A 72,089-nucleotide genomic window follows, 5' to 3' on the forward strand; every position below is an offset into this window, starting at 1 on the left:
AGAATAATTCTTTTGTGCTTGCAAAAAGTTTAATTGTGTCCCGTAGTGAGTCTCTTTCAACTGCTGTTGCTTTCCACAGTTCAGCTCAAAGGCTGTGGCTTTTCGCTGAAAGGACTTATTTTCTCTTTGTTCTCTCTTCTTAATGAGTATGTGCTTATCTTACAGGGACGGTGCCTGCCCTCTGAGGGAAAGGAGTAGTACCACATTCCGCCACTAACGAAGAGCACTGAGAATAGTTCAGTACTAATTCTATGCTTCTTTTTCAGCAGATAGCATGTTTTCCTTTTCAGCAGCCACTCCCTTGGAAAAAAAGAAAGAAAGCAGCTATACCCTTTCCCCCATGTGATAGCAGTTCCGTAGTTACAGAGAAGATGAGCTTGAATTTTCCCCGACATATAACAGACAAGATTTCCTTTACAATGCTGCAGCATGAACTTCTACAGTGATTATTTAGTTTCACTGAAATTAATTCATGAACTCTGTTGCTATAATATCTGCAAAGACATTCTGGACTCATAAGATTTTAAAAAAACAGACTTTTTCTTAAACTACTTTACTTTAAATCACTTCATTTGACTTAGGCTTCTGAACTTTCATTATGCTTTTGCGTAATCCAATAGGCTTATTATGGCATCGTGTTAACAATCGTGTATTTTCTTTATCATTGTCTTCATGCATTGTTCTCAGGAAAAGATTTTTGTTTATCCTGTATTTTAAATTTTATTCATATTGCTGTATTCTATGTACTTGTGACAGGTTCTAAGCTTGTCACACAGTGTGACAGCGTCTCCTATTGGGTTTAACTACTGACATCACCAGTTCTTTTAATGATTTTAATTCAAATTTAAGAAATGAGTTCTTGCACCACACACAGAAAAAAGAAATATTATATCTTATATGTACTCCTTGTGTGCCTCATGTGCATATGGGTTAATTTTACATATTAGGCATATATTTGAGTTTCTTATCACTCTACAGTATTTTACATCTTATTGCATTCATTCTAGGTTACTATGCCCGACACTTCTGAGCATAGGGACCAATTCTATGCTGGTAATACTGAGGTTCTCTTCATTTAGGGGTTTAGATTTGTTTCATATAAGTAGGGTTCTATCTTTCTCTTAGCCTATTTGCTTTACATTTTCTGATCTTTATACCTGCTCATTTGAATGGTAAGTTTCCTGTATGGTTTGGCTTTGCCAGCAGCTTACATAAATTACAGGAAGCTGGGTTTCCTCTAGGATAGTGGATGGGATTTGCTTGTATTCTCACTTGAGAATTCAAGTATGCTTTGGGACAGATCTTCTAGGCACCTGCCTTTGCAGGCCTAGGTAGTATGTTTTTCTGGCTTTTGTACACTTCGTCCTCTCTAATTGGCTTTCAGTGAATATACTTGCACGACAACACACTGATCCATAAGCCGAGCTGTGCCCCACGTGCCCCCTAAGAGCCAGAGGTAAGACCATGAGCACCCTGGGTGTGTCTATCACGTGCGTGAACTTACGTGATTTTCACGAAGGGATTGAAAAGTACTGGCACTCGTAGGCTGTACGGGGTACAATGGCATGGATAGTGTGTAGGATATGATGGTGCAGTATTTCGTGCAGTTTGTTCTACCAAACCTTTTTGTATGGTTCTGGGTAACTCTAGTTAGTTAAGGCCACACCCAATAGAAGCGTACAAAAAATTGGTGCATATAACTCTGAATATGGATGTAGCCAAGGCCAGAAAACCATACTACAGATTCATATTAAGGACACGCTTCATCATATTCTCTGTATGTACTTTGCTCCTCAGCCAGACCATAGCGGAAATCAGGTAATGCGTCACATACTTCTATCCAGCTTATATTTTCTGTCAGTGACTTTTTGTCTCTGTCCGTTCTTTGTTCTGAGTGTTCCCGCCTTGTGCCTTGTGGTTCTCATTCATACCACACCTCTCCGCCTGGCTTGTGGCAGATATAACTATCTACATTCAACAATGTGAAACAGCATATGTCTCGTATGCCTGCACTATACTGTGTATGATATGTGGTTTGCATGATATGTGAAAGAATTATTTATATTTCTTTTCCAATGTTTTATCTATATATCAGATCTCTGAAACCTTCCCGGAGTACCTTTCCCTCCACGCTACTACTGGTCGCTTATGACATCATCTTTATGACGTAAGGGGGGATTGTAGGGGTAGGGGTATATTCTTTGTAAGCTAATTAAGAAATCACAAAACATTTTCTCTTTTTGTTATCTGTAATTATGACTATTTGTATTGGCTGTGGAATTTCCCTCCCCCCTCCCTGGTTTCCTGTAAAATGATACTTTGTTTTTCTGAGAAACGAAACTTAGATTTCTTCATAACTAGCTTGTGACTGCGCATGTACAAAGGGGGGGGACTATAAATATGTGTTTATTGAATAAAGTGGGATATCTCTTTGGATATGTACACAGTCCACATGTATATTTATTCTTCCTACAAGAGATTATCCCCATTTGCATCTTACTTAAAGACAACAGAAAGTGTGAGGCAATATTGGGACCAGAACCTTTTCATTACACATCTATGCAATTGTGCCAAATTGCTGTAAATTTTCAGGAAGCTTGATGCAGAATTGTCTAAATCTTGCCATAGAGCCTAACCCTGAGCTACAGCAAAAAAAACAAAAAAAAAACTGGAGGTTGTGACTAGAGAATGACACGGTGAAAAAATTGGTCCCCGTCACCGCCCCGTCCCCGTCTCACCATCCCCGTCACCGCCCCGTCCCCGTCTCACCAACCCCGTCACCGCCCCGTCCCCGTCTCACCATCCTCTTCACCGCCCCGTCACCGCCACTGCCACCCCATTCACCGCCCCGTCACCGCCACTGCAATCCCATTCACTTTTCTTTATTTACGTATAAAGGAAACATTCTTTAAAACTTTAAAACTTAGTTAAATATTAGTTAATAACTATACAAAAACAAAACATGCAGAGAAAAAATTAATTAATAAAAATTCTCAAAACTGACACATTTTGATCACTAAATTTAAAATAGTTATTTTTCATACAGTTTTTCAATCACTAATCTTCCACCACCCCTGGGGCTAGCAATGCAAAAACAAACACGACATGTACTTTAAATGCTGCCGTGATTAGCATAGTGACCGCGGCTACGGCTGCAAGTCTCCCCTCCCCCCAGCGATCACGGCAGGAGGGCACCCAACCCCTCCTGTAGACCCCCCCAACGGCCCTCCCGACAATCGCAGAAGGGTACCCAACCCCTCCTGCCGGTCCTCCCAATGGCCTCCCCTAAGATCGCCGGCAGGAGGGTACCCAACCCCTCCTGCTGGACCCCCCCCCAACGAACCATCCCACCCCGGAACCCCCTTAGTCTTACTTTTCAAGTTGGACCGGACAGCTCCTCGCTCGTCTGGCCAGCAGGCCTGCCTCCGTCCAAATGAGGCGGGCCCGCCCCTACCCTGCCCAACCCACAGGATCCTAGGGCCTGATTGGTCTAGGCACCTAAAGCCACTCCCGCTATAGGAGGGGCCTTAGGTGCTTGGGCCAATCAGGCCCTAGGATCCTGTGGGTTAGGCAGGGGAGGGGAGGGGCGGGCCCGCCTCATTTGGACGGAGGCAGGCCTGCTGGCCAGACGAGCGAGGAGCTGTCCGGTCCAACTTGAAAAGTAAGACTAAGGGGGTTCCGGGGTGGGAGGGTTCGTTGGGGGGGGGTCCAGCAGGAGGGGTTGGGTACCCTCCTGCCGGCGATCTTAGGGGAGGCCATTGGGAGGCAGGGGAGGGGAGGGGAGGGGAGGGGAGGGGAGGGGCGGGCCCGCCTCATTTGGACGGAGGCAGGCCTGCTGGCCAGACGAGCGAGGAGCTGTCCGGTCCAACTTGAAAAGTAAGACTAAGGGGGTTCCGGGGTGGGAGGGTTCGTTGGGGGGGGGTCCAGCAGGAGGGGTTGGGTACCCTCCTGCCGGCGATCTTAGGGGAGGCCATTGGGAGGACCGGCAGGAGGGGTTGGGTACCCTTCTGCTGCGATTGGCAGGAAGGGTTGAAATGACAAATGAGGAGCACGGTGAAATAGCGGTTCCTAGAAGGGGGTACATTGGCCCGCGGGGACAAACCTGTTCACCGTTTCCGCGGTCGGTGAATGGCCTTGTCCCCGTCACCGCAGCGACTGCTATTTTTCTTCCCCGTTTTCGGCGGTGACCCGCGGCTTAAATGCGATGGCCGCGGGTAAACCGTCACCGTGTCATTCTCTAGTTGTGACTATTTAGTAAGGGAGTAATTCTATAAAGATAGCCTGAATCTGGGCACTTAAATGCACCATAATCCTATAACAGCATCTGGGCACCCAGATTCCATTATAGAACAGAGTATAAGTTAGCATTTGCACAGTAATATTTAGGTGTTATTACACCATGTAAAAAGCAGGCATAAATGTTGCACTTTAGCACGTAATTTGTAGCAAACTATAATTTATGCAGGTAAGGGAGGGTGAAACTCATCCCACCCCACCCATGCCGAGCACATCCCTTGCAGTTAAATACTGTGTGATCTGCTTGCTTTCATATTAGAATACCACCGAGCGTGCACATTGCATTTAGACACATGAATGTTACAGTCATGCACATAAATGCTATCATTCTGTAATCTTAAACTAATGCTTATATTTAGGTGCTGAGGCTATAGAATTAAGGATAAGTGGCTACCTGGGGTTGAATCTATCCTTCAGGTCATGCTGATTAAAGTAAAAATGTGCAATATTTGTTTCACCATCTTTTACGGCAAGAAAGGAAATCTTCTGGATGTTTTCTAGAAATAGAAAATCCTGTAAATTCTTCTGGATGTCATCCAAAACTCTTCAGTAGACTCCAGATAGGTAAGGGAATTTCATCTGAAGTTCAAATGTAATTACATTGGAAAAAAAACAAAACACACCAGCTTAAATTCAGAAGCTTGTTTTCCGGTCAGTGGCTTTCAATCTCAGCTGTCACTTGTGATCACTGTCCAGGGTGGAGGAAGGAGAGCTGAGGTTCAGATCTATGTGATATATTACAGAAAATGAAAGATTGGTACTGCACAACCACTCTGTTCTCAGTACAGTGGTACCTCGGTTTACGAGTGCACCGGTTTGCGAGTGTTTTGCAAGACGAGCAAAACATTTGCAAAATCGGTGCCTCAGAAATCGAGCATGGCTCGATTTACGAGCACCCCCCCCCCCCGCAATCCAGCACCCCCCCCCTGCGATCCAGCACCCCCCCGCCTCGAACCGGCACCCCCGCCACGATCTGCCCCCCTGCCACAATCCAAACTCCCCCCCCCCGACACAATTGGGCACCCCCCCCCGTCGCTTCTTACCCTCATCTGGGCACTCTTGAAGATCGGCCCTCATCTGCTGGGCCTTGAGCATCTGAGCATGCTCAAGGCCTGTGAGTTCACGTTCTGAACGTGAACGTGAACTCGCAGGCCTTGAGCATGCTCAGATGCTCAAGGCCCAGCAAATGAGGAGTCCGATCTTCTAGAGTTCCCAGATGAGGGTAAGAAGCGGCAGGGGGTGCCCAATTGTGTCGGGGGGGATGTCGGATCGTGTCGGGGGGGGGTGCCCAATCGTGTCGGGGGGGGTCAGATCGTGTCGGGGGGGTGCCCAATCGTGGCGGGGGGGTGGATCGTGGCGGGGGGGTGCCGGTTCAAGGCAGGGGGGGTGCCGGATCGCAGGGGGGGGGGTACCTGATCGCATGGGGGGCCTTCGAGGGGAGCAATGCTAGTTCTCGGGGGGGGGGGGGGGGAACGCATCAAAGCGAGTTTCCATTATTTCCTATGGGGAAACGCGCTTTGATAAACGAGCATTTTGGATTACGAGCATGCTCCTGGAATGGATTATACTCGTAATCAAAGGTACTACTGTATTACCAATCCCTCCAGGAACTAGGCTTCAGCTAACTAAATGTTGATCTCGTCTCCCTTTGATATCTCTAAGCCGATCCCAAAGCCTAAGACACTCACCAATGCAACCTCAACTTGCACTGACTGATATCACTTGGTGATCGATGGATTCACTACAAGGGGTTTTCTTAGAAAGGGTGGTGGCAAATCATGGGTCCTCCCAGATGATTAAAGCCCTTAAGGATGGATCACATCTCTTATGGTTATGATTTATGGTTTATTGATTTATATTGTGTCTAAATTTAAACCTAGGTAGATTACACATTATGGGGTAGATTTAAAAAAAAAATTTTTGCACCCAAAGTTAGGCGACAGAATGATCCACATTAAGCTAGTATTTTGTACTGCCAGTGGTGTAGCGAGGGTGACCAGTGCCCGGGGCAGTGGCACCCCTCTATCGCCTCTTCGCCCTGCCCCCCTCCCCTGCAGCGGATGCGCACCCTTTCCCTGTACCTTTCTAACTTTGGCATGAGCAGCGAAGAACCTGCTGCTCACGTCGGCTTCAGAGCTTTCTCTGATGTCATTTGTTCCCAGAAGTGATGTCGGAGAAAGCGCCAAAGCCGACGCATGCAACAAATTCATCGCTGATTGCGCCAAAGCTAAAAAGCTATAGGGAAGGGGCATAGGTACACACGCAGCAGAGCGAGGAGTGGGAAGGGGACAGAGAGCAAGAGGGGTGCCGGTGCCCTGAGGAAGACCGCGCCCGGGGTGGACTGCCCCCCTTGCTACGCTACTGTGTACTGCATAAAACAGCCTTCATAGAATACTAATTTAGCACGCATTTTGGCTTTGATTTTATAAATCATACCAAAAAAAACACACTTCTATTGAAAAATAAATAAAGTGCAAGGGTAATAACCAGATACAGTAAAACCTTGGATTGCAAGTAACTTGGTTTGCAAATGTTTTGCAAGACAAGCACAACATTTTATTAAATTTTAACTTGATTTTTAAGCAATGTCTTGCAATACAAGTATATACAGTATACACACATTACAACCGAGTCCATGGTTCTTTTCCCGCTGACACTGCAAGAGTGTAGTGACTGCTCTAAACGAGCAAAGTCTTGCAATACGAGTACATACAGTACATTACATTACATTACATTACATTAGTGATTTCTATTCCGCTTGTGCCTTGCGGTTCTAAGCGGATTACATGTTAGAAGACTGGACATTTCCAGTAGCATTGCAGTACATATAAACAAGAATGCGTTAAGTTACAATTGTTGTTCTGGACTTTTCCAGGATAAATTGGTAGTAGATAGTAGATAGTGATAGGTTGTTTAGACGAATAGAGATAATATTGTCCGGATTCTGTTGTTTAGACGAGTAGAGATAATACTGTTCGGATTTGGGTGTTGCTGGTGGTGGTGTTTGGGTAGTCATGAGAGCATTATCTTAAACTTTTGTGAGGTTATGATGATGGGAAGTGTTTTTTGAAGAGATGAGTTTTGATTTCTTTTCGGAATGCTTTAATGTCTATTGATTTGGTCAGTAGATTGGTGATGGTAGTATCGATCTTTGCTGCCTGTGTCGCTAAAAGGCTGTCATATAGTTTCTTTCGTCGTGTTCCTTTGAGAGGGGGGTGAGTGAATAGGCTCTGGGTTCTCCTTGATCTGTGTGAAAGGTTACGGTGTAGTCTGTTGTTTAGGTAGCTGGGTGCTGTTCCATGTATTACCTTGTATAGTAGACAGTAGAATTTGAACTGAGATCTTGCTTTTATTGGTAGCCAGTGTGAGTCTAAGTATGCTTTGGTGATGTGGTCGTATTTGCCCAGTGAGTAGATGATTCTGAGGGCCGTGTTCTGAACTGTCTGCAGTTGTTTTATCATGTAATTTGGGCATGGTAGGTATAGGCTGTTACAGTAGTCTACAATACTCAGTACTAGGGATTGTACTAATATCTTGTATTGATCTTTGTTGAAGAATTTTCTTATTTTTCTTAGGTTACGTATTGTGAAGAATGCTCTTTGGATGATTTTGTGGATTTGAGACTGCATTGTGCAATTTCTGTCTAGTAGGATTCCCAGGATTTTGAGTGTGCTTTGCATTGGGTACTTGATTGTGTTTACTTCTAGTTCTGTGAGAGAAGGTTTTTTTTCCCTTTCCAGTATACACGGATCACATCATCACAACTAAGCCGATGGTTCTTCTCTCTCCGACGCTGCAGGAGTGTAGTGACTTTTCTAAATGAGCGAGGTCTTGCAATACAAGTACATATAGTATTTTGTATTAAACTTTTTGGGTTGTGGAACGAATTGTCTAAGGTTCCATTATTTCTTTATTTATTTTTTTTTTTATTGTTTATTGATTTTCAAATTACATACCTTGCAATCACTTGTACAGAAAGTAAATTAGTAGGATATGACCTATATCCAATATAAATCATAATCAGACCAAATTAAACAAAATGCAAAGAAAATTCTTTCAACTAACTCAACTCCAGTCCTCAAAATGTGGATCCAAGATTACTTATAGCGAGCAAAAAAGAAATAATGTAAGAAGATAAATTACATACAGAACTGAGGTATGAGCAGTTATATAAATTATAAAGCTGTTGGTTTCTCTTTATCTAGTCGAGACATAGCCAGAAAAGCAGTTAACTGTTGTGGTTCAAAAAAAACATATTTAACTGAACGGTAGCAAATAATACACTTGCAAGGATGTCTCAGATAAAACGTCACTCCCAGTAAAGTGACTCCAGGTTTCAACAACAGAAATTCTCTATGCAGTAGAAGCTTAGTCTGACAGAACCTAGATGCCTAAGTTTTCTTATAGCATCAGTATCAGTGGGCAGAGGAAACAGCACCGAAGCAGCGCAAAGATCGTTGGCATCGCGATCTTGCTGCTTCTCTACGGTAAATGGTGCGGGGAGGCCAGGGGGATGAGCGGTCTTTCGGGACGGGGCAGGGCAGCAGGCCTTCAGGGTGGGGCAGGCAGGCAGGCCTTCAGGGGGGGAGATAAGCCTTCAGGGGGGATGCAAGCCTTCAAGGGGGGGGACAAGCCTTCATGGGGGGAGACAAGCCTTCATGGGGGGAGAGAGGCCTTCAGGGGGGGAGACAGGCCTTCAGGGGGGACATGCCTTCAAGGGGGACAGGCAGGCTGTCCTTCAAGGGAGGGACAAGCCTTCAAGGGGGACAGGCAGGCAGTCCTTCAAGGGAGGGACAAGGCTTCAAGGGGGACAATAGGCCTTCGGGGGGTGCAAGCCTTCAAGAGAGAGGGACAGGCCTTCAGGGGGGTGCAGGCCTTTCGGGGATGGGATGCAGACCTTTAAGGGGGGGACAGGCCTTCGAGAGGGGCCCTGGTGTAGAAGTACATGGAGGGAAAGGGGGGTTTCAAAGAGACGTGCATATGCCAGACTTTGGGGGGGAAGAAATAATGGGTCTGAAAATAGGGGAGAGGGAGAGAGATGATGGACCATGGGATTCAGGGAGAAAAGGAATAGAAAGGGAGAGAAGTTGGACACAAGGGATGTGTGGAGGGGGGGATAGGAGGGTAGTTGAGAAAAGAAAGGGAGAGATGGTGGACCCTGGGGTGGTGGGGAAGGAGGGAGAGATGCTGGTTGAAAGGATAGTTAAGAAAAGGTGGATATGTGGAGGGAGATGAAAAAAAGGAAAGATGCCAGACCTCCTGGGGAGGGAAGGAAAACGGAAGGGATGGACAGAGATGGAATATGGATGGTTAGCATGCAGAGAGAAGAAAGAAGGAGACCCTGGCAAGCAAGTTATCAGAAGACAACCAGAGCCTTGGACCAACAAGATTTGAAAAATAACCAAACAAAAGGTAGAAAAACTAATTGTATTTTCTGTTTTGTGATTACAATATGTCAGATTTGAAATGTGTATCCTGCCAGAGCTGGTGTTAGACCGCAAACGTGAGCCATGATTTAACAGAGAGAGGAAAAGTCCTTTTTGTTTCTTTATTTTATTTACACCACTGCGCCAGTGTGGTTAGGAGAAGCCAAAGGGGGGTGAAAAAGCTATAAAATAAACCCACCAGGATGTTTGAAAAAAACACCCAATTGGGCAGGAAAATTGAATCGAAAAACCAATTCAATAGGCTGAATCGAATCGAAATTTTTTTCCTGAATCGGGTAGCACTAGTTTGCGCTACTGTCTTAGATTTTAGGACCTGGGATTGAGGAGAGATGGCATCCTCAGTACTTTATATTGCAAGTGAAACGAGGATTTGGTCAGACTTTTGAAGGGTCTGCAGAAGAAAAATATTGTATAGGCCGGGGACATGAGACAGCAGGAAATGGGAACTTTTCTTCCTTCAATTTTTGTGAATGGCAAGGCTGAGGATGTCATAGAGTTCAGTTAAAATATGTGCTTTATAAGAAAATATAATAATGTGTTTTATAAAGTTTATAAGCATTGCTGGCCTACCCAGTGAGGTGTTCCTAGTGGTGGTGGTGGTGGTGGTGGCAGCGTGTCAATGTGTTGAGAGGAAGAGGTGGTCTGGGAAATTCTGCTGAGCAAACTCTGGGCCCATTTCCACCCCCAGTTAGTCCACTCCACTCAACTGGTTCACACACTAAGTGAGTCTTTGGGTGTTGTGCCTGGGTAGTTGTTTTGGGATCTCTTCCAGTGGTTTGTCCAAGGAAGGAAACTTTGTTAACCTTAGCATTGACCTTCAGAATATGTTTGTAACAGTGCTGCTTGTGTGGCATTAGGCTATGTAGTGATCGAAAGAAAATAACCAGACCTTTGCACATTTTTGCATTATATGATGGGTGTATGAGGAGATTCACATTTCCTGCACAGCTAAGTCTGTGCGAAGTTACCTTGTGCTGTATTTGACATCTAGCACGGTCTCTGTTTGGAAGGAAAGATCTAAGCTTAAAAATGAAGTGGCCAGAAGTTATGGTAAAAGCAGATAGCGTAGCTGGTTTTAAGAAGGATTTGGACAAATTCCTGGAGGAAAAGTCTATAGTCTGTTATTAAGACATGGGGGAAGTGTCTGCTTGCCCTGGATCGGTAGCATGGAATGTTGCTACTCTTTGGATTTTGACCAGGTACTAGTGACCTGGATTGGCTACCATGAGAATGGGCTACTGGGCATGATGGACCATTGGTCTGACCCAGTTAGGCTATTCTTATGTTATGTTCTCATTTGTAGGGGCCTTTGTTTTCACTTCTTATTTTAATGTATTTTTTTTCTGGGAACTTATCAGTGTTTTTTCTAATGGGAACAAAAATGGAAGAGAATTAATGTGTGTGGAATGGGGGGGTAACTAATTTCTTCAGCTAAATAATTCAGTCTACCTCAACCAGACATCGGAGAACACATGCACCATTCGCACATCCTCCAACCAAAAACGTCAAAAGAAAAAAACTGTTCGACAACCTCCCAGCCATTCGAGCTGCAACACTCGACTCGACCCCCAACTCTAACTCTACAAACTATTGACCTCAACCACAGACTACAAAACCTTCAAAAAAGAAATAAAATCCTTCTATTCAAAAAACACATAAAACCGAACTAACACAATCAGAACTGTCCCAAGCATCACCTGCAACTACTCCAAATGTACTTCTGATGTCATGACAATTCAGACATAATTTATGTTATGTTATGTTATGTTTGGAATAATGGTTACATATATGAGGTTCAATAAAAGAAAATTTTCACTGCCTGTTTCTATTCTGACCATTTATTCCGTTTCATGGTTATTACAAAAAATATTTTTTTACATTGGAGGGGTGTCAAAAAATGATGGGCCCCAGGTGCCATATACCCTAGGTACACCACTGGTAACCCTAGAAAATGTCTGGTAACCAATGGCATATCTGAAGTCCTAAAAGAATAAAACAAGGAGTTAAAGAGGCTAATGGACATTGAAGGGTATATATTAATGTGAATATTTTACCAATGTCTCACTTTTGACTGCGTGATATACTGCTTAGAAACATAGAAACAGAAGATGACGGCAGATAAGGGTCTACCCACTCTACTGACCCACCCCCCAAGTCTACTATCCTAGGGATCACACTCCTGGTGACAGGTTCCCTTTGGTTAACCCTCTAAGGGATCCCACATGGGCATCCCATTTGTTCTTAAATTCTTGCACACTGTTTGCCTCGATCACCTGCACTGGGAGCTCGTTCCAAGGATCAACCACTCTCTCGGTGAAGAAATATTTCCTGGCAATGCCATGAAATTTCCCGCCCCTGAGTTTGAGCGGATGCCCTCGTGTGGCTGAGGGTCCTTTGAGAAAGAGAATCTCTTCTTCCATCTCGATTCGGCTGGTAATATACTTAAACGTCTCGATCATGTCTCCTCTCTCCCTACGTTCCTCGAGTGAGTACAGCCGCAAATTTTTCAGCCTTTCCTGGTACGATAGATCCTTGAGCCCCGAGACCATCCTGGTGGCCATCCGTTTCACCGATTCTACTCTCAGCACATCTTTTCGGTAGTGTGGCCTCCAGAATTGCACACAGTATTCCAAATGAGATCTCACCATGGTTCTGTATAATGGCATTTTGACTTCAGGCTTCCGGCTGACGAAACTCCTGCGGATGCAACCTAACAACTGTCTTGCCTTAGATGTAGCCTTCTCCACATGATCAGCAGTTTTCATGTCTGCGCTGATGATCACTCCCAAGTCTCGTTCTGTTGAAGTTCTAGCTAAGGTCTCACCATTCAAGGTGTAAGTTCTGCACGGATTTCTGCTGCCGAGGTGCATGATCTTGCATTTCTTAGCATTGAAGCCCAGCTGCCAGGTCGAGGACCAAAGCTCCAACAAATGTAGGTCCTGTGTCATACTATCGAGTGAATTGCCGTCTCTCATTATATTGCATAGTTTGGCGTCGTCAGCGAATAATGTTATCTTACCTTGAAGCCCCTGAGTTAGGTCCCCTATGAATATGTTGAAAAGGAGCGGGCCCAAGACTGAGCCCTGTGGTACTCCACTGGTCACCTCCGATGTTTTAGAGAGGGTACCGTTAACTACCACCCTCTGAAGTCTGCCACTCAGCCAGTCATTGACCCATGTAGTTAGTGTTTCTCCCAGCCCCATTGATTTCATCTTGCTCAACAGCCTGCGATGCGGGACACTAATGGCATAAATGTAGGTATTCTATAAGATGCCTAAATTCTGGGAATGCTCCTGACCTGCCCATGCCCCTTTTGGAGTTGCATACTATAAATTGTAGATACCCATGATATAGAAAAACAGAAGAGTAAAGATGGACCAGACAAATTCCTGCAGAAGGGTTTTATTTTAAAAAGACCCACAGTTTAAAAAGTTCAGTAAAAACGTTAAACAAATATTTTTTAAATTTGACAAAACCTATTTTTCTGACAGGATGGAAAAACTGGACATTCATTGGACTAAGTGTATACGCCACAATGGAGACTATGTTGAGAAATCTAACAGGTTTTTTAGAAATATTTGTTTAACTTGGAGCCTGTTTTACAAAGCCGCTCTAGCGGCTGCCGTGCAGCAACAGCCCCGAAGCCCTTCAAATCTCTATGGGCTTCAAGGCCGTTACCGGGCGGCTTTGTAAAACAGGTCCTTGGTATTTTACCAAACTTTTCAAACCACACATCAGAGAAATGCATGCTTATAAAACAACAAAAACAGACGAATTATAATAAAATAAAAATACATGTTATTAATTTTAAAAAAAAGAATAAATGAACTTGCATCAAAAAATGAATGAAAAACATACTAATGTAAATAGATATGAATCCACACAATATTTATACAAATGAACCAGAAATGTGTATGTTTAAAAACCACAGGAATAGATAAATAAATTATATACACACACATCAGGTCACTAATAAAACATTAGGGCATAGGGCAGATCTGCATGTAACTCCTGATGACTGCCAATTAACCCCCCCCCCTTTTTTTTACAAAACCACAAAAGCGTGCTGAATGCTCTGCGCTGCTCCCGACACTCATAGAGTTCCTAAGAGCATCAGGAGCAGCGCAGAGCATTCAGAATGCTGGCCTGCACTAAAAACCACTTCTCGGTTTTGTAAAAGGGAGGGTGTTTGTTAACACCAATTGATAGCACCCATTTAGCCAATTATTTTGCATGTTGATCTGTGATCCATGCTCAAATCGGTTTGGGTGACCTATACTGAATCTGGAGGTATATGTACATAATTTAGAAAAATATTGAATTAAATATACATGTATTAAACTAGGCAAAATTGACCTCTCTTCCCTACTGGGCTCTAAAATAAAAGGGACCCTTCCCAATCTCATTTCTGATAGAGTAAGCAGAGAATTCATTTTTTTAAAAAAATCACATTTTAGCAAAACATTACATTTAAAAATAAAGGAATTTATGAGAGATGGGGATATACTGTTGTAGGAATGGTCAGAGATGGGATCTCTGTACCTTCTAACAAAGGGAGGGAGGTTCTTTGGAATGAGGAAAGAGGGCTTTGTTAAAAGGACCAATCCTATAAGAATACAGAGCAGAGGAGGAAGGAATGGCAGGGAAGCAGATGGAAAATTATGTTCTTACTTGTTAATTTTCTTTCCTTTAGACCAGGGGTGTCGAAGTCGGTCCTCGAGGGCCGCAATCCAGTCGGGTTTTCAAGATTTCCCCAATGAATATGCATGAGATCTATGTGCACGCACTGCTTTCAATGCATAGTCATTGGGGAAATCCTGAAAACCCGACCGGATTGCGGCCCTCGAGGACCGACTTCGACACCTGTGCTTTAGACGCAGCAGATGAATCCAGAGACCAATGGGATAGCACACATCTACCAGCAGGTGGAGATAGAGAAACTGATTAACAGGTGGTCCTATTGGCTGGCACTCCTCCTGTATCTCCAGTATAGCTCCTTGCCCAAGCATTCGTAACCATCAATAGACATAGCAGGTAAAAAACTTATTTCCCATAACAACCATCAAGAATAACAAACTGCGAAAGTTGCAAAAGAAACAACCGACAGACAATATCCAGAAAGGGTGGGGCTCTGGATTCATCTGCTGCGTCTAAAGGAAAGAAAATTAACAGGTAAGAACATAATTTTTCCTTCCTTAGCAACAGCAGCAGATGAATTCAGAGACCAATGGGATGTAGCAAAGCAATCCTCAATCTGGGTGGGAAGCAAATGCCGCCTCCACAACAACCGAAGCACTACACGCATCCACCGCATGCGCCCCCACAACCAATCGGAAATGCTGAGATAAAGCACTCTCGGAAGACCAAGTAGCCGCAAGACAAAACTCCTCCAAGGAAGGTGATGAAGTACGTTCGCCAACTGCCAACAAGCAAGCGTTAATAATGTCTTCTTGGACCCATCAAGCGACAGAGGCTCAAGACACCACCATACGATTGAGGCGTCCCTTGAAGAACACAAAAAGGTGATCTAAACCTCCAAAAGACATTAGAAACCCAGCTCCCGGCGAACGCTCCGCACTTCCAAAAAATGCAGTGAATAACAGCACGTCTCCCCATTTCTCCACCCAGGAAGAAGGAAGGAAAAGGGAGAGTGTCATAAAAGAAAGGATGACACCTCCCGAGAGAGAAATTTTGGTACCGTCCGAACTGATACCCCAGACTTCGTAAATCAGAAATAGGAAACCATGCCGTACAAGGCCTGCAACACAGAAAACTGTCGAGCTGAAGACATGGTCCCAAGAAACACCGCACTCAAAGACACAGCCTATAAGAGGCTCAAAAGTAAGCGTGAAACAGAGCCTCCAGGAAACAGCAAAGAAGTACCTAAAGACTATACTCCAGAGAGGCGTACGAATAGACAGTACTCCATCCCGGAACTGCACCTCACGAAGCTGAGAAGTAAGTGAAGATCAAGACACCGAGCTTCGGAAACAAGCCTAGATTGCCACTTGAAGCAAAAGGGAATGGAACACAAAGCCCTTGCCAGAATGCATATGCCAAAAAGGAAAGAACAGAAAACATAGAAGCCAGGCAGAGAGCCATGACACCCATGACCTAACAAAAGCCAGGTCAGAATACCAAAGGAGGACGAATAACCAGAGTGGTCGGACCCTAGTAGATCAAATCCGAAAGCACCAGGAATCCCAACAGAGTGGCTGTGGAAAGACACATCAGATCCGTATAGCAAGAAGGGTGCAGCCAAGCCAAAGATTCTCTGAGTACAGCACCCTGAAAGCGAGCTTGAGATTACAAACCCATCCAATCAACTGCCAGGGGAAACACCCAAAAGAGAGAAACCAGAGGTGAGAAAGAAGCAATGCTGCTACCCACTCTGAATGCCACCCTTGCGTTCGCCAAAGGAACTAGAAAACTGGTAATTTGGAGACGATGCCATGAGGTCTAGGTCAAGAAGAGCTAAACTGCATACAAAGAGCCCGAACGCTTGAGAGAAGAGTTCCTAATCTCCAGGATGTAGAAGACGGTATTAACACTACTATACGTCCTTGTAAAGCGCGGAAAGGTGAACACAGCACTGTACAATGTAACATACAAAAGATGGTCCCTGCTCAGAGTTTGAGGTGAGAAAGGCCATCCAAACCGTGCTCCTGTCTTGTAAAAGGACGAGGAGACAGACGAAAAAGATGAGATTCCACCCATCGAAGGAGATCAGAACTATACTCGCTCAACCGAGCACATCACGTACCGTCCTGTACGTAGAGAAACAACACACCAAGAACATGTTCCTAAAAGACATGTACCGCCATGCCGGAAGAATGGGCTGAAACTCCTGAACTCTTGAAACTCAGCAAACGGTAGCCAGACCATGTCGCAGTCCAGAAGAATGAACGAGTACAGAATCTTCTGGTAATACCAGACTCCATGTACTGAGGAAGGAAGGCACCGAGCCCCCCAACCCGACAGCCTGGGGGGTGACTATGCGCCAGTCCAGCAAAGACCAAGTCATGCCTTTGAAAATAGTAATCTTGCTGAGTCACCAAATCACACCGAGCGAGGCTTGAGCAGCTGACTAGATAGTACTGGTAAACCTTTGAAAGACCATGAACCACCTGAACAAAAGTGACTGCTGCGGTGAGTTCACGTGAAAGCGAGCTGAAGGTCCCAGGGGAGTCATCACCAGATATCCTAAAACCCGTACAGAATCCCATATACATGCACTGGGTGACTGAAGAACAAGAAGATGAAGGAGGGGAGCCGGAGATTGAAATCTGTCACCCCATTCCCTGGGAAGAAACACACTTCTCTCAGACGTGACCAACAACATCCCCAGATATTCCAATATGTGGCCTAGAACAAGAGAACTCATTGGAAATGTGAATATCCACAGCCAAAGAATGAAGACCCAAGTGCGTCTGGTAAACTGACCTAGCCGGAAGATGTCCGAATCAACCAGTAGTCCAAGGAAGAAAACACCTCTATGCGACAAAACGCTAGCACTACTACCAACATCCACGAAAATAGTTGGAACTGTGGCTAGGCCCAATGATGTCTGCTTAAACAGAAAACACCGCTCGAGAACAACCAAGCAAAGAAACTGCTGACGTTGTGGCCACATGAGAAGACAGATAGATAATCTCACGGTTCCCAAATGAAATGGCAAACTCGGAGAAACAAAGTGACTCATATGAAACCATCACCAGTCAGACTAATCAGTCTTCTTAGGCACTACGAAGAAAATGGAATAACAACCCCTAGTTCTGTAAGAGCAGAAACCACTGTCCCAAGTTCTAAACTAAACTAAACTAAACCTTAAGTTTATATACCGCGTCATCTCCACGGAAGTGGAGCTCGACACGGTTTACAGGAATTAAAAACAAAGAAAGGAACTCCAATGGAAGGAAGAAGGGGACTTAGGGAAGGAAAGAGGGGGCTTAGAATAATGGAGAGGGGGGGTTACATTTTGGAGAAAAGCCAGGTTTTCAGATGTTTTCTGAAGTGTTGGAGGGAGGTCGAGCTCCGAAGATGGGCAGTAAAGCTGTTCCACAGCTCGGTTATCCTGAAGAGGAGGGATGATCCAAGTTTTCCTGTATGGGAAATGCCATTTAGAGATGGGAAGGATAGTTTGAATTTCTGAGTGGATCTGGTGGAGTGAGTACTTGAGAGCCAGGATAGTGGAAAGAGGGGAGGAAGGATGCCATGAAGAGATTTGAAGGTGAGACAGGCGCCTTTGTAGCGAACCCTGAGGGTGACTGGGAGCCAGTGAAGCTTAGACAGAAGCGGGGAGACATGATCGAATTTGCTTTTTGTGAAGATTAGTTTAGCTGCAGTATTCTGAATCCGTTGGAGTCTGAGGAGACTTTTCTTTGTTAGGCTTAGGTAGATGGAGTTGCAGTAATCAAGTCTGGATAGAATGATGGATTGGACAAGGACAGCGAAATGTTGTTGGTGGAAGCAGGATCTGACTTTTCTTAGCATATGAAGATTGAAAAAGCATTTTTTTACTAGGGAGTTGATGTGGTCATTAAAGGACAGTGTGGAATCGATGATGATTCCCAGAACTTTGCTAGAGTGTTCAAGCTGCAGATTGGTGCAGTTCTAGCAACCTGGGAAGGGGATCTCACACCAGCATCACCTTTGGACACCAAGAAAGAAGCTGAAATGGGAAAAAATAATGCAAAGGTGCAAACAACTTGAAAGAAAAATCCAAAGACCCGCAACCTGATATTACCATTTCTCCCTTTCTGCGAGAAAGCCGAAAGAGCAGTCAGAGGAAGCAAGGACCCCTTCCAAGTGAAGCAGATGACAGGAAATGAGCTAGAGTCCTGAATAAAAGAAAGGAACTCTCCTGAGAACATACTAGGCATGCAACGTAAGAACGAGTAAGATTAATCTGTGGCAGTCCGCGCAATCGGAACACCGCATGCCAGCTTCTCCAAAATACGACTGCCCTTAAAGGGAAAATTCTTATTCAATTTTCATGGGGTTTTTTGGTTGTTGTTTTTTTTTTTTAATGTTTCATGTTTTATTGTTAAATTGTTCAATGCGGCCCAGGGAAAGCAAAAGATCAGACACCCCTGCAGTAGACCCTGTTACTCTAGAAATAGAAAAAGACAGTCGTGCTCGCAGGAAATCGAGCATAGCCCTTATGCCCCTAGAACTAACCCCAAATGTGCAGTAAGCAGGTCTAAAGCGTTACCAGACACATTCAGCACTGCAGAAATGGCACCAATATGCAGGAAACAGCCAAACATACACAGTTTCACCCTTAGGAGACCCCGAGATAGATGAGGAGAGACCCGAATGAAGCACGAGAACTCTCCTGCGACTTATATAAATTGTCCAATGAGTCGCCTGCCACCAACCTAGTACGGAGGTAAGCCGAAACTGGGTGATTAAGCACAGAGCAGATTCTCCCTCTAAGTGCCTGCATAACGCTATCACGGCAGATCAAACAACTCGGGAGACCTCTACACCCCGAGCTCTAATATCTCATTAATGCAGAAAACTGCTAACACTGCCGACACATCTGACTCTGAAGGCATAGAAAGCCGCGGCAGACGCCAATAACAGCCAGCTAAAAAAGAAATGCACCGAATGCTGTGGTGCCCCCACCAGCGCAGGAGCGCGAGCCTCTTGCTTGCCGTAAGACAGCAACTCCCAGCCTACGGTAAAACAACTACCAGCTGGATAAGTGAACACTGTTGTGGCCACCCGAACTCAAGGCCGTGCCGCTGAGAACTCCGTCCATGCTGTGGCAATCTCGGCAGTGCCAGAGAACAAGAATGTGCCTATTGCGCCGGCCTCCTTCAACCGTGTTGAAAACACAAGGAGGCTGCAGAAGGCGCAGAGAAAAGAAGCTGCTGAAACAGACTCCAAGAACGCCGCGGTGCGTCCGCCAGCGTTGGAGCACAAGTGCGAGTTGCCCACTAGTGGAAAGGCACTGGCTCCACAAACAGCAGCCATCTTGGCGACTTGAACACAGCTGCGGCACCCGCTGTGCAAAGTGCAGCCCCAGGAGCAGGCCGCAAACGTTAGGACTCTCCCGCTCACGCACTAGAACAAGCTTGCGCTCCCGCGCACGGGAAGGCACCGATTCAAACAACCGTGCCCAAAACACCAATCTGGAGCCCTTCACGGAAACATCCACACCTTCCAAAATAAAGTTTCCACATACTGCAAATTTTCCACTGTCCAACAAAGTTAAGCGGTTGAGAAAGAAATTATCTATGTAGTGAACCACGCGACTGCACAGCTGCAGGTTCCCCATAACAAAACATTATACCAACAACAATGCAGATGCCCAGGGCCAAGGACCTTGAACGAGGACACTGTAAAAGAGGGCTCAGGACTGAGTGGGAATTTTTTGAAGAAGGACCTAAGGACAAATTGCAGGGGTCTAGGACACAAATAAAACTGGCAAACAGGACTAACAGAGAACAACGGAATCCAGAGGGACAACCAAAAATGAGGAAACAGGCTGAGGACGAAACAGACGCACCACAGGAGGAGGATGACCGAGACGAGGCTTGGGGACTGGCAACTCACGAGGGGGTCGCCAGGAGCGCCAAACCACGAGGAAAACCAGCAAGAAAGGCGAACAACCGGGACTTACACTGCCTGTACACTAATGCTAGGAGCCTAAGGGCTAAAATGGGAGAGCTGGAAGTATTAGCCAGCACAAAGGGCCTAGACATAATTGGAGTCACAGAAACGTGGTGGACTGATGACAATGAATGGGATGTGGCTTTACCAGGGTTCAAACTCTACAGGAGAGATAGGTCACACAAAAAGGATGGAGGAATAGCGCTAAATATAAAAGATTCCATACCTTCAACCAGGATGGAAACAACAATAAGGGCGGATGACTTGGAATCACTATGGGTTAAGCTACCAGGAGGAACAGGAGCGGACATAAAATTGGGTCTGTACTATCGCCCACCTGGCCAATCGGAAGAAATCGACCAGGACCTGGAGGCCGAACTGAGGCAGTTATGCAAAAGCGGAAGTGTGGTGGTCATGGGGGACTTCAACCACCCGGGAATAGACTGGAGCATCAGGCACTCGAACTGCATGAGGGAGACCAAATTCATGGAGGTCACGAGGGACTGTTTCATGGAATAGCTGGTCACGGAATCAACACGGGGAGATGCCACTCTTGACCTAATCTTCAACGGACTAGGGGGACCCGCTAAGGAGGTGGCGGTACTAGCCCCACTAGGAAACAGCGATCACAACACGATCCAGTACAGGCTAGAAATTGGATCATCAAAGGTGAAAAGAACCACAATGACAGGAAATTATGGTGTCATGAGGAAAATGGTGGGAAAGAAACTCAACGATACCGCAAGGAAGATGGAGTCCGTAGAAAAAGCCTGGACCCTACTCAAGGGCACGGTGCACAGAGCACAGAACTTGTGCGTCCCCAAGTTCAGGAAAGGGTGCAAAAAAAATAGAACAAAAAACCCAGTGTGGATAACAAATGCAGTGAAAAAGGCGATAAGTGATAAGAAGGCATCATTCAAAAAATGGAAAAAAGACCAGACAGAGGACAACCAAAAGGAGCATAAAAAACACCAAAAGGAGTGTCACCGAGTGGTTAGGAAAGCAAAAAGAGAATATGAAGAGAGACTGGCAGGGGAAGCAACAAACTTCAAATCATTCTACAGGTACGTCAAGGGGAAGCAACCAGCTAGGGAGGAAGTGGGACCCTTGGATGATGGAGACAGAAAGGGAGTGGTAAAAGAGGAAAAGGAGATAGCGGACAGGTTAAATGAGTTCTTCACGTCAGTTTTCACAAGGGAGGACACAACCAATATTCCGGAACCCGAGGAGATCGTAAAAGGAGATCAGGATGAAAATCTGGTCAAACTAGAGGTGAGCAAGGTGGATGTCCTCAGGCAGATAGACAGGCTAAAGAGCAACAAATCGCCAGGTATGGATGGCATTCACCCAAGGGTACTCAAGGAACTAAGGAACGAAATAGCTGAGCCACTTCGACAGATATGCAACCTTTCATTAAAAACTGGAGAGATTCCGGAGGACTGGAAAATAGCAAATGTCACGCCCATCTTTAAGAAAGGCTCAAGGGGAGACCCGGGAAACTACAGGCCAGTGAGCTTGACCTCGGTCCCGGGAAAGATGATGGAAGCGCTGATTAAGGACAGCATCTGGGAACACATCGAAAACAATGGGCAGCTAAAGTCGAGCCAGCATGGCTTCTGCAAGGGCAGGTCATGCCTCACGAACTTATTATACTTCTTTGAGGGGGTAAACAGCCAGGTGGATAAAGGGGAATCCATAGACATCATTTACCTTGACTTCCAAAAAGCCTTCAACAAGGTACCACACGAAAGACTGCTAAGGAAGCTATGGAACCACGGGGTGCAAGGGGTGGTCCACCGATGGATTAAAAACTGGCTGGCGGACAGGAAACAGAGGGTTGGAGTAAAGGGCCATTACTCAGATTGGAAATGGGTCATGAGTGGAGTTCCACAGGGGTCGGTGCTGGGACCGTTTCTGTTCAATATATTTATTAACGACCTGGAGGCGGGAACAAAATGTGAGGTTATTAAATTTGAGGATGACACTAAACTATACAGCAGGGTCAAAACCATGGAGGACTGCGAAGACCTCCAAAATGATCTGACAACGCTGGAAGAGTGGGCCAAAAAATGGCAAATGAGCTTCAACATAGGGAAATGCAAGGTCATGCATGTTGGGAAAAAGAACCCGATGTTCACTTACAAGATGGGGGGATCACCGCTAGGGGTGAGCAACCTTGAAAGAGACCTGGGAGTGATGGTAGACACAACATTGAAGGCGTCGGCGCAGTGCGCCACAGCCTCAAGGAAAGCAAACAGAATGTTGGGTATCATTAAGAAAGGTATCACGACCAGGACGAAGGAAGTCATCCTGCCACTGTATCGTGCAATGGTGCGCCCACACCTGGAGTACTGTGTCCAGTACTGGTCGCCGTACCTCAAGAAGGACATGGCGGTACTTGAGAGAGTCCAGAGAAGAGCAACTAAGCTAATAAAGGGCATGGGGGACCTCTCATATACTGACAGACTGAAAAAGCTGGGGCTTTTCTCGCTGGAAAAGCGACGACTTAGAGGAGACATGATAGAAACCTTCAAGATCATGAAGGGCATAGAAAAAGTGGACAGGGACAGATTTTTCAAACTATGGGGAACCACAAGTACAAGGGGGCACTCAGTGAAATTGAGAGGGGAAAGGTTTAGAACAAATGCCAGGAAGTTCTTTTTCACCCAGAGGGTGGTGGATACATGGAACGCGCTACCGGAGGATGTGATAAGCAGAAGCACGCTACAGGGCTTCAAAGAAGGTCTGGACAGGTACCTGGAGGACAAAGGGATTGAGGGATACAGATAAGAGTATAGGTAAGGTTATAGGGATAGGATTAGAGGTAAATTGTAAAATTAGTCAGAAACCACTGTTCAGGCAGTGGGCCTGATGGGCCGCCGCGAGAGCGGACCGCTGGGCGAGATGGACCTCTGGTCTGCCTCAGCGGAGGCAACTTCTTATGTTCTTATGTTCTTAACAAAAACCCTAGGCCAAAGACAACCTCAAAACAAAGCACACAGCTCTCACACCACTAGAAAATACATAGCCCGCAGAAGCAATGTAAAAAAGGAATACTCACATCCAGGCTGGCAGGGCTGGCAGACGCCGTAGACACCAGTCGAGCACCCCTGATAAGGCACAATCATAAAAAGCAAATGGTCTCTTTTTTTTTTTTTTAAGGGAAAGAAGAAAAAATAGAGACCCAGGTAGCCCTCTATCACTTTAGGGAGGGTGAGGCAGGGACCTGGGGGGGGGGCCCAGGTGTAACCCCTAAAGCCATTCACCCCCATTCAGCCGGACACCCCTGTCTCACTGAAGAGAAAATCTCAATAGGAGAAATAGCATCACCAGCTCACTGAAGAGAAACCTCAACAGGAGAAATAGCATCGCCAGCTCACTGAAGAGAAACCTCAACAGGAGAAAATAAAGTTCCAGTCACAGCCAGAATCCAGGAGATATCACCTGCTGGGAGATAGAGCATACTGGAGATACAGGAGGAGTGCCAGCCAATAGGACCACCTGTTAATCAGTTTCTCTATCTCCGCCTGCTGGTAGATGTGTGCTATTCCATTGGTCTCTGGATTCATCTGCTGCTGTTGCTAAGGAAGAGGCCATTTATTGCCTTACTGATTCTGGGGTAATGTAATATAACGCACATTAAAATTAAGCACACAGACCTTTATTTAAGCATGCATAAAAAGTTTGACTGATTATACAGTAAGCCCCTAATTATATACAGTACATATAATGCTCAAAATTGCACACACAAATTTGGGCATGCACCTAAACAGTGCACACAATTTAATTGTTAATGAGCCAATTAACACCAAGGAGACTGAATGTACATTGGTTTAATTTGTGTGTGTGTGTGCTTTCATTTGTGCTTTGTTGTATTTTACCTTTTGTTTCTAATGCTCATGAGAAGTGACAGGATCAATATCATGTCAAATGTCTTCATAGCGGGACAAATTTGCCCTCAAGCTCAGCTGGAACTGGAGAACCACATCAGTCTCCAGCAATCTTAGCAGTGTTGCCCTTAGTCAAAGTACACACTTCCTTTGGGACCTGCTGATGATGGCTTGAGCCAGGTCTGGCTGAGCCTTTTCTCTCCTTTCTTCTACATGATTGCCCTAGTCCCTGCTGTCTCTCCTTTTTCCTCTTCTCCTCTAGCTCTGCTTCTAGCCCTCATCTGGTACAAGCAATAAAGCTAAAAGAATAGTGGCAGATCGTCTATGCTAGCACAAGAAGAGAAACCTTCACTAACATTAGCCACAGAAGAGTGAGCTAACATTTAATTCCTCATCAGACCATAAGCTAAGCTCCCGATATTAGGAAAATATGTATTAAGCTTTCAGTTCTTGTGTGCATTTCTTTGCATTTGGGAATAATAACTAATGCCTTCAACACTGTTGGATTTAAACGAACAATGTACTAATATTTTCCTATATCTTTATGTTCAACCATCTTGTGTGCTAGATCCTGTACAGGAAAATGTATGAAGAACCTGAAATCTTTTAATCTTCTAGTGCTTTATTACACTGACCTCTCTCTACGAAGATGGAGAGAAGGAAAGCTAGAAGGGTGGGGTTAACGTAAAAGAAGCAGCTTGTTTCTTCTGCTTCTCTCCTGCTCAGTCAGAGGATAAGGGAAAGAAAACATGAATAGACAAAATACTGGATTTTGTGCTTACAAAAGCAGGTGTTCTTCCACTGAGCTGTCCGCCTTTCCTTAATCCAGTTTCCTATAGCAGCATCCTAACCAAGCCAGCAGTAAGAGGTTTTCAGAGTTGCTCTCAAGATCCTCTCCACCCTTTCTTTTTTAGATTTATCTTCCTGACACATTAATTCAGTATCTGCCTCAGTGCCATAATGGTCGCACTTGGCAAGCTGGAGATTCACCGTTCGGATCTATCTGGCACTCAGGGGAAGATTCTCAAAACTTTATGGTAAAATCCAACGGGTTGCTACCGAGGTCGCTATTGTAACAATTCCAAAAAGGTGAGTGCCCCAAGGCTCGGTTCTTGGGCCTATCTTATTTAATATCTTCATAAATGACCTTGAAGAGGAGACAACAAGTAATATAATCAAGTTTGCAGTCGACACAAAACTATGTCGGGCAGTAGGGTCACAAAAAGACAATGAAGATCTCCAGAAGGATCTAGACCAAATAGAGAAATGGGCGGACAAGTGGCAGATGAAGTTTAACAAAGACAAATGCAAGGTGATGCACCTGGGCAAGAAAAATAAGGAACATGAATACAAAATGTTAGGTGTAACATTGGCCAAAACTGAACAAGAAAGAGACCTGGGGGTACTGATAGACAGAAACCAGTAGCCGTCGACTTAATGTGCGGCAGCGGCGAAGAAAGCAAACAGAATGTTGGGCATGATAAAGAAGGGGATCACGAGTAGATCGGCGGACGTTATAATGCCGCTTTACAGAGCAATGGTCAGACCACACTTGGAGTACTGTGTCTAACACTGGTCTCCTTACCTAAAAAAGGATATAGCCCTGCTGGAAAGAGTGCAGAGGCGAGCCACGAAACTAGTAAAAGGTATGGAAAATTTGAGCTACAAAGAACGACTAGGAAGACTGGGACTGTTCACCCTCGAGAAGAGGAGACTGCGAGGGGATATGATTGAGACTTTTAAAATACTGAAAGGATTCGACAAAATAGAGCAAGAATCATCGTTGTTCACATTGTCAAATGTGAAACGGACAAGAGGTCACGGACTAAAGCTGAGGGGCAGCAGGCTCAGGACAAATGTCAGGAAGTTCTGTTTCGCACAGCGGGTGGTGGACGCTTGGAATGCTCTCCCGGATGAAGTGGTGACGGAGACTACCATTCTGGGTTTCAAGTGTAAGTTGGATGTATACCTCCTTGCAAAACATATAGCACAGTTACTTACCGTAACAGGTGTTATCCAGGGACAGCAGGCAGATATTCTCACATGTGGGTGACGTCATCTACGGAGCCCCAGCGCGGACAGCTTTTCAAGCAAACTTGATTGAAGTTTCAAGTTTGCTACACTGCACCACGCATGTGCATGCCTTCTTGCCCACTAGAGGGCGCATCCCACCTCGTGGTCCTCAGTTCCATAACTGGCAAAGAAGCCATCCTCGGGGAGGCGGGCGGGTTGTGAGAATATCTGCCTGCTGTCCCTGGATAACACCTGTTACGGTAAGTAACTGTGCTTTATCCCAGGACAAGCAGGGTCACATGTGGGTGACCTCCAAGCCAACCAAAAAAGGGCAGGTGGGAGGATGGCAATTAGGAAAATAGATTACGTAACACCGACTGGCCAAACCGGCCGTCGCTTCTGGACAAAGTGTCCAGACAGTAGTGGGAGGTGAATGTATGAACCAAAGACCAAGTGGCAGCTTTACATATGTCCTCCATAGGAGTAGATCGGAGGAAAGCAACCGAAGCTGCCATCGCCCGGACCTTATGCCCCGTGACTCGAACCGGGAGCGTAAGACCAGCCTGAGCGTAGCAAAAAGAAATACAAGCAGCCAACCAGTTGGACAAGGTGTGCTTGGAAACAGGATGTCCTAAACGATTAGGATCAAAGGACAAAAACAATTGAGGAACCTTCCTATGAGACCTGGTACGTTGGAGATAAAAAGCCAACGCCCTCTTACAGTCAAGCGTGTGGAGCGCCGTCTCGCCAGGATGGGAGTGGGGCTTAGGAAAGAACACCGGAAGGACAATGGACTGATTGAGGTGGAAATCAGACACAACTTTAGGTAAAAATTTAGGATGGGTGCGGAGAACCACCTTGTCATGATGGAACACAGTGAAAGGCGGGTCCGCAACCAAAGCTTGCAACTCACTAATCCGTCGAGCAGATGTGAGGGCAATCAGAAATACCACCTTCCAAGTAAGAAATTTCAGGAGAGACTTGTCGATAGGCTCAAAGGGAGGTTTCATCAGTTGAGCTAAGACAACATTCAAATCCCAAACGACAGGAGGAGGCTTCAGAGGGGGACAAACATTGATTAGACCCTTCATGAAACGCGTCACCAGAGGATGAAGCGAAAGAGAACGTCCGTCCAAGTGCCGATGGAAAGCCGAAATGGCACTGAGATGTACCTGGACAGATGTCGTCTTCAGGCCGGAATTAGACAAATGTAACAAATAGTCCAGTACCGAAGACACCGGGACCGAATCCGGATCCAGATGACGCGAGGAACACCAGGAGGAAAACCTGGTCCACTTCTGGGAATAACAAAGCCTGGTCGAGACCTTGCGCGAGGCTTATCAAAACTTCCCGCACCGACTGAGAAACCGGAACCGAAGTCAAGGGGAAAGGAACCAAGCGGTCAGGTGTAACGACTGAAGATTGGGATGCAACAGCGAACCCCGACTCTGAGATAGCAGAGAGGGAAACACAGGCAGAAGCAGAGGCTCCCTGACACTGAGTTGAAGAAGCAGGGAGAACCAGTGTTGACGAGGCCACCGAGGCGCAATGAGAATCATAGTGGCTCTGGATGATTTGAGACGAACCAACGTCCTCAAGATCAGGGGGAAAGGAGGAAACGCATAAAGGAACCTCCCTCCCCAGTCGAGAAGAAAGGCGTCCGCTTTCAGACGGTCCGGGGAGTACATCCGAGAACAATACAGGGGTAGTTTGCGAGTCTCCGGGGAGGCAAACAGATCCACCTGTGGAGTCCCCCAGCGGTCGAAGACCTCGCGCAGGACTCTGGAGTTGAGTGACCACTCGTGCGGCTGGAGAAGCCGACTGAGTTTGTCTGCCAAGCAGTTCTGTTCCCCCTGGATATAGACCGCCTGTAGGAAGATGTTCTGGGAGATCGCCCATTCCCAAAGGCGCAGAGCTTCCCGGCAAAGGGACCAAGAGCCTGTCCCACCTTGCTTGTTCACATAATACATGGCCACCTGGTTGTCCGTTCGCACGAGGACTACCTGATCGCGGAGCAGGTGGCAGAAAGCTCGAGCCACCAGAAAGATGGCGCGAAGCTCCAACACATTGATGTGACAGCGTTGGTCCTCCACCAACCACAAGCCTTGGGTCCGCAGACCGTCGAGATGGGCCCCCCACGCGTACTCCGAGGAGTCCGTGGTCAGAACCTTGTGATGCGGAGGGACGAGAAAGAGCAAACCCCCGGAAAGATTCGAAGAGTCGGTCCACCAACGGAGCGAGCGTCTCAAAGAAGGAGTCATCGTTATGCGAGAAGAGACAGATCGCACTCCTGGCGCCACTGAGAGGCCAGAGTCCACTGAGGAATTCTCATGTGCAGTCTGGCGAACGGCGTGACGTGGACCGTAGAAGCCATGTGGCCCAGAAGCATCATCATGCGCTGAGCCGACACCATCGGCAGCTGAAGGATCAGACGACCCAACCGAACCAAAGCCTCCAACCGCGGAGGAGGGAGGAATGAATGGAGGCGAACAGTGTCCAGCACTGCGCCTATAAACTGAAGTGATTGGGTCGGGCATAATTGTGACTTGGGAAAGTTCACTTCGAACCCTAGTCGTTGAAGGAAGGCGATAGACTGTAGGGTCGCTGAGATAACCCCTTCCCTGGTCGGGGCCTTGATCAGCCAATCGTCCAGGTAAGGGAAGACCTGAAACCCCCGAGACCTTAGTGCTGCAGCGACTACCACCATACACTTCGTGAAGACTCGAGGGGACGGGGCCAGGCCGAAGGGGAGGACCCTGTACTGCAGGTGTAGCTCGCCCACCTGGAACCGTAAGAATTTTCGGAAAGCGGGATGCACCGGAACATGGGTGTACGCTTCCTTCAGGTCCAGGGAGCACATCCAGTCCCCTTCCTCCAAGAGAGGATATAATACCGGAAGTGACAACATCCGGAACTTCTCCCAGACCAGGAACTTGTTGAGCTTCCTGAGGTCTAGAATGGGGCGTAAGTCCCCGGTCTTCTTTGGGACCAAAAAGTAACGGGAGTAAAACCCCCGCCCCCGCTGGTCGGAGGGTACAGGTTCCACCGCCCGAAGCCTCAACAAGGCCCTGGCCTCGGCCATGAGGACGGGGAGCTGGGTCCGGTTTTATGGGCAAGCCCCCGGTGAATGTTCCGGCGGCGCAGAGCAAAAGTTGAGAGAGTAGCCCTCGGAGACGGTCCTGAGCACCCAAGCGTCGGATGTTATCTCGGTCCAGGCCGCGTAAAAGGACCGGAGTCAACCCCCTATGGGAAGGGGGTCCGGCGCGATGGCGGAGGGGGGCCGGCCCCATCCGCCTATCCCGTCAAAAGGACGGCGCTGGCTTGGCAGGACCCTGCGCTGGAGTTTTAGTTTGTCCCCCTCTGCCCTGTCGAGGGGGGCGCCGAGACGGTGGCCTTGAAAAAGCCGGGGTCGACTTTTGAGGGTACCGCCTCGGAGGAGGCCGGAAGGGTTTCTGCGGCGTGGCTCGAGGTTTCGGATGGACCAAGGAGGCTAACGAGCGCTCCTGTTCCGAGAGCCGTTTGGTCGCCGCCTCCAGGGATTCATCGAATAATTCGGACCCCACACAAGGCAAGTCCGCAAGGCGTTCCTGCAGGTTTGGGTCCATATCGAGGGTGCGTAGCCACGCCAACCGGCGCATAGCTACCGCAAAGGCTGACACCCTCGATACCAGCTCAAACGTATCGTACACCGCATGAAAAAGGTACAAACGCAATTGAGACAGGTTGGACATAAACCTGTCGAACCCTTCCCTGCGGGAGTCCGGCAAGGCCTCACGATATTGGGGCAGATCCTTTACCATGCCCCGCAGATAGGAGGAAAAGGTAAAGGCATAATTCAACACCCTGGTTGCCATGAAGGAATTGGCATAGAGGCGACGACCAAACTTGTCAAGGGTCCGACCCTCCCTGCCGGGCGGAACCGCCGCAGAAACCCGGGAGGGTTGCGTCTTTTTGAGCGCAGACTCGACCAGTAGAGACTGGTGGGAGAGTTGAGCCTTCTCAAACCCCTTGGGTGGTATCGTCCTGTACTTTGACTCCATCTTAGACGGCACCGCTGTGACTGTAAGAGGTGAAGTCAGGTTCTTAAGCAAGGTCTGATGAAGGACCTTATTCAGGGGCAGCCGAGGGGATTCCCTTGGGGGAGTAGGAAGGTCCTGCTCCTCGAGGAACTCTAGTATATTGCGACCCAGCCATGAGGTCCAGGCCCAAGGCACGCGCCATGTCCTGCACAAAGCTGGAGAAGGAGGACGGCCTGGCAGGCGGGGAGGGAGTTCTCGACCTCTCCGCCGAACAAAAGGGGGACGCCTCGTGAGAATAACGTGGCTCCCTACCGGACCCCGAGCCCCATGAGGCCAGATCTAATGGTCTCGAGGGGGTCGGGGAACGTCTCCGCCTCGAAGAACCCCTGGGAGACGTCCCAGGCGTCCGAGGGACCGAGGCACGCCCCCTTTTCCTCGGCGAGGAGTCACGAGAACCCCCTCTCGCAGGGGAACGGAGAAGCCTCGGGTTATCGAGACGAAGCTCCGAAACCCGCAAGGCCTCGCCCCCGAGCGGAGAGGAGCGACCACGTCGCCGAGGAGAGCCTCGCGAACGCTTCGGCTTCCTCGGGCGACGCCTTGCCCGAGGCCGGCCCGAGGGTGAGGAACCCCGGGAGGACCTCGAGGAGGAGGAGGAGGAAATTTGTCTCACTCTGCGTACCTTGTCCGGGGCCGTATGCTGCTCTCAGGCGGGGCCCCCGAGGTCGAGGTCGAGGGCAAGGTCGAGGCCGAGGTCGGTGGTGCCCCGGTAGCCGAGACCGAGGGAGTCGAGACCGAGGTCGCCGAGGTCGGTGCCTCCGAGGTAAGAGCAGTTGGGGTCGCAGCCCGCTGCAGTTGTTCGAGGGCGCCAGACAGCTCCGAGGAAATCAATGCTCGGAGCAGGTCCTAGAACGCCGGAATCCCGACCATGGTAGGCAGGTCCGAGGCCGGGGGATGCTCCCTGGAGGGCGACCTCGGTCTCGAGTATTCCCTCGGGGCATTAGTGGCCGGAGTCCTGGGCGGGGCTGAGGACGACCCACCCGCCGCAGAGGAGCTTGAGGATGGCTTCTTCGATGACCCTGGAGTCGGGGATGGAAAAGAGGACTTACCCGAGGCAGGTTTGGTCGCAGGCGTCGGCTTCAAGGTCGAGGTCGAGGGACGCGGCGAAGCCGAAGGCGCCGAGGCCGAGGTCAAGGCCGGGGCCGAAGCCGAGGCCGACGTCGAGGCCTTCCCGGGCGCGGAGTCAACTGCGAAAAGCTCCGCCATCCTGGCGCGGCGTCGACAGAGCGCTCTGGCCTGAAAAGTGGAACACCGATCACAGGAATTAGTCGGATGCTCGGGTCCAAGGCAGAGCAAGCACCACCGGTGGGGGTCAGTGATGGATAGTAACCGCTCACACCGGGTGCATTTCTTAAAGCCCGTCAAGGGACGGGACATGAAAAGAAAAAATGGGCCGGGAACGAACAATGTCCCGCGGCCGTGGCTCCCGGGAGCCCCCGGAGCCGAACGGAAGAAATAAACTTGTTTTTTGTTTTTTGTTTTGACGATAAATGACGGCCAAGAAGGAAAAACAACAAATAAAGCACAGCGACCGAGCTAAATAACCCAGACGCGGTGTCAGAAGGCAGAAAAATAGGAGCTCAATTTCCACAGGGCTTCTGGCTCCGCGGAAAAAACTGAACTGAGGACCACGAGGTGGGATGCGCCCTCTAGTGGGCAAGAAGGCATGCACATGCGTGGTGCAGTGTAGCAAACTTGAAACTTCAATCAAGTTTGCTTGAAAAGCTGTCTGCGCTGGGGCTCCGTAGATGACGTCACCCACATGTGAGAATATGCTGCCTGCTTGTCCTGGGATAATGATGGATACGGGTAACTGGGGTCTCCAACTGGGAGCACCTGGCTTGGCCTCCGCGTGTGCGGGTCGCCGGAATAGATGGACCTAGGGTCTGATCCGGCCTAGGCATTTCTTATGTTCTTATGTTCATTCTCTAAAGACCCCACATGCAAATGAGGTTCACAGATGTTCATGTAAGCTCGCTAAATTTATTTGAGATGAGTCGCATGCACCCACATATTTATTTAAAAAACAAATCAAAGATTGGCAGGAGAGATACCCACTCTTCCACCTCGCTCACACAAGCTCCTGGCAGTAGGAGGAATTTTGGGAGTGTGTGGTGCAGTGGTTGGATCTACAGCCTCAGCACCCTGGGGTTGTGGGTTCAAACCCCACGCTGCTCCTTGTGACCCTGGGCAAGTCACTTAATCCTCCATAGCCCCAGGTACGTTAGATAGATTGTGAGCCCACCGGGACAGAGAGGGAAAAATGCTTGAGTACCTGATTGTAAAAACCGCTTAGATAACCTTGATAGGCGGTATATAAAATCCTAATAAACTTGTATGCCCACTCCATCCCAAGGCGTCGCAAAACCTCTCGATACAACCCCCTCGGTGGCAGCAGAAGGGATGCTCACTCCCTTCCGCCACCATCGCACTTGCATGAAAGAGGAGAGAAGCTTTTGTCATTAAGTGATACTTGTTGAATAACACCTTTTGAGGGGGGTTTTAACAGTCCCTGCCACAGAACTTTTAAGGATGAAACATGACCATGCTAGGCTTAATTCTTTATGTATTTATTAAATGGTGAATAAATTATTATAAAGGAGTTTGGGATTTCTATTTTGATCTACTGTTTTTGTGTATCTTTGATTGTGTAGATCGGTTGCTCATTTGTTTTCTTGATCCTGTCTTGATTTTACAGCTAGATCATCAGGGACTGCAAGGTAGGCAGGATGGATTCTACTATAAAGTATTCAACTGTTTCCTCGAGAAAACCAAATTACTAATGTAGTGGAGTTCAAGAGTTAAATCATTCCAAAGCGAGGGACTTGCTACATAAGAACAGAAGTGCAATATTTTTCAAGCCTAATTTGATGAATTGAGGCCATATCCAGTAGAAATGTATCTGCAGAACAAAGGCCCTCTTTTACTTTATGAGCGTTGGAGCTGTTACCACCATGACCAGCACTAAAAACACTAGCATGGTTTTGTAAAAGGGAGGAGGGTAGAGGTTTCTACCACAGCTCGAAGCGCTAAATGCTCCGACACTCATAGGAATTCTATGAGAATTAAAGCATTTAGTGCTCCAGGCCACAGTAGAAACCTCTACCACGGCTTAGCATAAGGGGGGGGGGGGGAGAAGTTATCTAGATGACTGATAGATCACAGTATACCTGCAATCAACAATAGAGCATTAATATTTATTAAAGCTTAAATCAGTACTGGGGAAATGTTTTTGTAATGTGACAACCCAAACTACAAACACCCCTAATAAATTCATTTTGCTTCAGGGAAGAGGAGTGGTAGTGGAAGCAGGGTAAAAGCCATTCTAGTAAAATACATACAAGTTAAAGATAAACTCCCCATATATAAGTTAGCTTAGCGGGATATAAAAAAGGTTTGGATAACTTTCTAAATGAGAAGTCCATAAGCCATTATTAAGATGGACTTCAGAAAATCCACCGCTTACTCCTAGGATAAGCAGCATAAAATCTGGTTTACTACTAGAGATCTTGCCAGGTACTTGTGACTTGGGTTGGCCACTGTTGGTAACAGAATACTGGGCTTGATAGACCTTCGGTCTGTCCCATTATGTTCTTATGTTCTTAATTCCACTGAGTAACAAATTTTCAAATGAAAACTCCCTTTTGAAAATGAGTCTGTAGGCCTTCTGATATGCAAAACTGGTAGGCATGAAAGGAAAATATCCTCTAAATATGGAAATTCCCTTTCCTAGTGCAATTCATTGTTTTGTCAGTTATAAATGTTCTAAAATAAAAAGTTTAAATGCCAGATGGCCCATCAAAGTAAGAGCTGTCTGTTAATTACCTGCAAAGGTAATATTGCTATGTTAATGAAAAGTTGTTTATCTAAACAAAAAATCTTTAAAAGATGAAGGATGCTAGGGGCTATAAAGCCTTTCAAGAAATGAATTAATGAATCCCAATTGGAAAGTGAATATATGGTCTCCAAGGGCTCAGCTTCTGAAGTGCATATTGCTAATTACAACAAATCTGACCCTCCAAATTACAAAGGAAGAATACTACTAGTGCTTTAAACTATAAAAAATAATTTCAGGTATGTAGTTTGGAAAACCTTATTGTTTTTCTTACTTTTCTTCTCTTATCCATCTTCAAAAAATGTAATACAGTACTCCCCCAATATTCACGGGGGTTCCGTTCCAGGAACCCCCGTGAATCTTGAAAAACCGCGAATACAGTTTTTCGTGGGGGAGACTGGAGAGGGCAGCAGGAGAGGCAGAAGAGAGCAGCCGGAGCGCCGGCGAGTGAAGGAAATCACTCGCTGTGTGCTCCGACCGCCTCTTCCTGCACTAAAGTCGGGCCTTACCAATCAGGAGCTGCGTGTCAAAGCAGCTCCTGATTGGTAAGGCCCGACTTTAGTGCAGAGCGAGGCGGTCGGAGCAAACAGCGAGTGATTTCCTTCACTCGCCGGCGCTCCAGCTGGTCTCTCCTGCCTCTCCAGCTGTTCTCTCCTGGTCAGTGGTTCGCAGTTGGAAAATACCACGAACCGCCGACCGCGAATGACTGGGGGAACACTGTAGTCCCATCAATTGGGTAATAAGCAGTGGACCAGGAGACATGAGTAAAATGCTGCTTCTTTCCATGTTAATTACTGTGACCTTGAGAATGTTGTTGCATCTATCTACTAATCAGCATTAAAACTGTCATGGTAATATTGCATTATGTTGGGATTAGGCTGAGTTAGAATGTCTCATACGACTGCTGAAAAGTCTCAGCCCAACCAACAAAGTTGGAGCAGTCTCCATCAAGGGATATACACTTAGGGGTCATTTTATTAAGGTGCGCTAACTGATTTAGCGCACACTGAATTCTAAGGCATCCATTATATCCTATGGGCGTCTTAGCATTTAACGCACACTAATCTTTAGTGCACGCTAAATCGGTTAGCGCACCTTAATAAAAAGGACCCATTTTAGTCCAGTGATTTTCCACTTTTTTCATTCTGTCGGAAAAATACAGAATGGAAAAAAGTGGAAAATCGCTGGACTAAGTGTATAACCCTTGTTGGAGATTGCCCCAACTTTGTTGGTTGGGCTAACTTTTCAGCGGTCCCTCATATGTGAAAGTAAGAGCAAAGAACATAAAACAGTCCCAAAGAGAAAAGTCTGGTTACAACAAGCAATCTTTTCCCTTTCTCCCTTTTCTGGATTATTCTGGCCTTCCTACCCACCCCTCAGATTTAAGAAGGGTCTCACAGGCCTGAGAACTCCATAACTCCATCACTGTGACCCTCTTTGGTTTGGTAACCTTTGCTCAGGACTGAGAGTCAAGGTGAGAAAAATATGAAACATCTTGACATCAAAATCTCTGGTTCAAGTATGAGATTTATGTTCTAAACTTTTGTTTATTCATATATGTTTCCGTAACATAGTTGCTATAGCTGCCTTATTGCATATGATAGTCACTACTTTATGCTGATGGTAAAGACCCTGAAATAGGGAGGGTGGGGGTGATCTGCAGTAAACTCAAAAGGCCCTATAAGAAGTATAATTTAGATTTTGTAGAGACATCAACAGTTGTCTGGGAGGATTTTCTTTTTACTACCTAGCAATAAACAGATTCTAGAAAAGTAGGTGTGACGCTTGTGTCCAGTATTCTACCCAGGGGAGATTAGCAATGGAGGGAACTGCTCAGGAATATTTTTTTTAAAACCCTATGCAGACTTCAAATTCTTGTCTTAGGTTTGCCTCCCTGCCTCTGACCACGCTGTCCAGCCTAAAATACTAGACAATTAAGTTCAACCGTTCTAGCGGTAGACATATCCGATTACCATAATCAGAACAGTCTAGAAATAGAAGTCTAGCAGCAGTTACAATATTCAGAATCCACTTGAGCTCTGTGCTGTACTTGGGCCATTGGGAACAGGGAACCTGCTGCACCCAGTATTATTACTCTAGGGGGAGGGTAGAGCAATAGGGTTACCATATGTCTGAGAAAAACCAGATATATCCTCTTTTTAGAGGACTATAAGGGTGTTCGGATTGCATTTTTTTTTTTTTTAAGTGGGGGGAGTCTGTCCAGCTTTAACTGGCCTGCAAGCCCACCCAGTTTGACAGGACCAGATTACATCACAGAGTCTGGTGGCTCTTCCTCGGCACTGCAATTCAATCTTCAGGCTGCCGGCAGCTCAGTGAGGTGAGCCTGCTGCCTTCAGTCTGCCCCAGAAGCCTTCTCTCTGTAGCATCCCACCTACGTGGAAACAGGAAGTCATAACAGAGAGAAGGCTTCTGGGGCAGGACAAAGGCAGCTGGCTGCTGGCTGCCCGAAGATTGAATTGCAGCATGAAGTACTTGAGGGAGACCAGTAATTGGGGTCTCAATACAGCATCCTGCCCAGAACACCAAAATTACATTATAGAATGATTGGGTGAATAGATGATTAACACATAAATGATATTCTTGCAACCTGTACTTCTACTTAACTGCAATCATTTGGTGACTAGAGATGAGACTTGGGTCTATCACAGAGATCCTGAATCCAAAATGGAGTCAATGCAGTGGAAACACAAGTCATCCCCCACCTCAAAAAAGTTCAACACAGAAAAGTCTGCAGGCAAAGTCATGGCAACTGTCTTCTGGGATGATGATGGACTTTTGCTTCTGGAGTTCATACCACACAAGACAACAATAACCGGGGAAAGTTCCACCAGCACAATGATCTCTTTTCAGGAATCAATCAAGGAGAAAAGATGAGGAAAACTCACAGCAGGCGTGCTGCTTCTTCACGACAATACGTCTGTGCACATGTCACAACAATCAGAGAATGCCATGCGAGAATGTGGGTTTCAATATCTGAGCCCATCCACCCTACAGTCCAGACCTGGTTCTTTCGGATTATTTCCTGTTCTGAATTTAGAAGAAATCTCTCCATGGACAGCGGTTTTCAAATGATAAAGATGTCAAGGAAGCGGTGATGTCCTGATTTGAAGGTCAAACAGAAGAATTTTTTTCAAAGGGGTTAAAGTCATTGCAGGAAAAGTTGATGAATTGTTTGGAGCTCTCAGGAGGCTATACTGAAAACCAAAACAAAACTTTTTTGAAAACTTTTCTTTCCTACTGAGGTAGATAAATTATTGAACGCCCCACATATTTCTTTTTTAGAAACCATGACATTCCTCAGAAGTGATGGAAGTCTTCAAGCAATTTATTATAATCATTTTTAGGATGGAGCTCAGTTCAAAAGCTCTTTCAGATCTCCTCCATCTCTAAATCTCAGTTTTCTCAGACACTCCATAACTGCACGTATTCTTCACTCTCACTTTGTCTGCTATTATATCTGTTATATGCTATTTTTATTACCCTTCTGTGCAAAATTTGCTGTGCTGTTATGACCTGAAACATTTCTAAGAGATCGATGAAACACCTTTCTACACTTCATAGCAGATGAGAAAATGATTCTCTTTGGGAAATAAACAAAAACCTGCACTTAAGACCAGCTGTCAATAAATGGCATCCAGCTAAGATCACCTTTATTTTATACAGAATACATTCTGAATTCCTGGTAATTTGTAGATCACAGAGGATAATATTCAAAAGTGTTTCCATGGTAAGCAGCACTTTGTGAAAATGGGCTTTTATAAAATTGTCTGTTTTGTTTTCCGGTTTTGTACCAATTTTTTTTTAAACTGATAGTACCTACATGTTTTGCTTTTGAAAATTGTCATAAATGCCGAATACTCAGACACTTTTTTCATTTGAAAGTGATCTATGTACATTATTTACCAACCCGACCTCAATATGGCCCTGTGAATGCCTTTCCCTAATGTGACCAGAAGCACATACATTTTGAATCCCAGTGTACTTTTGACAAACTTACATATGCATATATAAATTGTATGCATATGTTTACCCAGACTGAGTGCCTCTGCTCTCCCTCACCCACACATAAACTCTGTGTTATATGCACAGAAGGTTTTTTACAAAATTACCCCATAGGGTAAACATATAAAAGTACATATTATTAATAAAAAGGAAAAATTATGTTCTTACCTGTTAATTTTCTTTCCTTTAGACACAGAAGATGAATCCAGAAACCAATGGGGATAGCACACATCTACCAGCAGGTGGAGATAGAGAAACTGATTAACAGGTGGTCCTATTCGCTGGCACTCCTCCTGTATCTTCAGTATTGCTCCTTGCCCAAGCATCCAGAACCATCAATATGCTTAGCATGTAAAAAACTTATTTCCCATAACAAATTTCAAATGTAATAATACAGAATACAACTACCAATAATAACAAAATACAGAATACAACTACCAATACAGAATACAACTACCAATAATAACAGAATACAGAATACAACTACCAATAATAACAAAACTTCTGAAAGTTGCAAAAGATAAACCTACAGCCAATATCCAGAAAAGGTGGGGCTCTGGATTTATCTGCTGCGTCTAAAGGAAAGAAAATTAACAGGTAAGAACATAATTTTTCCTTCCTTAGCAACAGCAGCAGATGAATCCAGAGACCAATAGGATATAGCAAAGCAATCCTCAATCTGGGTGGGACGCAAACGCCTCCTCTGCAATGACTGAAGCATCAAGAACAGTATCCGCATGTACTGCCACATCCAACTGGTAATGCTTATAAAAAGTATTCTTAGAAGACTAAGTAGCCGCAAGACAAAACTCCTCCAAGGAAAAACCTCTGGACTCAGCCCAGGAAGTAGCCATCGCTCTAGTTGAATGGTCATAAAACTCTTCCAATAACCGCTTCCCTGACATCAAGTAAGCAGAAGCCCTGGTCTCCTTGAGCCATCGAGCAATAGAAGGTTTGGACGCTGTCATACCTTGGTTGCATCCCGCGAATAACACAAAGAGGGAATCTGAACGTCAAAAATCATTAGCAAGCTGTAGATAGTGTAGAAGCCTGCTACACACATCTAGGAAACGCAGTGAAGAGAGGCGCATCCCCTCCCGTCTTCCTCCCGGATAGCAGTAAGGAAGAGAGACTGGTTGATATGAATACCTACATGGCATAATTGCATACGAGTCAAGTCTCTTTCATTTGAAAGGAATCTCTGGAATGAGAGGGCATAGGATGAAGTTAAGAGGTGACAGGCTCTAGAGCAGTGGTTCTCAACCTTCCTAATGCCACGACCCTTTTTAGTTGAAATCTGTTTTTATTGACAAAAGGAATAACAACCAACAGCCACATGGGACAGAAGAATTGGTACATTTCTAACTGTATACAAACAGAGGGTCACCCCCCCCTCCCCCAGAAGGACTGATGTCCTCCCGGGTTACAAGGAGACCCAACCCTCCCCCCTAGAAACAGACTCCTAATCCCACAAACCCCCCCAAGCCCCTCCCCTCCCAAAGACCCCAGAACAAAGGAAACCAAGGTCAGACAGGCGGGGTAGGATACAACTGCAGTCTGTTCAAAATTTGACTGCGACTTCTAGGAGACAAACTGTCCAAATAAGGAGACCAAGTACAATCAAAGTCTCTGCTCCGGTGCCGAGAGGAGTAAGCCAGCCGGGCTTCCCAGCCCATAAGTTCGTGTAATTTATTCCTCCAATACTAAAAGGAGGGAGGGACATCAGCCAGCCAGTGGTTCAAAATACACTTTTTCCCCAGAATATAACATTTACTCAGAAACAGTTTTTCAGCAGAGGTATAAACAGAAAATGCAGAGAAGTGAGCAAACAACATGTGAAACACAGAAAGAGGGACAGGAGTCTCAAGCAGGCCTTGAAGGAAGGAGGCCAGGGCTCCCCCCCAAAACCCTGAATACTCTCACAACTCCAAAGGCCATAAAAGTAAGAATTCACTTCAGTGAGGCAAGTGAGACAGTATTGGTTATCCACACAGTCCATATAGTAAGCCCGGCTCTGGGAAGTATAGGCCCTCAACAGGGTTCTATAGTGGCACTCACGAAGCTCCGCACTATATACTAAAACCAGGACTCGGAGAGCTCATGCCGCGACCCTTTAATACAGTTCCTCATGTTGTGGTGACCCCCAACTATAAAATTATTTTCATTGCTACTTCATAACTGTAATTTTGCTACTGTTATGAATCAAAATGTGAATATCTGATACGCAGGATGTATTTTCATTGTTACAAATTGAGCATAATTAAAGCATAGTGATTAATCACAAAAACAATATGTAATTATATATTGTGAAATATTTATTTCTAAATTACAAATAAATGTATGTGGATGTATCTGCATGTGGGTGGACCCGCCTGGAGATGGATAGAGGAGCGGTGTCTCAGTTCCTAAGACCAGTATCCAGTGTTCTTCAACGTTTTGACACCTATGGACCAGCGGAAATAAAATAATTATTTTGTGCCCGCGGACCGGCAGTTGAAAAACACTGGGCTAAGTCGTGCCCATCTCCACTCAATCTCCGCCCCAGACCCCACCCCCATAATAGTACTAATTGTAACACCATTTTTTCCATTCATTTTTCATATATACACACAATATAATTGTATTAAAAACACATAGGGCTCCTTTTACTAAACTGCATTAGTGTTTTTAGCGCACGCAGCATTTTAGCACGCGCTAAACCTGCACTACGAGGCTAGAACTAACGCCAGCTCAATGCTGGCATTAAGGTCTAGCACACTATTCCGCGTGTTAAAGCCCTAACGCGGCTTAGTAAAAGGAGCCCATAATGGTTAATCACAAAATTAAAATACACAAAACGCACTGTATGCTTTTCAAAATTCATTCCTACCAGAAAACGGATAAACCCATGCAAATGCAAGACCAAAAACTAAAAGTACTAATATTTACAAACAAACCCTAAAATGCATTTCTTCCTGAACTGACAAATCAATCACTAAATAAAAAAAAATAAAAGCATTTCCCCTACCATTGTCTCTCTCCCTCCATGTGCCTTGCCTTCTGGCCTGCCCCCCTGTGTTATCTTTGGGCTGGTCCACTGTGTGATCAACGCAGTGTCTTCAGGACGGCTCCCTGAGTGCTGCATTGCACAAAGCTGTAGGCAGCGGCTCCTCGCGTGCATCCCGCGCCTCATCTGGAAGCAACAAGGGCTTTCTCAAGAGTTCATAGAGGAGCTCTTTACTAGCGTCCTTCCTCTTTAACACCGCTCACCCCCACATCTACAAAGCCATGTTAGGCTTTTTTTTATCGCTAGCTACGGCAATAATAGCTCTGATGCTCACAGGAATTCTATGAGTGTTGGAGCTAATACTACCATGGCCGACGATAAAAAAAAGCCTAATGCTGCTTTATAAAAGGAGCCCTAACTTCTAATAAAATATAAATGTATTAGCCAACATAAGAACATAAGAAGTTGCCTCTGCTGAGTCAGACCAGAGGTCCATCGCGCCCAGCAGTCCGCACCCGCCCATGACCTGTACGGTGATCATTGTCTGAACCCTTAAATCCCCTTGGTCTCTATCTAAACTCTCTCTATATCCCATCTCTACCTCTATCTGTATCCCTCAATCCCCCTATCTTTCAGGAATTTATCTAATCCTTCTTTAAAACCCTGGAGTGTACTCTGTCCTATCACAGCCTCCGGCAGTGTGTTCCATGTGTCCACTACCCTCTGAGTGAAAAAGAACTTCCTAGCATTGGTTCTAAACCTGTCCCCTTTCAGCTTCTCCGAGTGCCCCCTTGTACTTGTGGGCCCCATTAGTCTGAAGAATCTATCTCTGTCTACCTTCTCGATACCTCTCATGATCTTGAAAGTCACTATCATGTCTCCTCTGAGTCTCCGCTTTTCCAGGGAGAAGAGCCCCAGCCTTTCTAACCTATCTGCATATGAAAGGTTTTCCATGCCTTTTATCATTTTCGTCGCTCTTCTCTGGACCCTCTCAAGTATCGCCATGTCCTTCTTGAGGTACGGCGACCAATACTGGACACAGTACTCCAGGTGCGGGCGCACCATCGCTCGATACAGCGGCATGATGACTTCCTTCGTCCTGGTTGTGATACCCTTCTTAATAATACCCAACATTCTATTTGCTTTCTTTAAGGCTGCTGCACATTGTGCCGTTGATTTCATTGTTGTATCCACTAGCACACCCAAGTCCTTTTCAAGGTTGCTTTCCCCTAGCACCGATCCCCCCATTTTGTAGCTGAACATCGGGTTCTTTTTCCCTATATGCATGACCTTGCATTTCTCTGTATTAAATCGCATTTGCCATTTGTTTGCCCACTCTTCGAGTTTGTTTAGGTCCCTTTGTAGGTCTTCGCATTCCTCCGCGGTCCTAACCCTGCTGCAGAGTTTGGTGTCATCTGCAAATTTTATAACCTCACACTTCGTCCCCGTTTCCAGGTCGTTTATAAACACATTGAACAGCAGCGGTCCGAGCACTGACCCCTGTGGAACACCGCTCGTGACACTCCGCCAGCCTGAGTATTGTCCCTTCACCCCAACCCTTTGTTTTCTGCCTGCCAACCAGTGTTTAATCCATCTGTATATATCTCCTTCCACTTCCACTGGTTTTGCAGTTTCCTAAGTAGTCGCTCATGGGGCACCTTGTCAAAGGCTTTCTGGAAGTCGAGGTAAATGATGTCTATGGGTTCCCCTTTGTCCAACTCGCTGTTTATACCTTCAAAGAAGTGCAGTAAGTTTGTTTGGCACGACCTTCCCCTGCAGAAGCCATGTTGGCTCTCTTTCAGTTGTCCGTTTGTTTCCATGTGCTCACAGATGCTGTCCTTTATCAGTGCTTCCATCATCTTGCCCGGAACTGGCAAGATATTATATTAGCCAACATAAGATATCATGAGAGCTTCATCGTTATCTTCTGAAAGTGGTCTCCAGGTCATGATATAGTATTTTATTGAAGCCACTGTAATTGCAATCATAGTCATAATCGTATGCCTATTCTGCAATTTAGATTAGTTATCTTTAATTCCTTTTTAGTTTTTATGTAGCATGCTTTCTTTCCTTATTGCATTAGATGCAGCAAAAAGGATAGAATCAGTTGCAACAAAGATTGGACTACAGTTGGAAAAAAATACATCTGCTCAAATGAGTTCATTCAAAATGGCAAGTGCTGATTATAAGGTCAGTTCTATCAGGGCTAATGGTATTCACATATTTATAAACGACCTGGAAATTAGTATGAGTGAGGTGATTAAGTTTGCCGACGATACAAAGTTATTCATAGTAGTGAAGACGCAGGAGGATTGCGAAGACCTACAACGTGACATAAACACGCTCAAGAAATGGGCCGCAACATCGGAAATGAGGTTTAACATGGATAAGTGTAAGGTGATACATGTTGGTAACAAAAATCTTATACACGAATACAGGATGTCCAGTGCAATACTTGGAGAGACCCCCCAGGAAAGAGACTTGGGAGTATTTGTCGACAAGTCAATGAAGCCATCCGCGCAATGCACAGTGGAAGCGAAAAGGACCCGTGCTCTTCAACATATTTATAAACGACCTGGAAATTGGTGCGAGTGAGGTGATTAAATTTGCAGACAATACAAAGTTATTTAGAGTAGTGAAGACACAGGAGGATTGCGATCAAGAAATAGGCCACGACATGGCAAATGAGGTTTAACGTGTATAAGTGTAAGGTGATGCATGTCGATAACAAAAATCTTAAACAGGATGTCCGGTGCAGTACCTGGAGAGACTCCCCAGGAAAGAGACTTGAAAGTACTGGTCGACAAGTCAATGAAGCCATCCGCGCAATGCACAGTGGCAGCGAAAAGGGCAAACAGAATGCTAGGAATGATTAAGAAGGGGATCACGAACAGATCAGAGAAGGTTATCATGCCACAGTACCGGGCCATGGTACGCCCTCACCTGGAATACTGCATCCAGCACTGGTCGCCGTACATGAAGAAGGACATATTACTACTCGAAAGGGTCCAAAGAAGAGCAACTAAAATGGTTAAGGGGCTGGAGGAGTTGCCGTGCAGTGAGAGATTAGAGAAACTGGGCTTCCTCTCCCTTGAAAAGAGACTGAGAGGGGACATGATTCAAGATAATGAAGGGAATAGACCGAGTAAAGACAGGTTGTTCACCCTCTCCAAGGTTGAGAGAACGAGAGGACACTCACTAAAGTTAAAAGGGGATAGATTCCGTACAAACGTAAGGAAGTTCTTCTTCACCCAGAGAGTGGTAGAAAACTGGAACGCTCTTCCGGAGGCTGTTATAGGGGAAACACCCTCCAGGGATTCAAGACAAAGTTAAACAAGTTCCTGCTGAACTAGAATGTACGCAGGTAAGGCTAGTCTCAGTTAGGGCACTGGTCTTTGACCTAAGGGCCGCAGTGTGAGCGGACTGCTGGGCACGATGGACCACTGGTCTGACCCAGCAGCTGCAATTCTTATGTTCTTATTACAGTCTCTTTCATTTGCCCTACTCTTCTGGTAGATATATCAAGAGGCGTGAAAGCATAAGTTTTATAAACATTGAAACAAACAAACAAAAAAATAGTATATCATTACACTGTCCCTTTTCAACATTTTTCAATGAATAAAATAGAATGTTCAGGGCCATTCTAAGCACTCTGATTTACTGAAGTGCAAAGCACCATTCCCCTAGAAAGGCCCTTTTTGTGTTTTGCATAAACTTGCATTGCAGCAGCTCATTAATGTCAAATGCGAATAAATATTCATGTGAAGCAGACTTCACATGAAAATTTACTACTGCAAAGTGTACTCTTGCATAGTAACTTCACCTGAAAAATCCCCTGAACTTTTAGCATTTTGCAAGTGTTTAGGCATTTTGTGCTTTTTTTTTATATACAAAATGGACTTTTGTGAAGTCATGTCACAGTTTACTACATGAGGTCTTAGTAAAGGTGAAACAAAACAGCAAATAAGGTCTATGCCTTTAATACCTAGAAGTACAGAATGGAGTCTCCATTTTTTAAGGATTCTGTTACTATTGTAAGTACTGTGAACCTTTGCTCATTTACTAAGGGGTCCTTTTACTAAAGATGTGCTAATAGATTTAGCATGCACTAACAAATTAGTGTGTGTTAAGTGCCATGCAGCCCATAGGTATACAATGCGCTATGTGGCATTTAGAATACTAATCATTGGTGCATACTAAATTTGTTAGCGCACCTTAGTAAAGAGACCCTTAAGTAAGTTCTCAGAGCCAGTTTTAGTTTTAAGTAGAAGGATGCCAAAATCTTCCCTTATTGGAACAGAGAGGAAAATTAATTCTGAAGTCCCTGCTCTTAGTCTGGCCTTATCTTACAGTATGAGATAATAAAGGCAGAGCCTACCAGTCCTTCAGCAGCAGTGAGTCGTCCCTGCTGATTTTGGAGGGAAGTATAAGAGCTTAGGTCTAGAGCAGACATGGGAAAACTACGGCTCCCAGGCCACATCTGGCCCATTTAGTGTTTTAATCCATCCCGCCAAAAATTTCCTGCCGGTCCTTGCAGAGTCGGCAAGATTGGTGCACAGAAATTTACTGCCAGTCCGTGCAGGGCCACCGAGATCAGTATGCAGAAATTTCCTGCCGATCCGTGCAGGGCTGGCAAGATCAGGGGGGCCCGATTAGCTCAGACGTTTTGCTTCCCAGCAACAGTAGCTTCCTCCCCTCCCCAAAGCACTCAGTACTTGCCTGCAGCAGCGCCAGTAGAGTCAACGCAGTGATTCATTATTGCAGCCTTGGGTCCTTTGCTGAGTCGCAGCCTGCCTTTGATGATGTAACTTCCTCTTTCCTCAGAGGCAGGCATGACCCATAAAAAGACCCAAGGCTGCCTAAGTGAATCACTGCGCTGATGCTACTGGCACTGCTGCAGGTAAGTACTGAGAGCTGCTGGGAGGGGAGCGGAGGGAAGGGGAGGAAGCCACTGTTAGAAGCTGGGAAGCTGCTGGACTAAGGAAAATAAAGGGAGAGCTGCTACTAGACCTGGAGGGAGGGAGGGAGAAGGAGAGATGCTGCTGGGAGGGGAGGATGGAAAGGGAAGAGAGTTACTGTTGGATAGGGGTAGGAGGGAGAGAGAAGGGGTACTGCTGGACAGGGGAGGAGGAAAAAAGGAAAGAAACAGCTTGCAGGGAGATTAGAGGAGGGGAAGGGGTCAGGATGGAATGGAGATATCTAATGGAGGGAAAGGAGAGAGACAGAAGAATGAGAAAGTAGAGAGATTGATGCTGGGAAGAGGGTCAGCAGAGAAATAAGAAGAGAGGGACAAAAATGCTAGATCTGGTGAAGGAGAGATAAAAATGAAGAGAGCAGTGAAGCTGGAATGAATCATGTAGAAAGGAGAGAAGTGCCCTGCCCTGTTTTGTCCCGGCCCTGACCAGTTCTGCCTTAAGCTCTGCCCTGTTCTGCCCCAGCCCCTCCCAGTTCAGCCACCACAAACTTTCTCTCTTCTTCCCCAACAAGCTCCGGCCATGTCTGAAGAGCCTGGAGCATGTGTGGATGTATGTGACATCATCCGCGCATGCTCCAATGCCCTCCAGACGTGGCCGGAACTGCTGGGTTTTGGAAAGTCCATCTGGGACCCCGGATAGTCCTCTAAAAAGAGGACATGTACGGGTTTTCCCCAGACATCTGGTAACCCTACTTGTTGGGCAGACTGCCATCATCTATTACACAGTTCTTCAACCGCCGGTCCGTGGACCGGTGTCGGTCCGCAAAAAAATCTTGCCGGTCCGCAAAGGATTCAGGTCCCCACCGCAACGAAAGGTGCCGGCGTCAGTTGACTTGCAACTTCCTGTTGCCATCGCTGTGCCGGGACTCCTGCCTTCGCCGGGACTCCTGCAACGTATGCTTCCTGCCTTGTCTCCGCACTTCCCGACCAGCAGCAGCAGCTCTATGTGCTTTTAACTTCGGCACAGAGCTGCCCCTAAGCAATAGTTTAGCGCGGTTTCATGAGGCAGCCTCGGTGCCTTTGCTAGGTCGGCCCGCTTCGATGATGCGATGTGGGCCGGCCTAGCAAAGGCCCCAAGGCTGCCTCATGAAACCACACTAAACTACTGCTTAGGGGCAGCTCTGTGCCGAAGTTAAAAGCACACAGAGCTGCCACTTGCCTAAAGACTCTTGGGCCACTGAAGGAGGGCAAAGAGCAGCTGTCCTGGAGGTTTCCCTTCCTCTCAACTTTGCAGGTCCCTTTTTTTTTTTTTTTTCTTCAAACGGCAACGGGCCCCAGCATCGACATCAAGTAAGTTCCACTGTTCCTTGCAAGCAGTTCTGTTCGTCCAAAGCTTCCCCTCTGACATGAGCCACCCTCAGGGGAAAGAAAGTGACCCGCAAAGGTGAGGGGAAGGGGGGCAGATGATGGAAGTTGGGGGGGAGAGAGAAGGGGCAGATGATGGAATGGAGGAGATGAGAGAGAGAAGGGGACAGATGATGGAAGTGAGAAGAAGGGAGAGAGAGCAGAAAGCAGATGGATGTCAGTTGAGAGGGGAGAGCAGATGCTGAATGGAAGTGGGGAAAGAACACATACTAGATGGAAGGAGATAAATAAAGGGGGAAGAAAATAGTAAGATAATGGAGGGGTGAGGGAAAGGGGTGACAAGCTGTGGGTAGACACAGTGAAAAGAGGGAAACAGGACTAAATAGTAAGAAAGAATTTAATTTAGATGGAGGCAGAAAATAGAGAAGGAAGACCAGAGAAGAAAAGGGAAGAGAGAGCAGAGAATGATATCAGATCTGAGTGGTGGAAATGAGAAGAGAGAGATGCTAAAAACCACAGGGGGGAGGGAAGGACAGAGATGCCAGATCATGAGGGGAATAGAAGGAAGATGATGGATGCCAGACCAAATTGGGGGGGAGGGCAGGAGGAGAGATGGCAGGGAAAGACAGACAGTGAATGGAAGGGGCAGATGCTGGACTGAAGAGACAGAGAAGGTTATCATGCCGCTGTACCGGGCCATGGTAAGCCCTCACCTGGAGTACTACGTCCAGCACTGGTCACCGTACATGAAGAAGGACACGGTACTACTCGAAAGGATCCAGAGAAGAGCGACTAAGATGGTTAAGGGGTTGGAGGAGCTGCCGTACAGCGAAAGATTAGAGAAACTGGGCCTCTTCTCCCTCGAACAGAGGAGATTAAGAGGGGACATAATCGAAACATTCAAGATACTGAAGGGAATAGACTTAGTAGAGAAAGACACTATTCACCCTCTCCAAGGTAGGGAGAACGAGAGGGCACTCTCTAAAGTTGAAAGGGGATAGATTCCGTACAAACGTAAGGAAGTTCTTCTTCACCCAGAGAGTGGTAGAAAGCTGGAACGCTCTTCCAGAGGCAGTTATAGGGGAAAACACCCTCCAGAGATTCAAGACAAAGTTAGACAAGTTCCTGCTGAACAAGAACATGCGCTGGTAGGGCTAGTCTCAGTTAGGGTGCTGGTCTTAGACCAGAGGGCCGCCGTGTGAGCGGACTGCTGGGCATGATGGACCACTGGTCTGACCCAGCAGTGGCAATTCTTATGTTCTTAGGGCAGACGCTGGATGGAAGAGAGTGAAAAGGCAATGAAAGCAGAAAGCAGAGACGACAAAAGGTAGAAAAAAATAATTTTATTTCTATCTTGTGATTCAAATATATCAGATTTGAAATATGTACCTGTATCTTGCTAGACATAACTGGGGAGTGCAAAGCCCAGGCAGTGCCTTTTTAGCTTCCAGCTGGCTTAGGGCTCTTTCTGACCAGGGGGCAGTTGCCCTAGTTCCACTCCCCTAACACCATTCCTGTCATGTGTGACTGTGGTATTCTGTTACATGATATTTGTGTAGCATTCTATAATAATTTGGCTTATTCAGTTTTCTTGATAGTAGAGGGGATATATGTGAAGGGGAGGGGAGACAGGGGTTTTGTTGATCTTTACCCTGTATTATTTGTATTTATAAAATGACAATTGTATAGAATATTGTTTGTTTTTATACTTTAATAAAATATGTTCAATATAAAATCATAACTATTTCAGGCTTGTGCGGATAGGATCAGATGGTTTGTGGGACCGAGCTCGCGGGGACGGGGCGGCGATGGTTTTTAAAAAAAATTTCAGCCTTAGTAGTTTGCCGGTCCACGAAATAATTATTTTATTTCCGCCGGTCCATAGGTGTAAAAAGGTTGAAGAACACTGATCTATTATGTTATTTTTACAAAGGATTTTAAGAGGTGATTTTATTTTATTTTAATAGTGTACTGGATTTTTTTTTTTTTCTCTTTTCCCTCATCTTTTTATACTGTAAGTTTCCAGTGTTTTCCTTCTTTTTTTATGTGCCTCTAGGGCTGCACTAACTCCCTGAGCAAGAGCCAGGCTATGTCTATAAGCTCTGGTCAGCTTATTTCTGCCAAACCTGATTCTGAACCATTTTGCTCTAATGAACACTTCTCAAGGGACCCGTTTTTGTGAGCGTCTTTCATAAGTGCAGTAACAGTGCTCTGTGTACTTGCTGAGATTCAGAAAGTGAAAGACCCAAAGGACCGAGTTTCAGATCTGTACAGTTTAGTTGGAGAAATATTATATTTATCTGTGTACATCTTAAATACTGAATGTATAATGAGGATAAATAATAGGCATTTTCCAAGATTTATGTTGCTCTTACAACTACTGGTATGAATTTCTGCTTGTTTTCTAGCTTTGTGGCAGCTTTTAATAGAATAAATATAGCATATTAGAACTTCAGTGCTATCAATTTATCCAGTCCCCTTCTCTTATTGTACAAAACATTGTACGCAATTGAAATTAAATCTAAAATGGTTTTCAAAGTATTATTTTTATTCTTGACAATAGTGATGCACACTGTGCAGGCTTGGAACATGTAGATTTCCTCTGAAATCTGCTGCAATGAATGAACCACCCAGCAGTCCTCCACTGTGATTGGTGGTATATCAAGTGCCTGGAAATCAATAAATAACTCAGACGTGTTTCCAGAGCTTATAATTAAATGCCTGGTTTAATACATTAATGTTAGAGCTGCTAAAATATTTAAATTGGCTCTTCTATATTCATCTGCAGTAACATATACATTTACACCTTTGCCTTCTCTTTCACACCTTCTTATACTCCCGTCTTAACTCAGAATAAATAGCTCACACAGCAAGGTAATGGCAAAACAAGCCACAGCTTTATTGACAACTGCTGTAATATTAATACAGCTTCAGAACTTAATTCCACCTCCTGGCTTCATCTCGGAACTAGACCGCTACCTCCTAACTCTAACGCTTTTTCTGAAGCGAATCGTACCTTACCCTCTTGTTTCAATCCCCGTCCCTCGCATCCCTTCCTCTTATGATTTTTTTTTTTCATCTCGATGTACTTATTCTCTTACCATTTCCCACCTCTTCCTTTTGGTTCCAGTAAGTCAGTTTGTATTGTTCCCCCTTCTAATTTTCTTTTTAATTTTTATTCTTTTTTAATAACTTTTGAGAATTGTAAACCGTTTAGGTATATATTTGATAAACGGTATATAAAAGATTAAATAAACTTGGAAACTATTTCTCAAAGCATCCTAACCTGCAACATCAAGAGGTGGCCCCATGTTATCCACATTTATCATTTAGGAGCCAACTTTTATCAAGTCCCCTGACGAAGGCAAAGCCAAAACTGGGATCTTGGTCGGGACTTTACCAGAAAGATCTGTCTCTCAATCAAGTGATTATATATGGATTTTATTGGATGCTTTTTGAAACAGAGAGTGGGGGTAAATGGACAATACTCGGTCTGGAAAAGCATCATGAGTGGAGTGCCGCAGGGGTCGGTGCTTGGACCCATGCTCTTCAACATATTTATAAACGACCTGGAAATTGGTGCGAGTGAGGTGATTAAATTTGCAGACAATACAAAGTTATTTAGAGTAGTGAAGACACAGGAGGATTGCGCTCAAGAAATAGGCCACGACATGGCAAATGAGGTTTAACGTGTATAAGTGTAAGGTGATGCATGTCGATAACAAAAATCTTAAACAGGATGTCCGGTGCAGTACCTGGAGAGACTCCCCAGGAAAGAGACTTGAAAGTACTGGTCGACAAGTCAATGAAGCCATCGTTGCAATGCGCGGTGGCAGCAAAAAGGGTGAACAGAATGCTAGGAATGATTAAGGGGATCACGAACAGATCGGAGAAGGTTATCATGCCATGGTAACCCTCACCAGGAATACTGCGTCCAGCACTGGTCGCCGTACATGAAGAAAAACACAGTACTACTTGAAAGGATCCAGAGAAGAACGACTAAAATGGTTAAGGTGCTGGAAGAGTTGCCATACAGTGAGAGATTAGAGAAACTGGGCCTCTTCTCCCTTGAAAAGAGGAAACTGAGAGGAGACATCATCATTTTTACATACCCCTCAGCACATTTAAATTCAATCCTAGCCCCCAGCACCATTAAAGTCCATCCCAAGGCCCCCCCCCCACCCCTGGCAGTATCTTTAAATGTTGGAGGTCGGTGGACGGCTGCCTGCTGCTTGTCGGGGCCCGCGGCGCACAAGCGCACTAATGCCTGGGCCCAGCCATTCAGAAGTGGTGCCTGCACACGCAGCAGCGCGCTTGTGCGCTGCTGGCCCCGACATGCCAGTAATCAGCAGGCATCAGCTCTGCGAAGCACCAGCGACCGGCCCAAATAGGGAAGTGTCTGGGCCCAGGCATTAGCGCGCTTGTACGCCACGGGCCCCGACAAGTAGCAGGCAGCTGTCCAACGACCTTCAACATTCAAAGGTACCGCCGGGTTGTGGGGTTTTTTTTTGTATATTCGCTTCATAAGATGCACCCTTGGGGGAAAAAGTGCGTCCTAAGGAGCGAAAAATACAGTAATTAGTCAATCAGACTTTAACAATTAATAATTGCAGTTAACTGGCAATCATTAGGAGTTACATGCTGATCTGATCTCCCCTATGCCCTATTCTAAAACAAACAAAACTAAACTTTATGGCATGCATTTCCAGAGGGGGTGTGGCCATGGGAGGGGCACGAGAGGGTCAGGGTCATTCCCAGGATTTAAATGCGATGTTATAGAATAATATCATTTATGCATACAACTGCCATCTTCTGGCAGGTGTAAGTGCTCACACCCAAAGCTAGACATGAAGGCCCTGATTCTGTATAGGACACCTACCTTAGGCGCTGCTAATCAAGGATACCTAGCATCACCTAATTTCAGAATCTGCGCGCAACATTTGTTGGGCTTTTTTTTGAATTGGTGTGATAATTGGCTGAAAACTGGCATGGTCAATCAATAAAAGTTTAAATTAATAATTAAGAGTTCAGCGCCAAAAGTCTTAGGACACCTAGCAACTCCTAAGTCAAGGCACCCTCTGATGCCTACCTAATAAGTAGGCATGGTTAGGGGCATAAAATAGATGTGGTTGACTTAGGCATCACTAGGTGACCGAGTTAGGCACCAGTAAATTGGGCCAAGTAAAACCTGGCCTGATATATTGGCGCCATCTAAGTATGCCTAGGTGCAGCTAGGCGGGATTCTATAAGTAGCATCTAGCGGCTGGTTGACAATCACACCGAGTGGCTCCTACAATGTAGGCGCTGTTAGGCACCATTTATAGAATCTGACCCAAAATGCATGCTAAGCTAGTATGCTGTAATGGCCATTCCACATAGAGCACCCTATGTAGAATATTAACGTAATGCAGATCACCCCAGTGCCTAACTTTGGATACCATTTACTGAATGCCTCCCACAGCACTGTGAAAAATGTCTCAGTGTCACTTGGGTTTCATTTTCAGTGGAAGAGCATGTATAAAACTATGGGTGCACCCCGGTAGGCCCATAGTTTTGAGAAGATGGATGTGAAAAGATCATTCTATTGGTGGGGCCATTGTATGCCTGCGCTATGTGTTTAGGGACCAATATTGTTTGGTCTAGCACAATGTTTCTCAACTTATTCAAGCCAAATACCCCCTAAGCCTAATAAATGCCAACAGAATACACCTGGCCAAACTCTGCCCCAACTCTGCCCCTGATTCCACCCCCATAATAGTAATACTAATTGTAATGCAATTTCTTCGATCCATTTTTCATATTCACACAATATAATCTTATTAATACATAATGGTAACCACAAAATTTAAAAAAAAACACAAAGCACACTGTACACAGAGAAAATGTTAATTATCATTTATATTCGGGAGTTTCAAAGATGTCAAGGCAGATGACTTTAAAATATGCAATGTCACCTCAGTAACAACTATAGAAAAATAGACAAATATAGTGCAAAATATAGACAGCAGATATAAATTCTCAAAATGGATACATTTTGATCACTAAATTGAAAATAAAATCATTTTTCCTACCTTTGGTGTCTGGTTATTTCATGAGTCTCTGGTTCCACGTGCTTCTGACTGTGCATCCAATTTTTCTTGCTTTGTTTCTGCCTCCTGCATGCTTCCTCTTCTCCAGACCACATGTCATTCCTCAACCATCTCTCTCTGTCCCTCCAGGAGTCCAACTTTTCTTCCTCTCTCATCCCCCAGATCATTTTTTTTACTACTGCCCACCAGCCCCATGCCCATTTCTATCACCCCTCTCCAACACCATGCCACATCTCCCCCTCCATCATTATGCCCAACATTCCTCCCCCTTGCATACCCTTCAATCTATCCCTCTGTTCCCTCCATATCCAACATTTCTCCCGCTCATTCTTCCATGCATCTCTACCTCACTCCTCTCTATGCCCAATTTTCCTCTTCCTTTTCCCCCTCTTTCCCTCTCACTCACACACACAGACTCAACAATTGTCCCTTTCTGTTCCCTCCCTCCCTCCTTCCCATGTCCCAAGTTAGTGCCCCCTTCCTTCCTTTCGTGCCCACTCCCCCACAATGCCTTCCAGCCTTTGTCTTTCATCCTCCCTCCCTGCCTGCCTGACGAAACCTGTCTTCCTTTGTCTTTTTCCCACCCTGCCACACCGAAGCCTGCCTACCCGCTGCCGATTCCTCCTCCTCTGCCCCCGGTCCACCACCACCACTCGCTGCAACTCCAGGAAGGGAAGGGCCAATGTGCAGCGATTGCATGCCGCCGGTCCACAACCTTCCCTTAGGAGTGGCGGCGGCAAGCGGGCAGGGGGCGGGAAGCAAGCGGCAGCATCAGGAAGCAAGCGGAGGCGGAAAGAGGTCATCCCACGTACTCCCAATGAGTAGCCCGCATACCCCCTTGGGTACACATACCGCGTGTTGAGAAACCCTGGTCTAGCATGTCAAAATCATGTATAACCTGGAACAGCTGGGCCAAAGATACACTCTAGAGCAGTGTTTCTCAATCCATTCCGCTAGGTTCACCCAGCCATCAGTTTTTCAGAATACCCACAATGAATATACATGAGATATATTTGCATACCTAAGAGGCTGCGCATGCAAGTCTATATTATGCATACTAAGGAGTCCTTATACTAAGGTGCACTAACATTTTATACCTATGGGTTTCTTAGCATTTGGGTTTCTTTAATCATTACAGTGTGCTAAATCCATTAGCACACTTTATTAAAAGGACCCCTAAATAAATTAGAATACGAGGAGACAGTGGATGATATAAATGGGCAGATTGAAAGAGCCATTTGACGTTTATCTGCCATCTTGTTTCTATGTATAAATAAAACTTCAAAGCTAAACAAATTCTGATTATCAGAACTTTTAACCCTGCTATGATGTCTCATCAGTTTCCTAGTAGACAGAAGCTAGTAATCCAAACATATTAATATAATACCTACCATATTTTTCGCTCCATATGACGCACTTTTTCCCCCCAAAAAAGTGGGTGGAAAAAAGGGTGTGTCCTATGGAGCGAATACCCAAATTCCCCCTCCCTCCCTATTACCTTATTTAGACCACCGTTGCTGCTCGCCCTCGCCGCTGCTGCTGGTTGCTCACTGCTGCTGAAAGTAGAGGAAGGGAAAGGCCAGGCGGATGCAACAATTGCACGCCACCAGCCCAGAAGCCTTACCCCTGACATCAATTCTGACATCGGCAAGAAGGTCCGGGCCAGCCAATAGTGGGCCCGAACCTTCTCGCCGACGTCAGAATTGATGTCGAGAGTAAGGCTTCTGGGCCAACGGCGTGCAATCACTACACCCGCCTGACCCTTCCTAGCAACTCCTTCCGTTCTGAGTATCGCGCTGAGACAGGAGTCCCCCCACCCCCACCTGCTGCTGCTGCTTCGTCGAGGTTGGGGGTAAGGCTTCTGGACTGACAGCGTGCAATCGCTGCACCTGCCTGACCCTTCCTAGCAACTCCTTCTATTTCGGGTGCCGCACTGCTGAGCCAGGAGTTCCCCCCCCCCCCACCCGCTGCTGCTGCTGCTTCGTCGACGTGTCCTTGCAGCAGCAGCAGTTGGAGGTAATTAAATCCAGCGAGCGGGCGGGCAGGCTTGGGGGGGCAGCGAAAGAGGAAAGAGGCTGGAAGGCAGTGAGGGGAACATAGGAGGGAGGGAGGAAGGGACAATTGTTGGGCCTGAGGAAGGAAAAAAAGAAATCACCAGACAATAAAGGTAGGAAAATGATTTCATTTTCAATTTAGTGATCAAAATGTATCAGTTTTGAGAATTTAAATCTGCTGTCTAAATTTTGTACTATATTTGTCCATTTTTCTATAGTTGTTACTGAGGTGGCATTGCATATTTTAAAAAGTCATCTGCCTTGACATCTATGCCCTGTCCCTGTCTGCCCTATGCCCTATCCCCTATCCCTGCCTACCACTAGATCACCAGAGGGGGGACAGTGTACAGAGCCTGGCAGGGAAGGGGGACAGGTTGCAGAGCCTGGCAAGGAGTGTGGGGTTGGGTACAGAGCCTGGCAGGGAGAATTTGGTTCAGAATGTTTTTTCTTGTTTTCCTCCTCTAAATCTAGGGTGTGTCTTATGGTCAGGTGCGTCTCATGGAGTGAAAAATACGGTAGTTGTTACAATTATCAGGAAAGGCTATTTTAAACAGATATACAGTTGTATCTCGGTTTACGAGTGCACAGGTTTGCGAGTGTTTTGCAAGACGAGCAAAACATTCGCAAAATCGATGCCTCGGAAACCGAGCTTGCCTCAATTTGCGAGCGGTGCCCCCCGCAATGCGGCCCTCCCCCCCCCATGTCACCCCTCCCCCCCCCCGCCGCCACAATCTGAAATCCCCCAGACCCACCCGAACAGGCTTCTTACTTTCATCTGGACACCGACACCGGCACCGGCATGTCCTGTGCGTTGGTGTCGGTGCCCGAAGATCTGCCTCCTCTTTTTTGCTGGGCCTTGAGCCATCTGCACATGCTCAAGGCCTGCAAGACTCACGCTCTCTCGCAGGCCTTGAGCATGCGCAGATGGCTCAAGGCCCAGCAAAAAAGAGGAGGCAGATCTTCGGGCACCGACACCAACGCACAGGACATGCCGGTGCCGGTGGCCAGATGAAAGTAAGAAGCCTGTTTGGGTGAGTCTGGGGGATTTCAGATTGTGGCGGGGGGGGGGAAGGTGCGACGCGAGCGGGGCAGTTCCGGATCGCGGGGGTGGGGCGCATCGCGGGGGGCACCGCTTGTAAATTGAGGCAAGCTCGGAGAGAGCGTGAACTCGCAGGCCTTGAGCATGCGCAGATGCTCAAGGCTCAGCAAAGTAGAGGAGGCAGATCTTCGGGCACCGGCACCAACGCACAGGACATGCCGGTGCCGATGGCCAGATGGAAGTAAGAAGCCTATTCGGGTGGGTCTGGGGGATTTCAAATCGCGGCGGGCGGATCACGGGGGGGGGGGAAGGTGCCGGATCACGTGGGGGGCCTTCGAGGGGAGCAATGCCGGTTCTCGGGGGGGAGTAGAGCAGCGCCGCTGGCCTCGAGGGGTGGGGTGGGTGGGAACGTATCAAGCGAGTTTCCCTTTTGATATATGAGTATTTTGGTTTACGAGCATGCTTCTGGAACGAATTATGCTCGTAAACCAAGGTACCACTGTACTTTTAATTGCTTTATGAAAAGTTAACATGTGCTCAGTTTTGCGTAATTCACAGGGCAGAGAATTTCACAGCTGGGGGGTCTGTTACCTGAAATGCACTCTTTCTACATTCACATTCATATAAATGTATTGTTTGAAAAAATTAAACAGCCAATAAATTATTTTCCATTGATCTTACAGTACGAGGGGGATGATAAATCTTTAATGTTGAGGCTATAATCAATGAGGCTTCATTACTTGAAGCTTTATAGATTAGCAGTAAAACTTTAAACTGAAGGTGCCAGGCTGCCAATGGAGATCATATAGAACTAGTATAATATGCATTTATTTAGAATGTCCAGATATAAATCTTGCTGCAGTAATCTCTATCTGCAGCGTACATAGAATATAGGCAGGTAGCTCCAGCTACAATAATCAAAATGAGGCCTAATTGTACTCTGGAACACCAGTCTAAAGTTCTCATTTGAGAGATAATCTTGTAATTTTCTTACCAAAAGCAGTTTAAAATTTAAAAAGTAGGGCTGCACATCTATTAATCATGATTAATAGCAATTAGAATTTTTAATCGCCTAAAGCAGCTCCCCTCACATTTCCTTCTATACTTGTATAGTGTCAAATATAGAAAGCAGGAGTAAATTCTCAGAAATGACATGTTTTAATTACTAAAATGAAAATAAATCATTTTTCTTACCTTTGTTGCCTGGTAATTTTAAAGACAAAACAAAATGATTAGAAAAATAAAATCACCAAGTAACAAAGGTAAGAAAAATGATTTATTTTCATTATAGTAATTAAAACATGTCTATTCTGAGAATTTACTTCTGCTGTTTATATTTGCCACTGTACGACTATAGAAGGAAATGTGGAGGGGGGATGCTTTGAATTGCAATTAATCACAGTTAAATCGATGTGCAGCCCTAAATATGGTGTTTTTAATTGAGGACGCAAAGATAATGAAGAATCCAACAAGATAAAATTAGGATTTTACATTAAGTTGAAAAGTTATGGACAAATTATTGTGTTTGATTTACAGTAGTTAATAACAAATTTAGAGCACTGGAAGCTTAAGAGGTTAACTGAAGTTTTTCTCTCTTTATAGAATCTGGGATTTTAAAAAGTCCTAACACGGTTTGATAAAAGGGGGCCTTAACTTAATTAATTAACTTAGTTGGCACTGTTAATGAGCAATAACGAGCTCATAATTGGCAAAAATCACTAGTATTTAGGCCAAGAGAACCCTGGCATAAATAGGGGGCACCTAAGATTTTGGTGCCTATCAGTGCCTATACCCAATTTAGGCGCCTCTAGACACAATTCTATAAATGGCGTCTAACTGAAGATTGACAGCCCCTATGCGCCACATTCCTCAGAACCTATTGTTTAGGTGCAGAGTACCAGTTACTGTAAACGTCAAGTTAATAGTAATGTGGAATGGGGTAGAGAATGAGAATTACAGTTAACACGGAGGAAGGGTAGTGGAGTTAAAAGGAAAGCGAGATGGAATTTGACATACCACTTTTTTGTGGTTACAATCCAAGCTGTTTACATATAGGTGCTTATTTTGTGGCAATGGAGGGTTATGTGACTTTCCCCAGAGTCACAAGGATTTGCAGTGGGAATCAAACCTGGGTGCCCTGGTTCTCAAGCCACTAACCATTAGGTTACTCCTCCACTCTGCTTCACTGGAATAATAATAATAATAATAATAACTTTATTTTTCTATACCGCCATAGTCAGGCGACTTCTAGGCGGTTTACAATGTAAGAAGGCTGGACATTCAGCGAATAACAAAGGTCTTAGTACAGTACAATGCTAATACAATACAATAACTCCACATATAATACAATACAGTAAGTCTAAATACAATACTATACAATAAGTTTAAATACCGTACCGAACAAAGAGTCTAGATGCCGTACAATAGTCTAAATGGTAAACTTACATATAGGTGTACCTAACTGCATCACGGTAACTGCAATGCAGCTGAAGTATGTTAAAAGCTGGGAACACCCCCAACAGTTACTGCAGAGGCCTTGTAGTTAATTTTGGCAATTAATAGACTGTAAATTTAACATTGTACTGCACATTAGTCAATAGAGCCCATAAAGTACTACCGTCAGCCCACGTGTATCCCCTCTTCCAAAATCTCACTGGGCAAGAGAACATAGCTAGGACTTATTAAATTAAGCAGCAACCATGGAAGATTCCTTGGTTCCTCTAGCAGGGGAAGCTCTTAAAGTTAGTTTGACGCTCTATTACTCTTGTAATTATGAGAAATCATACCTCTACTACTGTTTATTATTTCTAAAGTACTACCAGATGCACGCAGTGCTGTACAACAATATGAAAGAGACGGTCCCTGTTCAAAGAGCTTACAGTTTAAATATGACAGACATATAGGACAAAAGTGATTTATATATTCAACATAGGTGGGACAACACAAAGGACTTAAGATAGGGAAGAGGGAATGACAACAGATACGGGTGCTTTTACTAGTTGGTAGGGTGGGATAAAGGCGCAGTTTCAAAAAAGTGGGTTTTAAGTCTGGATTTGAACACCACCAAAGGTGGGACACAACACACTAGAAGCTGTTGTTTCAAAAATAAAATTTACTGGTGAATAATTTGTTAGCCAGCAGCAAGTTGACAGCAAATGCATTTTTAACTGCTATCTATAGAACAGAGTTACAGAAATCACTTGCACATACTAAAAATATGTACTTGTGGAGGCCTCCGTCTACACATAGGAATCCCAGGGATCTTTCCTTGATTTGTTTGGATTTCTTTCTATACCAGAATCTCCTCAACCTCAAACTGCTGACTATCCTTTCCCTTAAATTGCTGAATAAGATGATCAATCCTTCCTTCTTGCTTGCTCTGAACACTTCCTGAGAAAGTACTGCTACATTTTGCCACTCATTAGCATGTGTTTCACAGTTCCTGCCATACTGGGCACACTCTAGTCCCTGATGGCTTTTCAAATTGCAAAACCCATTAGAAAAATCTAAGGGCTCCTTTTACTAAGCTGCGTTAGGGCATTAACACGTGGAATAGCGAGCGCTAAAATGCCACGCGTGCTAGATGCTGGCGTTAGTTCTAGCTGCGTAGCATGGGTTTAGTGCGCACTAAAATGCTGCGTGCGCTATAAACACTATCGCAGCTTAGTAAAAGGAGCCTCCCACACTCTCTTTCTCCAGGAATCCATTCCAGATTCCACCTGAGTATCTCCGGAACCTACTCCTTGACAACCCCAGAAACTCCCTCCAGGCTCCACTCAAAATATTTTGAGCACACGCTTTTATTATTTCTCAGCCACCTAATGTGCCACCCATTAGGATATGTTTTTAGTACCTTAGAGGGACATTTTCGAAAAGTCATCTAAATCCAAATTGGGACATTTTGCTGATAAACATCCCCCCCCCCAAAAAAAAAAAAACATTGGGCAGCCATTTTCTAACAATAAAAACATCTGGTTTTCTGGTTTGAAAATGAGCTAAACATCTAAAAAGAAGAGCTACGTATTTTAGAAAATAAAATGTCCAACTTGAACACAAAGAAAGCAGGCACAAAAGCGATTATCTGGCATTATTTGGAGAGAAAGGGCCAAAGAGGCGTCCCTACAGAGCAGAGGGGTAGCCTAGCGGTCAGTAAAGTGGACTTAAAACAATGGCGCCCAGGTACACTTCTCACCATAAAAACCTCTATAATGTATTTTGAGCCTCCAGGAACAAAAAAAGAAAAATTATTGTATCTAACTGCAGTGACGTACCTAGGGAATGTGACACCCGGGGCCGATCATTTTTTAACATCTTAACTCCCCCCCCCGATATAAAATGGGATCATAGAAGCACTTCCTAGGAGCTGCACCCTGGACAGGCTGCCCCCCCCCCCCTCCTCTTGGAACGCCACTGCCTGAGGAAGGTGATTTTGTTCTCCAAAAGTTAGTAAAAAAATGTATTAAAATTAGCCCAATAAAAAGATGATCTTATTTCCATTTTTCTGTTTATAAATGTTTACCAATACATCTACAATACTACTTTATTCTAAAGCAACAAGAACAAAAAAAATTTCTACCTTTTGTCATTTCTGGTTTCTGCTTTCCACATCTTTTCTTCACTCTCCATTCCATCCAGTATTTGCCCTATCTCTATCCCTTCCAATTTTCTCTATCTCCACTCCCTTCCTCATGCTCTGGCATCTCTCTCTCTTTTCTTTTCCTTCCCTCCCCAACTCCTTCCTTTCTTTCCCTCCCTTCTTTCTTTCCCCATGGTCTGGCATCTCTCTTCCATCTCCTCTCCCTTCCCTGGTTTTTCTTCTCCCTCCCACCCTCCCTCTCCCCAATTGGGTGCAGCATTTCTTTCTCTCTCCCTCCCTTTATCACCCTGCAGTCGACAGCACAACATTCACAATTCACTGCTCTTGCTCGCATCAGTCCTTCCTCTTTCCAGGTCCTGCCTTTGCAGAAACAGGAAGTAGGTAGGGCCCAGCAGAGAAGAAGGTCCAATGATGGCAGTGTATTGTGAATGCTGCTGTTGCCGGGAAGAAGTTCTTGATGCCAGCACTGGCCCTCAGAGGAGTCATCAGAGCACCCCCCTCCCCTTATGGGCTGCACCTGCACCTTATGCTGCACCATAGGGACTGCACCCCTTGCTATGCCACTGTCTAACTGTACACCACCACAATCACCTTTCAGCCTGAAGTTGTTTCCTATATTTAGGTACAGTGGGTATTTGACCAATTCTGGAGGGTTCACAATTTCCTTCACAAGTGAAATAGGTAGAATGGAATATGAACCTAGGTGACTTTGTGCTCATTCCAATGTACTGATCACTAGGCAAATCCAGGGAAGTACTTGCTGCTCTTGGGTATGCTCACAATACCTGAAGTTATGAGACAGCCCGGTATCCACTATCACTTTCACTTCTTAGGTGGGTGGAAGGGGGGTCCTACCACTTCTACTATTATTTATCATTTCTAAAGTGCTGAAACATGTGTATTTAACATGTAATAGACAGTCCCTACTCAGAAGAGCTTACATCTAATTTAGACAAACAGGACATATAGGGGTTGGGGAGTTTCTCACAGAGAGAATGGTAAGATGGACATAGGTATCTTATGGTGAATGGGATTTAGGAGTTAAAAGCAGCCTCAAAAAAGTGAGCTATCAGCTTAGATTTGAATACTGCTAGCTATGGAGCTTGACATAATGACTCAGGCAGTCTGTTCCAGGCAAACGGCACAGCAAGATAGAAGGGACGAAATCTGGAGTTGGCAGTGAATGGAGTTTGCGGGAAGCAGTATAGGGAGAGATAAATGAGGAGATATTGAGCGGTTGCCGAGTGAATCCTTCTAGTAGTCATCTGTAACTTGGACATGATTGAAACAGTCTAGATAAAAATGCCCATTTTTTGCCTTTGATGTTTCTTCTTGTTCTTATCATTGAAAGACATCCAACTTTTCTGCCCACCCTGGTCCCACTTAAGTCCTACCTTTGTCATGCCTCAAACACTCTCCTTTGCTCTTTGGACGAACTCAGTGAAAAAGTCCCAATTCTGTCTTTTTTAAAATCGGGATTTATATGTTTGCAGCAGACTTTTTTCTGGCCATTTTGAGAAGTCCATTTGCTTTGAAAATGAGCACCTTAATGTCCTATTTAATATCTTAATGCCAAGAAAAAACTTTGGGTCCTTTACACAAGATCTGTGTATAAATCATATATTTATGTTTGACATCTATCATCTTCAAAAGATTATAGTGAAATAGCCAAGGAGTTGAATCCTTTTTTTTTTTAATGTATTTCTCTCTTGGTTTAGAGCAGTGGTCTCAAACTCAAACCCTTTGCAGGGCCACATTTTGAATTTGTAGGTAATTGGAGGGCCTCAGAAAAAAAATAGTTAATATCTTATTAAAGAAATGACAATTTTGCATAAGGTAAAACTCTTTATAGTTTATAAATCTTTCCTTTTGGCTAAGTCTTAATAATATTGTAATTTATAGCTAAAGAAACATATGATCAAGAAACTTTATTTTATTTTTGTGATTATGATAAACATACCTCAAAATAGTACCTGGCGGGCCGCATGTAGCCCCCGGGCTGTGAGTTTGAGACCACTTGTTTAGAGCATTGATATATTAACTGATAAAGAATGCTGACATTTTAAATGCATAAAAACATAACACAGCTAGAGATGGAGAAGGCCTTTTAAATAGGATGCAAAGAGGCATTCGTTGGCTACAATGAAATATACATGTATAATAACATTTCATTTGCATATTCATTTTTGCTATCAACATTTCATTTACCAAATCCACAAGTGTTCTCCAGTTAATAACCTTCTTTCAAGATTCCTATTCTGTATCCAAATTAAAATCCTGATTAAGTATACGCAGTTCATCAAGATACCACATCATAGCAATATCAGTTCCAGCCCACTTATTCATAGCAATTCTAATTATATTGAGAAATGTTATTAAGCTAAAAACACGAGGACCTGAATGCAGTTAGGAAAGATCTCTTCAGTGTCTTTCAGAAATTCAAGGCACAAGGTTACAACTTTCTACTTACTTGACTATCTTGAGTGTTCACTGTGATTCTAATCTAAACCTTAATCCTCAAGTTAATCATGTTGTAAAGTCAACTAAAGCCTATCTTGGAAGTGGAAAATCTTACAAAACTAATTCAAGTTTTAATAACATCTAGGCTGGATTAAGCTTGATTGACTGATTAAACTGGATTGGTTTAAGCAATACAAATGTACAGTTGGTTCAAAATGCCGCTGCTAGATATTCAACAGGTACTGGAAGAACAGATCACATTACTCCAGTGTTGTACAAACTGCACTGGTTGCCTGTGGACCAATGTATTAAGTTCAAATTGTTGTGCATGATGTTTAAAGGCCTGGTATATAAAATCTCCTACATATCTGTCAAATAAGTTAATTAGATATTGTCCACAAAGATCTTTACAATCCTCACAAAAGGAGTTATTTTTGTTGAAAGGTCTCAATCAAGGAAAACTCGCTTCAATGAGAAATCAAGCATTTTCGTACATTGATCCAGCTCTATGGAATTCTGTTTGACTAATTTTTTGACGGCATGTCTTATTCATTTTTTAGGAAGGTGCTGAAAACTGTGTGGTTCAGCACATAGGCCCGGAACACTTTTTTGTTTGGGGGGGGCCACAATGCTCCGTCCCAGACCCCGCCCAATCTATTACTAACTGTAATACTATTTTTTCCATTCATTTTTCATACATACACACAATATAATCTTATTAATACATAATGGTTAACCACAAAATTAAACTATATATATATATTAGTACTTTTAGTTTGTGGATTTGCATAGAGGTTTTCTGTGTTCTGATAGGAATCAATGTTGAGAAGCATATGTACAGTGTGCTTTGTGTAGTTTAATTTTGTGTGTGTATATATATATATATATATATATATATATATATATAGTCTTTAAGCCCGTTACATTAACGGGTGCTAGAACATATGTGTGTGTGTCTGTCTTTATTTCTTTCTCTCTCTCTCCTTAGCCGCTTTTTTTCTTTCTGCCTTTCTTTTTCCTTGGCTGTCCATCACCACCCCTTGCCTGCTCCCCCTGTCCATTTTCCCTTCCTTTTACCTCCCCTGTGTCCACCACCACCCCTTCACTGCTCTCCTTATGCAGCAGCAGCCCTTCTCCCTTTGTTTTACCTCCCCCCTGTCCAGCAGCACCTCTTTCCTTCTCCCCCTGTCCAACATTAGTCCTTCGTTCCTTTTTCTTCAACCCCCTGTCCATCAGCATCTCTTTCGTTCTGCCCCTGTCCAACGGGTGCTAGAGTAGACGACTGTTTTTTTTTTCCTTTCTCTCTCTGTGCTTGGATGCTGTCTGTCATTCTTTCTGTGTCTCTGCCTTGCGCCCTGCCTGCCTGTATTTCTCCATTGCGCCATGCCTGCCTATCTCTCTGTGGCCCCCTTCTCTTCCCCGCCATGATTGGTGTGTGCCCCCAACACACCCTTCCCCCCAAAGCAGCCCCGTTTCCCAATGCCCCTGCCCCCTTTTGTGCCATGCCTGCCTGCTCCGTGGCCCCCTTCTGTTTCCCCCCTATGATTGCTGTCTGGCCCAGCAAACCCCTCACCCCAAAGCAGCCCCCTTTCCCTCTCCCCTTGTTGAGCCATGCCTGCCTGCTCTGTGATCCCCTGCCCATGATTGCTGTGTGCCCCCAGCACACTTCTACCCCCAAAGCAGCCCCTTTCCCTCTCCCCCTGCTTGCCTGCCATGCCTGCCTGCTTCCTGTGCATCAGCATCAGCATTTCCCTCCCCCTCACCTGTTCCTTCGTAGCAGCATGCAGATAAAATGGCTCCCTTAGTTCTTTGCTGGATTTTTTTTTTTAAGTTTAAAGATGCCAACACGGCTCCTCTCACGATCCCGCCTGCATCGGAAGCCTTCTCTGACACAGGCCGGGATCATGAGAGGAGCCACGGTGGCAGCTTTAAACTTTAAAAAAAAATCCAGAAAAGAACTAAGGGAGCCGTTTTCAAAGCCGCCGCCGCGGCTCCTCTCATGAGCTGCACTTATATTATGTCGGAAGATGTGAGAGGAGCCGCGGCAGATTTCAAATTAAAATAACTTAGGCGGCCAGGGAGTTTAAGGGACAGGATTGTACAGCTGGAGCAAGTCCGTCCTGGGCCCGCGTCTGCCCTCCGCCGACAGCCGGCTCCCTCGAAGCCCTCCTCCCCCCCCCTTTCCCTTCCCCTTCCCGCGGTCTGTCTGGCTGCGGTCCGGCCTGTGGAGGCAATCGGCTGGTGACGTATTAGCGCGCATGATCACTCCTTCGGCCACAGACCTACACGCATGGAACACGCAAATAGGAGTGCGCATGCGCGGCTAGCTGTTTATTATATTATATATATATATATATTTTAGTACTTTTAGTTTGTGGACCCAAATTTGCACTTCTTCCTATCATTGATATATTTAAAAAATATCTTGTCTCCCCATTTTACCATGCCAGCTATTTTTTTTTTCTTCCATTTGTATCTTTGCTTTCCTGGCTAGAATGGATTAATGGAATTAATTTACCAAAAAATATAAACATTGCATGGATATAGAGCCTCATGTTACATAATTAAAAACTAATTCTTATTTCATGATGAATAACTTTTGGACTATAATGACTATTGCAATGTCCTGTATCTTGAAATAACCAGAACACAGCAGCAAGATTGATAACAGGCGTATCTAAATATGATCACATCTCACCCTATCTCCAACAATTGCTTTTATTTAATTTAATAATTTGTATACATAAATGAAAGATTTTGTAACAAAAAGAGTTTAACCCTCAAATTTTACAAATGAAAACACATCACAGGCCATTAGACCCTAGAGAATTAACATACTCGAAACTCTTATAATAGCCCACATAGAGGAGGGAGACAACAATTGCACTGGCAGCCTGTTGTCTGTAGATCTCAATATAAAGCAATAATGATTTGCCATCAATACCTGAATTGTTTAAAAGTAAGATGTCAAACTATTTACCATCTAGGTCTCCACTTTCTGAGAACTCAACGTTATTAAAAAAAAAAATGTTAATCCAAAATATGCTGAGACCAGTAAAATGGTCTTTTGCTGTGCGGGGGTCGAACCGTGGAACTCACTTGTCGGTCAAATACGAAAATGTTATGACAAGGGTAATTTCAGAAAACTATTAAAAATGCAGCTATTTATTAATGCATTTATCTAGGAACTGATCTTTGCGATTGTTCTTTTGATGAGCACTTTACGTGATTTTCTGATGATTACATGTTAATGTTTGTTTGATTTTATTTGTCTTACTGAATTATTTATTTTGATTTATTTATTTATTTATCCTGTCCTCCCAAAGGAGCCCGGAACAGGTTACAAGATTACATTCACAGTATAAGTAAGACAAACTTTGTTGGGAAAACAAACTTGGTGTACGTAGAGGTATAAATTTCAGCTTTTACAGTATAGTCATAACATACAGATTTGGAGACATAGACAGTGGACATAGGGTGTTTTAAAGATTACAGTATTTTCCGAGAAGACGTAGGGCCTCTTTTACAAAGCCGCACTAGCAGCTGCTGTGCGGTAACGGCCTCAAAGCCCATAGAGATTTAAAGGGCTTCTGGGCTGTTGCCGCGCGGCTTTGTAAAACAGGCTGATAGTCTATGGTGATTTAAATTACATCATTTCCTGTATGGACATAGCCTAACATAGGTAAGATAGGTTTGTGCAGCATTGAAGTATGGTGGGTTTTTGGTCCAGTGGTCCGATGTAATGATATGTAAACCGTTTAGGTTTAAACGGTATATACATTTTTTAAAATAAATAAAAATACCTTAAACTACCTTTAAACAGATTCCCCCCAACCAATTTAAATAATTAAAAAAGTCACAGAATATTTATCCACCATGATGTAGTGAATTCATTATTATGAATTTCTGGAAATCAATTTGGAACCAAATTAATTGTTTATTAGATAATCCTGTGGCATTATCATATGATACTGTGCTATTTGGTATGGCAATGAGAGCAAAAAGTCAGATTTCAATAATAAATAACAAATTATTACTCATAATGACTGGTGTTGTCATTCAACAAATTACGTATAATTGGAAAGATTGGAGTAGATTAAATTATAATTTTTGGTGGAATTCTTTATGTCATGTTTATACAATGGAGAGATTTATTGCAATACAGCGGGGTTGTTTTAGGAAATTTCATGATGTGTGGGAGCCATTAACAAAGTATTGTACTGATTAGATGAGTTTATTTCCCTTAAATTTACAAGTTTAGTAGTGAGGAGGGAGGGGGTTATTTTTATTATTACATATTCTACAAGATATTTGATCATATGTTAGGAAAGGATGGGAAGGGGGGGTGATAAGAGTTTATGATTTGTATCATTGCTGATTATTAAGTGATGTATTTATTGTTAATTTGTTTGAACATTTGTCACACTTATTCTAAGTTTGAAAATGAATAAAGAATTAAAAAAAAAAAATTTGTTATCACTCATCAAAAAGGTAAGTTTTCAATATTTTATGGAATCAAGAATCAATTTAAGCAAATGAGACTTTAGTCAAGATTCACTTTGCTGCCAAACTGAAGAATGATTTCAGAGGTCCAAATTCTCTCTCGTACTTCAACAAAGGATTGCAAATTCATACATAAGGCAACACATTTGAAATAAATAAAAATACCAATTTAAATAATTTTTTAAAAAAAGTCACCGAGTTTTATCCACCTTGATATAGTTATACTTATCAAAAAGGTAAATTTTCAACATTTTAGGAAAGAAATAGTAAGTCACGCTGTCTTAATTCATAAGTTAAGCTATTCTAAATCAAAAGCAAACAGAAATAACAGTTCCTCTAAACCAGAGTGTTCAACCTTGGCACTCATCAGGTCAGATTTTCAGGATTTCTATGACTATGCATGAGATCTATTTGCATGTGGTCTCCGTTGTAAGTAAATAGATCTTACACAAACTGTATTTATGAAAGTCATGCAAATAGATCTCATGCACAGTCATTAGGAAAATCCTGAAAATCTGACTGGATTGCAGTTGGACACTTCTGCTCTAAACTCTTGATGATCAACAGAATCCCCTGGTCTTGAGAGGTGGTAACAGGACAGTTGCTCAGAAAGACTCAGATGCCATCCAGTAGAGGGATGCAGACTAGAGAATGACACGGTGGCGGTTTACCCGCGGCCACCGCATTTTAGCCGCGGGTCACCCGCCGAAAACGGGGAAGAAAACTAGCAGTCGCTGCGGCGACGGGGATAAGGCCATTCACCGCCCGCGGGGCGGTGAATGGTCTTGTCCCCGCAGTGAGGCATGAAGGATCGCGCGGTCCCCGCAGCTCACACCCGCCTGCCCAATCGATTCTAGTGTTTAGCCAGCTCTCTCCCTTCTCCTCACCTTAGTTTGTAGATTTTCTTTTTCGGCGACCCGCACGCTATCAGAGAGCCGCGCACCCGCTGCTGCTCAGTTTTGATTTTCTGCTCTGACGCAACCGGAAACAGGAAGTTGCAGCAGAGCAGAAGATTGAACACTGAGCAGCCGCGCGTGCGCGGCTCTTTGGGAAAGCGTGCAGGTCGCCGAAAAAGAAAACCTATAAACTAAGGTGAGGAGAAGGGAGAGAGCTGGCTAAACACTAGGATCGATTGGGCAGGCAGGTAGTGGCTGCGGGGACCGTGCGATCGCTAGTGTTCCCGGCTCAAATTGGAAGGAGGGAGTGAAAGGGAAAAGGATTCTGGGCCAAGGGGATGAAGTCGGAAAGAAAAACCCACAGCAGGAAAGAAAGGGAAGGACTGGCAGGTGAGCCAGATGCTAGAAGCAGGGGGGGGGAAGAAAGAGGGAAAAAAGCTAGATGGGGTTGAAAAGAAGAGACACACTGGTATGGAAGAGGAAGATAGGGGAAATCTGGACACACGAAGGTAACAGAAAGAGGGGAAATTATGTGCATGGGGCATAGGGACAGAGACATAAAGGGGACATGCCATGGGGATGGTATATGGACACAGGGGGGGCAATGACAGATACATAGGGGAGATATTAGAAATGGAGAAAAAGGAGCACAGAAGCGAGATGGTTTGTGGGGATGGGACAGGGACCGAGCTTGCAGGCTCCAGTGGCTTGCACAAATTACATTGTAACGTGCCATGAAAATAAGAGGAAGGAAGGTAGATAGGCCACGCGATGCAGAGGATGGTGGGCCGGTGATGGGGCGGTGACGGGGACAGATTTTTTCCCCGTGTCATTCTCTAATGCAGACCCAAAAGCTTCTTCACTGGTCCATTTAAAGCTCGAGGATGAATCCTAATTCAGTTTTCAGTAAAACCAGCCCTTCATTTGAGCCTAAATTTGACTCTAACAAAACTCCAAGGACAACAGGAACTCTCGCACACATACCACGATCAAAAGACCAAGACAAGTTACATCAGCAAAGAATCCCCATTTCTCCCAAACATGACAATAAAACGAGCCACATATCAGGGCAATGAATTTGGTGTCCAGGCCCACGCGCTCCTCACCTGTTATTCTTGATGCTCTTCAGCACACACCTGCTCCAGGTAAGTGCGCAAGTCATCCAGCCAGCGTGAGGGGGATGGGTGAGCTCGAGCCACAGCTCCCGCACCAACCAGCCGCACTTCCGCTTGAGGAAATCGAGGCGCGGACGACACGCACACGTAGAGCCGCAGCTCAGGCCCGAGCGCCGGGTAGAAGATGTGCAGGACGAGGTCGCTGGGCAGAGACGAGGCGCCCACGTCTCCACACAGAGCCATGGCCGCCCGCGCGCGCGCGCCAAAGGTTCCGTAGCATAAAGCTGAGCAGCTCGGTCCGGGGGGGCGGGGCTCCTCTGCCCTGGCAGGAACCTACCACCGTGCCACGCGGAGAGGGGAGTGCGCAAGCGCCAACAGAGCCCGTGCGAATTTTCGGGGAAGCACCACCACCCCCACCTCGTTCCGACGCCTATGGTTCAGCAATACTATGGTACTAAAGATTTTGTGGAAGATGATGGATCTTTAATGGGTTTTGTTTTGATGATTCTATCTCTTATTGCTGCATTATGTTAATGTAAATGTACTATGATGTATTTGTATATCTTTTTTGTACACAAGCTTAATACTTATGTCGATAATGGTAAATAAAGAAAATAAATCCAATCCAAACTGGAAAGTGGCCACACAACTCTGGCAACCTAAAGGCTTTAATGTAGGGTTGCCAGATGTCCTGATTTCCCCGGACATAGTCTCCTTTTGAGGACATATCCGAGGTCCAGATGACTTTTCAAAACACGGCACTAAGCTTCCGACATCGGGACGGCATCCGCGAACACACGGATGCAACATGGTGACATCATGTGCACACACACGACATTATCATGTCGCATGCATGTAATGTCATCGCATCGCATCCACGCATGTGCAGGTGCCATCCCAACGCATGAACAGGTTAAGGGGTGGCGCTGGTGGCGGGACACGAGCAGAACTCTGGGCGGGCGTGACCAAGTTGGTGTTCAAAGGAAGACCAGTTCCTAGGACTCGAAGCAGCATACCTCAACAGAACACACAGACTCCTGAGGCAGGCCCAAATGGACCGAAACACGATCATGTCAAGTCCATTATAATAAAAGAAATTGAACACCAATTGGTCACCTTTGTTGTTGTGTTTGCTAACTCACATTAAAACAGTCTTATTAAGATAAATGTGTGAAAAAGAAAAAGTCTAAAAATGATCCAGAGTGAGCCAAAAACCATTTCTGATGGGAAGAGGAGATGCTGCTTCCCTGTGTCAGACCAAGGGGATTCACAGTTGCCTAGTTTAGAACTGGTTGGACTCTTTGTATTAAATCCTGTAGAGATATCAGGAGGCAAAAGGGATCTGCCGCTGAGTAACAGGCAACAATGTTTTAAGTGGCACAGCTGAAGGAGCACATCCAAGGATGATGCATCTTCTGGGATCTCCTTTGAAAGCAATGAGAATACAAGAATATTAGAAGCAACTTTTTATACTAAGAGATACTTTAACATAAGAACATAAGAATTGCTGCTTATGTGTCAAACCAGTAGTCCATCGTGCCCAGCAGTCCGCTCACATGGTGGCCCTTGGTCAAAGACCAGCGCCCTAACTGAGACGAGCCCTACCTGCGTACGTTCTGGTTCAGCAGGAACTAGTCTAACTTCATCTTGAATCCCTGGAGGGTGTTTTCCCCCACAACAGAAGAGCGTTCCAGTTTTCTACCACTCTCTGGGTGAAGAAGAACTTCCTTATGTTTTTACGGAATCTATCCCCCTTTTAATTTTAGAGAGTGCTCTCTCGTTCTCGCTACCTTGGAGAGGGTGAACAATCTGTCCTTATCTAAGTCTATCCCCTTCAGTACCTTGAATGTTTCAATCATGTCCGCTCTCA

This window comes from Geotrypetes seraphini, chromosome 14, assembly GCF_902459505.1.
Source record: "Geotrypetes seraphini chromosome 14, aGeoSer1.1, whole genome shotgun sequence".
NCBI lineage: Eukaryota > Metazoa > Chordata > Amphibia > Gymnophiona > Dermophiidae > Geotrypetes > Geotrypetes seraphini.